The following is a 72,089-nucleotide window of genomic DNA, read 5'->3' as shown; positions in this document are numbered from 1 at the left end:
TCAAAATAAAAAGGACTGTGCCATTTCTGTTTTACCTTTCAAGGATCTATCGAGGCCAAAGATATATTAAAACCAGCTCTTTATGTGTGTTTCTATTCAAAACTCTCAGAGATATAAAATAAAGCTGCACATATACTCGTCAATAAAGGGGAACCAGAACTTTGAAGTGTGGTAAAAAGAAAATTGAGTAACGATACAACGACATTCATCGTCTGTATGCAACATCATTTCACGTTATCACCACACGCAAACACAATGCATGGAAAGCACGTGCACAACGTGGGAGCCTCCTACACGTGCCAGTCATCATGAATCTTGACGTTTTTCAGGCAGGTCGATAAATCACTGTAGACCATTTTTTTCCAATACTTTTCTTGTATCTGTGCATGGTCACGGTTTTCAAGGTTAAAATCACCCACAACTGACTGAAAACTGTAAACCTGAAATGTTCATGTCATACGTCAGTCACCTAATAACTGAACGAACAGCTTTGCTTTGAATGAAATCTATGTGGTGATGTATTCTCAAAACATCCATTACTATTGTATGGACATTGATTCAAACCCATATATCTCCCAAATTCGGCAGCCGTACATTGAAAGAACAGTGTACAGTTCCCCTGCACATTTTGAGGAGTATATGTTACAGGACAGTATTACTCGTCATGTGTGTCTGTAAGTGCCATACCATAATGAGGCCATGGCTGTTTGTATAGATCATCTATGAACCACTTCTTCAGCTAGAGGTTACCATGGCCAAAAGTCCCACGAGATCTTAATCACATTAGTTTTCTTGTTATTTAATGCCGCCAAACAAAATCCAGTTTTTTACAGTCTAAGACAATCTGGTAATTGAAAAATGCACGACGATGTAATTGAAGAACGTTTCACGAAGACATGTCGTGACACCTGGCACTGACAACCTCGTCACGCCATGGTGTCGCCGAATACGAATTCCATCACGGGTGTTTGTATTTCTGTAGCAATAAACAATCGGGATGCAGTGAGGATACACATTTGTCGAAAGACATAGTTTGTCACTTAAAACATGAATTTTTAACCCCTCTTTCATGCTGACACCATGTGTATTTGTCCACTTCGACAGAGAATCGATAAACTGTTTGAAGTTACCATGGAAACAGTTCCCAGGGGATATTTAAACAGAAGATCATAGATATTTTGAATTTGTTTATCTGGAGACATGAGTGCAAAAACATAAAACAACATATATTTCAGGGGGATCGAGTTCACTTAACATCACATGTGTTGTCCAGTTTCCGACGAATCACATCCTACTGTGATCCCACACACGTCTTTGTCGTTCTCCTTTAAGTTTTGTCCATTTTGTAATATAATTCGTCCTAACTTCCTCCTCTGTGCATTTGTCCATTTGTAGATATTTTTCCTACCTTCCGCCCCTGAGTATCTGTCCATTGGAAGATATAATTCGTCCTACGTGATTCCTCTGTCCATTTGTAGATAAAATTTGGCCTAACTTCCTCCTCTACAAAGATGTCCATTTGTGATATAATTTGGCCTAACTTTTCCCCCTGCGTGTTTGTCCATTTGTGGATAGAATTCCTTCTACCTTTCTCTTCTGCGTTTCTTGGTCTAAACTACTATTTTAGACATCCATACTGATAATGTGTTTGAGGACGCAAACAACAACATTTGTTCATTAGTACAGCCTGATACTCAGCCTTTTTAATATTTCTGCATATAGTTACGTGTCAGAAACAACTAAATGAGCAGGGACGTGTTGAGAGGTGTCTGCACATAACATATTTAAAACAACATTGCAATTTCTAAACTCTCAGTGACAAACATCATATTATCTGGCAGCAAAACAAGTAGCAAGAACAGTCACTATTGTGCATTCACTTGCATGCGAAAAAATCAACTTAACGGTAACTGAGGTCACTTTGGCGCTGAATGTCCTCACTATTGTGTGGCTCATCAGGGTGTTTTCCTTTTCGTCATTATCTCCACACTGAGACAGGATTAAAGATAAATTGACATCACTTAACTTGTGTCACATGTTCTGTGCCACACTGACTCTGTGTCAGAATGTCATAATTATCATATCAATAATTCAAACGTTATTATCAGAAATCTTTCACAGAAAATGGGTTTAGTGAGAACGAGATGCAAATGTGTTTCGGTTTATAATTATGTCACCATTTGCCCAAATGAACCTTTCAACAGAAGTTATATCCTATCCTATCAGTTTTTATATTGAGAGTGTGAGAGTCAATTTGCATGGTCGTGCACAAATGCCTACGGTTATTGAGTTTTTCACACTCAGATAACAGTCTTCGAATTGGCTGAATGATTTGCTTTGAGCGGTTTTAGAGATCGTTATCTCAATGCACATTCCACCAATAAGAAACCAAAAGGGGAGACGAGTATCATTCTGTACGTTTCCACATATGCCTTCCAGTTGATTTTGGAATAACCAAGGGGTTTATTTCTATGTGTTCACCATCAACAACTTCTACAAACAGAAATCCGGTGGTCAGATTTGTGTGCGGAGTCCTCATCCGAAGATTAACAATATCTGCATCCACTGGCGTTTCCTTAGTAGTTGAATGGATGACTAGTCAATTGTTAGATGACAATGATGAAATAAAATAGTTTCGACAGCCTGCTTCCTCCCACCATGGAGTGTCGGCTAGGACAATGTCCAGCAAACTGAACACAAGCAGGTACCGGTAAACAGGACAGTCAGGTTGGCTCCAATCTAGACAGATACCGGAATACAGGCATAGCCCGGAGGTCAAACTTGCCGGAATCGCCATAATTGCCTTTTGGCAGGCAACGTTAGACAAAATAAAAAATAACCGAATATTTCATGGCCGCTTAAATTGCTAAGGCATTGTTTGGAGCTTCAAGCTGATCATGCAGGACGTAGATTACGTAATAATCCATTAATTGAACATTATTCCCAGTTGCTAGACGTAACTTGGGAAGTTCACGGCGTCGTTTTAATGACGCTAGCATTTCGTGTACCTTTCGTAGGTTGTATCGACTAAACTATCAAATATTTGATGTTTACTTCCCGATGACATTGCTTAGCAGGACAGGGTGAAGATAGAAAACTTTATACGTGATATCAATGATCTTTAATATTCATAAACATAAATGTTCATTTGTTTTATTTATTTTGATTCATCGTCCTTTCAGAACACCAGTGTCATGTTTCGTTGACATAGCTACCTACAGACCCCAAAATGAATAGTTGGGTCTGTTCTTGGTTAATCTTTCCTTCGAGAGATTACTTTCGTCGTTAAAGCCAACTGTGTGGATTTAGAGGACGGGTTGGGCGACGTGGCTGATAGTATGTCATTGTGTCCGATTTCGTAATCGTGTGCCCACTCAGTCACTCAGTTGTCTAGTCCAAATCACATTGTTCTAATACGGCTGGGTGCAACGGATGTTACATGCTTATTTAGCAACTGACACTTATTTTACGGATTGACGTGACTGTCTGGTGTAAATGCAGTAGCAATGCGGCAATTTCTGCCAACGAATATGAATGTTTGACAGTGAACAATTTGGGTCAAACATATATTTAAAAAAGCATTGCCCATAACCAGAGGTGATACACCCAAATAATAATATCCAAAGTCCATTACCACAGACATACCTGCTTTTGGATCTGACAGTCCCTCATGAGTGAGGGACATTTTAGCCTTGCGCCACTTTTAGCAACATCACGGCGGAGGGACTCCAGAAATGGGCTTCTCACACTGTACTCATGTTCGTCAGGATATGGCTGAGACATTGCCCATGTGACGGTAAATATTATCTCATTCACTGCACCCATGAGTTAAAAGGTAACGGCACCTCTTCAATGTTTCAGCCATATAGTGACGAGAAAGGTTTTGCATACACAATAAATAATCAGCTGTTAAATAATCAGTCATCAAAGGACTGTAAAATAAATAGAGTATCACAGAGGATGTCTGAAACTAGCATGGAATCTAAAACTTTTTTTTAAAGAAGACAAGACAATATGAACACAGGCGAAAAGGTCGTCGACAACTGGCGGTAGATCAAACACTACGTACCAAAGGGGCTTTTGTTACCCACATGGGCCCTAGTTGTAGTTGTTTAAGAACTTGAGTGCGTCATAATTTAACTTCACATCAGCATTATTCACTCAAGTATCACACTAGTTCATTATAAGCACATTTCAACATGGCAGTGTTTTAAAGCTGATGCAAGACTCCGTCACACCAAATTTAGTAACAAGAAATTAGGAACAAACTGTACTTACACTGAAAGGCAAAAGTAACGACGCTGATGATTGTGTTATAGTGTCTACTTCAGGACAGCCATGTCCAAATATTTCTACTGACCAAAAACTATGTGGCCAGGCTATATGATATTTAGTTATTATTATTCAATCTGCAATCTCGATCTTTATCACTACCGCAGAGTACATTGTTTTGTCAGCTACCTTGTTCCTCTTTGTCACTTCCCTTAATTACTGTATATGACATTTATGGCCTTTATTGGTCATCCCCCTTGGCTGTGTCTGTCATCACATCAGCTTAGAAGGAAGTGCTATTAGCTTCTCTATCTGTCCATTGTTGAATGTTTGCCTGTCTATTGTTGTTAAAATCTATATATATGTATGCTCACATCTATACTGGACGTGAGAGATGAGAAGTTAGATGTGAGTGTGGAGACCGGCATTCCGACTGTCTTTGTGGGGACGACCGCGAGCAGGATTATGCCGCTCGCAGGAAAGGCCCTGGGGTTGAGCTGGAAGTCCGCTCACCTCATTCATGTATACTCGTTTGTCATGTCTTGTGAAACCAACTAAAGAAGTTTGAACTACTAAACTATGCCTTCGTCTCACCAACGTATTCATCATTTCGTCAAATTATTGCATGTATGTAATTCTCCAGTCACCCTATCCATGAGCCGATCCCCAGTCGACGCACCAACTATATAGGATCCCCGTTGACAACTGTGTAGACGTCAAATGGTTTGTTGTCGTTCATCTTTCGTAGCTGTTGTGTACAAAAACAAGTGAGCGATTGTCATTCAAGCCGGCAATATATATGTCAGAATGCATGCACGAAGCACATGAATCGCAATTTCAATGATGTGATCGTGCGAACTCTTCCCTTTCCACATACAAACACATTTCTAAACAGAATTTCAAACGAAACTTTATGGTGCAAAACAGGCTAGACGACCATGTATTCCTCAAATGTGACTTCCGGTTTATCAGTTTATATTTAAGAATAATAGGTTCAAATACTACATTGATACTTGAATGCCATGTCCAATATTACATATCGTTCGTCTTTCCGTATAATATGACAAAGGCCAATCTGTAACAAGTAGATATATATGAGATGAGATGAAATCATTCAGATCTTCTATTTAAGAAGACCCGTGAAGGTCCGGGGTAGAATAGGCCTTCAGCAACCCATAATTGCCATAAAAGGTGACTGTGCTTGTCGTAGGAGGCGACTAAAGGGATCGGGTGGTCAGGCTCGTTGACTTGGTTGACACGTCATCAGTTCCAAAGTGCGCAGATCGATGCTCATGCTGTTCATCACTGGGTTGTCTGGTCCAGACTCGATTATTTACAGACCGCCGGCATATAGCTGGAATATTGCTGAGTTCGGCATAAAACTAAACTCACTCACTCACTCTGCTTAAGAGTGGAATGCCTGTAAATGGTTGTGTCCACACAGTGAAGCAGTCATCACAAGTGGTAAACATGGGAGACGTTTCTTGCAAATATTCAGAAGATAATAGCCGACTGCGGCTATGACAACATCGTCGCTAAGTCGACACCTAACCTCATCATGTCTTGATTGACAGTTCATAAAGAAAACGCTAATGCTGAACTGAAAAAGATAGATGTTCATGATATAATCAGAATTGCACAATCAACTTTGCTTTTAGCAGACATTTCTCATGGATATGGCGAGGGTTCTGTCGCTTTTCTCTAAATCATTGAAGTGTATTGATTTTCATATCGACATCAAACATGTTTGCATAGAACCTCGGGTTGTGGATTGAAGTAGTTCTACGAGATAAGTAGATGAAACCATGGTTTGACAGGAACAGCTTTAGCTGCAGCATCGGCCTATTGTGTTTACTGCTATGTCTTCATTATTTGGTAGCCAGTCCAGGCAGTTGTCACTTTGATCAGTTCTAAGACTGTTATCGCTTTGGGCCAGTAGGAAGTTGTAAAGGTCTAAAATGTAGAGCAATATTGGATGATTCGAGGAGACACTATTGTGTGCGTAAGTGAATATGAGAAGAGTATGAGATGTTTTACAATGGTTTTGTTGTTTATCATAGGACAAAGCTGTGAACGTTTGTCTCTGGTTCTTGGGGATACAGACAATGGTTATCTGTGATGAAATAATATTTATCACAGTGTCAAAGTGAGACCGGTTTTAGTTCAGGTCATTTGATTCAGTTTCAGCCTGAATAGGCTCCTGTGTTCATTTACTAGGGAAATACCTTTACTTTACTTCCAAATTCAATAGGTTGATAGTTTATGGAATATGTGTGAGGCCAATATTATGATATAGGATATAAAAAGGATATGCATTGAAACCTACATTATTCATAATATTTTATACATGCCTGTAATGAATACGATTTAGTGGGAATATGTTCATTGGTAATATAGTGAAAGTAGTTTGTCGGTATTCCGATACATCACATTATAAAAGAAGATCCCCACTTATGTGCACTACATTAATACAATTCAACGTGTACCATTGCTTGAATTTTTACATCAGAGAAAAAAAAACTCAGGCTGCTGCAAATGACAATGTCCTGTTTCCGTTAGCTACTGCAAATTGCAGCAGGAAGTATATCGTTGCGTATGCGGGAGGTACCCTATTGTGCGTCCCTGGTGGAACTATTTTTTTAGCTATATAATTCAGAGAAGCATGCCGTTCGCATTCCGCAAGGCTTCTACCCTGTCAAGTTTTTCTATTTCCTTCTCTAGAAAGTACCCATATGTTGATGTTTCGATGTCTGTGGTGGGGTTTCCATCTCCCCCTACTGGCAGCAGATACAATACAATTCTCGCTTTCCCTCGGAATGTTGTAGCGGCAAACTTTTGGCAAATGTATTTTCCAGACTCGACATCTAGAAGTTTGGTCGTATCCTTTGGAAGTGGGGCTATTGCAGTCTCAACCACGATGGTTTGCATTTTTTTTCGCCCAGCAGGTTGTTTTTGTCTTTTTCTATTGCTTCGGTTTCTATAGACGACAGCTCTCTAGGGTCTGGGGCAACAACTGCGGCAATAGAATTCCAGGATATGGTTCTGCCATCTTTCTGGAACGTTCTAGTGTGTTCTATGTAGATATGCAGACCAACAGGGTATTCCTTTTTTTTCTGCTGGCCAAGCCTCTCAGTATCCAACACATGTTTCGCCATATTTGTCCGTAGTGGTCTCTACAAACTCATGGTTCTCTTCTAGAACATACTCCAGACTTTTAGTTGCCCAAACCACTATCGGTGCAGCTACACCTTTTTGCAACAAGACCACTCTGCTGGATGTTTGTGCCTCTAGCTGTTTGTGGTATCCTAGAATAGACCATGTATTGGTGATGTATGCCTTTTTTTCGTGTGTGCTTCATATAGCAGTTTCTACTTATTTGCGGGCTCCCTCCGATCTCTTTGTGTATTTCTGTTTCTCCCCTACAATTTCGAGTCGCTGCAGTTCTTTTTCTCTACGCTGCTCTTGTTCTATATGCTGTGCTGTCTTTTTGCCTTCTAGGACAGCCCATGCCTTACTTTTCCATTCCTCCACATGTGCTGCTTCTTGTATTTCTTGCAATCGTTTTCCTCGATCCCTGGCAGATCCGGCATAGATTTCTCTGTTTTTTGCAATCGCTGGTACCTCCTGGTTGGAATTTCGAAGAAGCCTTCCCTATACCACTAGATCTGGCTGTTCTCCATTCCCACTCTAATGTCTTGCAAGAAGGCAATAGCATACTTGGATCTGCACCATTTGGATGGAACTGGGTTGGTCTTTTTCTCGCAGCCAGTATTGTTTGGCATCGGAATCCTTTGTATAGCAATGTAATGGACCTAGCTCTACACAGATATCTGTAGTGGAGGGTATGTCTACCAGAAATATTGGACATGCTTGGAAACCAAAGTCGGCTGCAGCCCATTCTATGGCTTTCTCCCACGTAGCATTCTCGTCAGCTCTTGCAGGAGCAACATGGACCCAAGAAATTCTACCAATTTCAGAATATGCATACCAAGCTACTGTGGGCGATCAGCTAGAGTGAGACAGCGGTCAAGACATTTCAATAGGTTTCCCCATTGTTTTGCTGGGGGCTGCACTAAGAACAGGTTGGTGTCTGGAAGAGATACCATCTCGAGAGTTCATTCGACCAATACGATTGCTATTTCTTCCAATTTGTTTGGATGTGCGTAGAGTGACGCTTCCATACGAGTACAACTGTGAGCTCACACATCTGGTTGCAGGAAAGTTCTCCACAAGTGTTGGTTGGGACAATCCACATAGTCTGCCAGATGTCCACTGATATGCTCCCAGACTTCTCCTGCTTCAAAACTGGAAACGACTTTGTTGTAGAGGTTCGTCCGCATGGTGTAGCCATTCCAGGTCTCGACCCAAGTACAGACGTGGGCCCCTACAATACTTGTATTGTCCAGAATTGTTGGACTGTCCGACTGCATAGCAGAAGACAAGTCTCCTTGCTCTCAGAAGCCATGTTTCTTCCAAAGGTATTCCACCAGCTGCTTGCGATCCAGCATGCCAGAGAAATCTCTCGTACAGTCGATAGAATACAGCCCATAACCATGCACAAGTAGGTGTTCTAGTTTTGGAATATATAATTTGTAGTTCGCCAATGGGTATCTCCGAAACGTCTATCTTGGCTACGAACAGAGCATATGCCTTCTCCTCTGGAGTTCTTGCCACTTTTCTTTTGCTTTCTTGTCTGTTTCTCTCTCTATTCTAGCGATGGTACTCCAGATTGCCCCAAGGTTGTATTCCTATCGTGTGCAGGATATTCATTTGCACATATTTCTGCTCCGACAAGGACTCTTGTACTGCGATGGAGTTTCCTGGAAATGATGAGTTTTGCAGAACCATCCTAGCCTGTCGTGCAGGATACATTCTTGCAAACGCAGTCTTTTCTTTGGAGATAAGCAAACACGTATATATCGTTAACAAATGTAGGTAGCCCTTCCAAAGGTTGTAGATTGGTTGGCCGAGATTGCCAGGAAGATGATCTCGTAGCCCCATTGTATATACTACTCCTTTCCTATTTCGAAACTAAACCCATAGCAATACATCACACTCTCTCAACTATATTCTTATCAGACCAGTCCTTCAAATAATTGTCTATTTAATCCACTCTATGAGCATCTGGACAACAAAACGAATTTTCTTGGTTTGCCTCTGAAAATATAGACTTTTCCTTTCTGTTGCTGGTATTGAGCTCGAAAAGATCTCTCCATCTAGACTTCTTTCGTCTCCTCCTTGGCAATTAATGAGACCAAAACTTGATCTATCACTAATAACATTTAAAAAATCTGAGGCTGTTGAATTACAATATACACAAGAATTCAATCATTTCAAAAGTATATAAAATACATACAAATCTTTATGTACAGATGGATCCAAAGACGGAGGCGCAGTGGCTTGTACCACTGTCATTGGATCTAGAACAACATCTTCTAGATTACAAGGCAACTGCTCTATTTCTACAGCCGAGACATTCAGCATATTAACAACTCTTAGATTTATAAATAAACATGCCCATGATGTAGAACGTCCTCAGACTTCCTCTCGTGCCTAGGGTAATTAAAAATATATTCTACAAACATCCACTTTCAATTGAAATTATTTTATTACGTAACGTCCTTGCAATTTGGCAATCGGACATCATACTTTGATGGTTACTATGCCATGACAGATTCATTGTTTAAAACGATTTGGTACGTTGCACCTAAAGCAGCACTAAAAATCTGTGACACCACTTCTTACATACTTGGCACCCGTGAAGAGTCACCTCCTCGTGGTGGGCGCTGCGTATCGCTAAGTAAGTACTCTTCGGGGAGACTGCGTGCACAGCACCCCATTGCTGGTCGTAAGAGGCGACCAAATTGGGCAACCTGTGTTTGCGGGTGTTTCGGACATGGCTTAAACCCGTGTCGAAATTCTGTCATTTGTCAGCGTTGTGGTGACAACCACAACGGAACTGATGGTCAAAAAATGTTTGATGCTGCAATTGTGATGGTAGGCATGCTGCATCATCAAAGTCTTGCTCTGTGTGGTAAACAGAAGCAAAATTACTGAAGTTAAAGTGTCAGAACAATATTTCTTACCATGAGGCCAAAAACCTATTCAAAATAAATCAAGGCATTATTCTAGATGACACCCTCCTAAGAAGATGTTATCAAGAATAATGCCCTGACAGGAGAATGTTATATTGTCTATGAGGCGTTATTATCGCTTCCGTCAAAGAAAACTGAATAAAACAAACTACATTATTTTCATTTATTTATTTCTAATTGAAATTGAAGACGATTACTTAACGTGATTTCATGTCGATGTTGCCTGATTGACTGTCTGTGGTGATATTGGAGAGATCCGTCTTTATCAGATTTACTGTCGTTTTGGACATCTTGTCCACGTCTGTGTTTGCGGGTGTTTCTTGTTTACGGGATTTGGCCAGTATTTCTGGTCGTCACTCGTTCTCTTGTAGATACGAACCGGTTCGCTCCTGTGACCTGTGTGTTCGCAGATTGTTTGTTCATGGAAGTTGGCTTGATACAGTCGCGTTGCCGCCGTCGTCGAAAGTTTTGGGACATGTTTTACTCGGACCATTTGTTTTGAAAATGTAATGAAGTATTTAAGTAAAATAAACTGTCATAAATACCATTGTCAAAACGGTAAAACAAATATATTTTTCTCAATTCACGCCAAAGCGATGTGTACTTCTGGTATATTCGCCCATAGCAGCGGTCCGGTCTAACGAGGTTTTCATACGCCCTTACGTCTCTTGGAACAGCTTTGCGTTTTTTCAACCCCCCCCCCCCCCCCCCCCCCCCCTGGTTCTTTTTTGAGGCGTCTTCAATGTTCTCTTCCACCACGTAGTGCAAACTTTATTCCAGAAAGAACGAATGCGAAAGTATGCAGTACCTGTTACATCTAGCATATATTCTTAATATTGTACGAGTGCTTTACGCATTAGAAGTCACAAGATATTGTAAATGTAGTTTTGTCGTACTCACTGACAAAAAAAGGGTTTTTATTGTGATAATTTTGTTGAAATAAAATGAATTGTAATCGTACTGGTTAAATATAGCACTGTGTCTAGAAGTTTGTGATGGGAATCGTCTCCCAATAATTGTGATTCCCACAATTTCTTTTCTTTGGCGAAACTTATTACTTCCATCTGCTTTCTTGAAGAAGCCCCCATTCCAGCATCTGACCTTTCCTTCATAACGCTGTCAGGACATTTCCTAACGTCGCTGAAACTATCATCCTCAAATACACTGAACTTCGAAGCTTTTAAGGCAGATGAGAAAGAAGGGAATATTGCATTCAGCGAAGATGAGGGATAATGGCTTTCATCTTTCTTCCTGACTTCACACAAGACGTATTTCAAACATGTGTTCAGTTCTTCTGCCATGTATCCAACAAACTCTTTGTTCAACAGCCTGAAGTAAGATAAATATTGCCACTCTCTGCTTGCCACACCCTAAATAACGACAAGGCCCCTTTGATTTTCCTTTTCGTACATTTTGGTAGATTGTTATACAATTTAGCGTGTACCATTTCTTCTAACAAAGGCTCACCGAAGCGGAATATGAAATCATCGTCGTCAGCTTGAGATTTTTCCCAGTATTTCGCGTGTGTAAAAAACAAGTCACAGACAGACATTGTGGTTGCGAATGAAACTAGAGCGTGCAGCACGAATATATATGAAAGTGAGTGAGTGAGTTTAGTTTTACGCCGCTTTTAGCGCTATTCCAGCAATGAATATATACTAAAAGGTGAGGATCCTCCCTTTTGTATCCCTTGTGATGAAAGAATCACAGTTAAGCAGTGTTGAGTATTCCATCACACGGGACAAGTATTTCAAATCACGAACTATGGAGGATCTTTCTAACAATACCAGTTCCCATGTAATTATTGCATTTTAAAAATAATTAGATCAGCTAACTCATATGTAAATAGATAAATGTTTCATAATTGCAAGTTTGAATTATTAAGTCACACTGTTAGCGGCTTTACCCTCAAAGGGGGTTAAAGTACTGTAAAATTATTGTCCTTCTGAGAAGGTACGCGAGTCCTAAGGTATTTGATGTAAAGTTAAGGTTTCCAGGCTGTTAATCGTAGTATTTTTGTTATTATTGTATGGCTGATTCTCTGCATAAATGCCAATGGCTGAGCGGATAGTGTAAATCCAGCTAGGGTCCATGCAGGTAGCAAACGTAAAGTAAGTCCCCATGGTCCCTAGTGTGTCCCTTCCGTTGTTGGCAGTCTATAGCCGATTCTTATTTTGCATTGTCCTTTATAGTTAAACTGTTAACTTCAGTTACTAGTCTTAAATGGACACCTGTGATATATCAGTGGTTCTACTGTTCTTCGTCAACTGGGTTTTAGTTTGTAATTTTTTTATATGCAGTGTAATTACTACTTGTACCCGTCACGATATCGCCGACGTGACGATAAATGCTAACTCTCACACTCACTCAATCTTGCACACTTCCATACAGAACACAGTGATCGTAACAGATTTTACATCCGGAATTTCCTGCACAAGAAGTGGTGTCAATACGCTACATGAATTTAAAACAATTATTGGTTATACCTGCTTGGGTTGTCAGTCCAAATTTGAGGAGCTCATCATGCGACAGGCCATGGAAGATAAACACACGAATATTTACGTATTCAAAGGAGAGTACCATCTAGGATATCCCCTGTGTTGAAGGAATCACGTTAAAACATGCCTTGCTTGACTGTATTGATTTTTCCATCATAAGGAATAAATATGCCAATGTTAAAACTGTTTAGGATTTTGGAATAATGTTAATTGTGGTTTTGCTATCGAAGTTTAAAAGAAATGGAATTGACTGGTATGTTTTGTAGGCATTTTTGTTACTGGTAGTCTCGATGAGAAATTGAGATTGTTTATGGCTGTATCCTTTGAGTCAAAGTTGGTTAAAGCTGTTTTAATGAAGAAGACATGAGAGGAAGTCGAGAAACATTCCAAAGAACATTTTGACCGACGACCTGTGACGTCGTCACTTGTTTTCTTTGTGGCTAACTCTAAGCCCAGTTGCCTGCGTCTGAAGGGATGGTAAAAACCACCTTGGGTCAATGCAGGTGGCAAAAGCACTCTAAGTCCCCATGGTCCCAAGCGTAGTGATCTACCTTGGATTGTTGACAACAAATAGCCTGTTTTAATGTTGTCTTGTATTCTTTTATAATGCCGTTTTAAAAATAATGATGTACTATTTTGATATAGGTGATGCTCTAGTACTTTTACTGATCTTCAAAAACAGGTTTTAATTTCTATAGTTATTGACTCTAATAATTAATTGTCTTCACTATATGCAGACGATCACTCACTCACTCACTGTTAGATAAACAACTATTAAATTTAGAACTTGATAATGGAGTTCTTATTTCGGAGATAAAACGGAGAAACGATTTCTTTGCTAGTATTGTTGCCTATACGACTAAACAGGTCCTTAAGGGAAAAAAGGTGGGAAAACATACATAACTCACATATCTTAAAGTAAACAAGTCTGCATCTACAGAGGACACAATAAAATACACCAAAGCCAGTAAATACCTCGTGTCGATTACACGGCTATCACGTATAAGGGGCGCATCTCTAATCAATGTTCTAATCTGGACAGAACAATTCCAGATGGGTTCCCAGCAATAGACGGTGATATCGATCACGAGTCCAGACTCAGCCATTTGTCTGTAGCTTGTCATTTCTAGTTTGTAATCGATTTTTTCAAACGCTATTACATGGTTGAATTGTACAATACAAGACATATTGTTCTCTACGAATTACAACTTCTCTCATAAATCCTTTCACAAAATCTATTCAGAGAATTCTAAAGTCTACAGTTTCAGTATATTACATCCTTATGACGAATTTAAATTATTTATCCGACGTCCAAACAATGTACTCCCTTCCAGATCCATTTGAACAAACAGTGTCTTTTATCTGTTGTAGTTCTTTAGTTCTTTGATACTCGTTGGCTGATACTGCTTGAAGTAGTACCCGTTCCCCCTTTACAAGAATCTGTCAATAATACATGAAGTAGGTGAAAAAAGTAATATGTGGAAAATGTGCACGGAAAAACTTAGATCACTTAGAAGTCAAACATAATTCGTTGCGATACATTTCATCTTAGTTCATGAAGATCACGTATTCTGTAGGGGACATTTGATTGATGTATGACACAACTACGTTCTTTTGCTGGTATTTTCAAGGGGGACGTTTTGTCTTGAACGGATATCGCAAAGTTGTTTTCTAAAGGACATAGATCGATAAATTATGGAAGCATGGAATCCTATCGTCTTTGTCTATCAATGGTAATAAAGCTTAGTTTGTGAGTAATGTTTTGTCAAGAAAATTACGAAATACATTTACCAACCAATGTTAATTTACTAATGGGTATAACTTGTCAACAGTAAATGTGTTAAGGCATGCGTATGTCTGCGTATATAATCAAACCATGTCGGAATATTAAATATTTATGGAAAAATGGGCACATATTCGGTGCGTAAGTAAAATGAAAATACATGAAACAGAATACATTGTAATGGGCGAATAGAACCAGCGATTGAAACGTGTAGATGTCGCTAGACATAAACGAGGACATCTGCACGATGAGGGTGAATCTTTATATACATTGTCTCATACATTATAGCATTTATGAACACATATTCTGATATCTAATCGTACATCTTCTCTTTGAATGAAGATGATTTGAATGATTTCAGAACGTTACAACACTCTTTGTACGGGCCAGTGGGACATTATCTCTTGCCCGGATCAAGTCATGTTGTCATATCAGGTTACTCAAACGCCAGTGATGCTGTGAAGCCGCCCTTGCCAAACCTCCATTGTTATTGCTTATCCCGAATTCTGATTCCAAAGCAAACACGAAAAGTTACACTAAGGGTCTCATGCAGACACCGTGGAACCCTAACGAGGAATCAAGAAAGTTCATGCATTTAAGCCAACAACCATCATACCCACTTCGGGTGTTTGTCATGTTCTGACGATACCTTGTTGACCACTGTCGATGTATTCACGACTATCTTCAAAATAAAAAAGAACAACATAAATACCCTGATGTAGACTAACTGTAGCTCTTTTGCTGAAAGATTCAGAATCATGTATATTTTGCTTTATGTAAGGGTTTCGTAATAACAAGCACTACATTTGCACGATGTGTGAACCCGTGTGAATTGGACTCACGTTTTAATAATAAAATAGGCACTGATCATGTTCGTTTATTTAACCAGAAGTAATTCCGTAAGTAATTTTGAAACCTAGAAATAACAAAGGAATGTTCATTAATTAACATTTCAAAATGAACTATTTTCAATGAATTCAATATTAATTCAGTGCAAAGGTTTCACTATAGCAATACAAAATAGTTTCAAATTCCGATTTAATGCAACATGAGCAGTGAGTGTCAGTAGCGATCAGGTACTGATCTTGTAACTATGAGGTGTTTTCATGAACATTAATAAAACGCTTCTGAGTGAAACTTTTTGCATACACTATTTTTGAATGTCCATGTGCATATGTGTGCACTTCGCACCTTTGCTTTATGCCTCACTCAACCAATTCATTTCTCTGAAATATCGACCCGTGAAGGTCTGGGGTAGAAATTCTTCGGCAACCCATACTTGCCATAAAAGGCGACTATGCTTGTAAGCGGCGGCGAACGGGATCGGGTGGTCAGGTCTCGCTGACTTCTTGTCATCGGTTGCCATTTGCACAGATCGATGCTCACGCCGTTGACCACTGGATTGTCTGGTCTAGACTCGATTATTTACAGATCGCCGCCATACAGCTGTAATATTGCTAAGTGCGGCGTAAAACTAAACTCACTCACCCTATGAAATAACCGTGACATTCCTCATTGCCCAAATGTCTGTTCACGGTGCCGGCGTTCTTAAAATTGCATGAACACAGAAGCCTATCCCTGTCTCTAATTACATCTTATCCTAACAATAAAAAAGCCAAGTTTTATTAGAACTGTGACTGAAATCTTTTTTAGAAAAAAGTGATATTTTTGTGGTAGTTAGTTTCAAGTCTTTCAACGTTCTAATTATTTCAGACCTACCAACCAACGACTGTGGTGAGCCTCCGCCAAGTGCCAATACTTATAGGACATTCCCAGACAACAACACTGTGGAATACCGGTGTATAGACACTTTCGTCCTGTCATCGGGCGATCTAGTCCGACACTGTGTCAATGGAAAGTACAGTGGGGCCACACCCTTGTGCATCGGTAGGTTCTCAGTTGGTCTCTTTGTTTGAGCTGAATTTTGCAAATTAAATTTATACAAGGTGCATAGAATTATCCTTCAAATGTCTGAAATTTCATAAACACAACATAAACATTTTCTCTTGCGTCAAGCCCCGTCAAGCAACCCAATTCAAATGTAATATTTCTGAGTGGGGCTTCGAACAAAAGACATACATGCAGCAAGCATGCAAAAAGCTACATGCTACTGTTTCATTGCTCTAGGTTTGTAGAGATGACGAAAGCATGAGATGCGAGCATTTGCGAGTTCTATAAACCTGGGTCAGAGAGAATTACCAGTCTTACAAAATGAAAAGCATAGGAATGTGAGGCTGAAAATTTGGTTGAATTAACGAGTCTATAGTTAAATGAAATTCTCATAATGAAGACAAAACAGATGTCTTTCTTATCGGTGAATGAGTGTAAACGGGTGTTTTTATTAGAAGGGCAATAATTCATTATCGACCTGATAATCGTAACTTGACGTCACTTTTTTGTTGGAGTAAATGCAACTTATAACAGAGGCGGAATCTGATAGTCAAGATGGTGGCAAAAAAGGGAAACAACTCTTAAGAACCACTAGTGGAACTTCGATTGGAGCATCCTTTCAGAAAGCACAATGGTGATAGTAAGTCACGAATATACCTTAGTGCAGTGTTTAAGAATGGGGCTTAAGATTAACTTTATTAAAGGTTGATTCGTGATAGAAGCCCCCGATCACGAAACTGAAACCTAACTTGGTAACGGCGGATACTGGACTTTCAAAGTCAGTGGATTCCCTTGCAGCAATCTACGGTTTCCATAATGATTCAGGTTCAGATACTTTGGTTCGTGGATGCTCCTTTTGGAAACAATTTTCATACTTTTCTCACTAAGTGCAGTTCATTTGACGTCCATGCATTTTATTACCCGACTAAACGGCACCATAGTGGTCTTCTGTAATTATGGTACAGTACATCCACAGAACAGCTCTGCTTGTCTCATCATTGGTTCCAGGAAGCACCGTCACACCAGTGTTGCGTGAGATACACTGGCTCCCTCAAAGAGTCACCTAAAGCTGCTTTCCCTCACACATTTAGTCCTAATGAGCCCACTGCTCCTGGGTCTCAAAGACGTCTCATTTCATACCAAACTTCAAACGGTTCAAGCAGTGCTTTGATTGACCTTGACATCCCTAGAACGGGATAAAGGTTTTTATACAGTTGAAGCCCCAGTGTTCTGAAATGAACTTCCAGCTGAACTGAAAATTCCACAATGAAGGGATTCATTCCAGAAATAAACTCAAAACAAGCTTATTCTGAAAATAGTTTGGGTCCGAGTCCTCGACCCCCATTCGCCTGCTTAGCTTTTGCATTCTTTTTCAAGCATCATCTTTTGTTTTCATAGTGTAATCTTTATGTAAAGCGCCACCGAGCAGACAGTATCTGGATATTAGGCGCTATTCAACGGATTTATCATTCATTTATTCATTCATTCATTCATACATGGCGGGGCAAGTGATAATAGACGGACAATAAATTACAAGTAAATACGCCTTTTTTGCGTTGACCAAAATCCGTGAAATGGAACATAAACCAAAGAACGAAATAAGAAGCCATGCCACACCTAAACACCAACGTTTTCCTTATAACTATATGTATATTAACCAAAACATTCATCATTCAGCGAACTGCGGCCCTCCGCTGAACAGCACCTCCGCTAGTTTTGTCACATCGGGAACCTACGAAGGCGACAACGTGACGTACACTTGTCCCCAGGGTTCATATGTCTCCTCCACAGTCACCAAGTGCAGCGCTATCACGGGTTACTGGGAGGATGTGGACAGCTGCGCTGGTATGTACTACAGAATTCAATACATCAAGAAGACTTCTACATCGGGTGCATTGAGACAGGTGATAGGGTTAAACCCTGTGACTGAACCTAAAGATAAGCTGTGATGATGACATTCAGAAAGGTTACAAGAATAAATTAGGGTATTGTTCAGTTATCGAGTTGTCGACATAGGCATACTAAGTTCAGTCTTCAAATTTCATTGCGTTGTTTCCAACTGACCTTCACAAACTGTATTAATGTTGCACATGTCTCATGTAGTCAAATGGAAATTTCTGATAATCCCACTCCAGTCGGTAAGAATCTGATATTCCAAGATGACGTTTTCAAGATGTTATTATGCTTACACAGTTTGGCGTCTTAAACAGGTATTCGGGTACACAGCCACACAGTCAGCTGCATAGATCATCAAGTAATGATAATAGACTTTTGTTCACATCACGTCATACGGATGATTTTGACCTTCTTACCGGAACACTGGAAGCGAACCTCTTGCTGCCTCATGTCATTTCCAATAAATGCACCGAACTCGAGGACATGAATATTGCACCATATTTTGCAGCCACTGCTGTTTGGTCCATTTATTAATGCGGGGTTCCACAAGCTGAATGAGAAATTAGTTTTTCGTCGAGATTAACGGTAGACAAAAACACCCAGATGTACCAAAACCGCCCAAGAAAATCCAAATATGATGTAATATATTTCATATTTTGGATTACACTTTACCAGGGCAGAGCAAATTCCTGTAATATTTGCAACTGAGGATAGTTATGTCAAGGATTAAAGTCTACACTCTCAGATGAAGGCACTCAGACGCCAGCACACGGCAATGAAACTCAGCCACTGTGTCTTCCACAGTGAATGTAGTAAAAAGTGAAAAAAATATGTCTTGATGGGTATTCGAAAAAAAAATGGAGAAAAAGTTACAGATAATAAGAGCATCATATGGTCACAGAAGCTATGTATTCAGTTACTTATCAACCAATTTTCTATCAAGTCAGTCTAGATGCGGCATCGTTCACTGCGAGACAGACGACTACTGCGACAGCTGATGACATCAGCAGGAACTTATCGTCATCCATCTCGATATCAGCCGGCGCGACATTCATAGCTGATAACGCCGTGGACACAACAAATCAGGGGTTGAGCCTTCTCACCGGCGACTGTAGCAGCACCAAATCTGAGGAAAATCCAAAAATGAGCATCTACCTAGGTGACACTTACGCAATCTATCAAGTAGCTGTGACACTACCGAATGATACCTTTGGTGAGGGAATATGCATTGAGGAATTTAGACACCATGTTCTTTAGTACTAACGTGTTTCTTAGAATGTCCGTCCGTTCGCCTCTCAGTCTGCTTGCTTCTTAATGGAGATTACTTTCCTTGTTTCATGTTTTAAGGTTCTTTTTGGATTTTTAGTATAATATGAGTAAATATACATTGTCAATTATTTTTACTGCCACCTCATTTTTCAATAACTCTCCGTGTTTAAATTCTTTTGTCCAGTTTGGCATCTCTGCACGAGTCAGGATATGCATGAGTATAAGTTATACAGTAGAACACGGATATAACGAACTCCAAGGGACCAAGGGATTTAGTTCGCTATATCCGTTGTTCGTTATTCACGTTTGACCGCCATATTGGCTTATAGAGATGAAGAGACACGTATATACATGGGCTACATATTTTTATTCTTGTACATTGACATTAAAATTCTGCGGGCGGGGCCGAAATCACTAGAGACACATTTTGCCAGTATCGAGTCGCGATTCTTAATAATGGAACTGAGTGTTGATTTCGGAATGCCAAAGTCGAGAGCGATGTTTGTCTTCGATCTTACTCCTGATTCTACAGCCTGGATTATCTGAAACTTTGTGTCAAAGGTGATAGCTTTACGTTTGCCTGCCATAGCGACGAGAGCGAACTGAATACCTGTGTATCAGTCAAGCTTTTAAACACGATGTGTTTCTTTTGTTAATTAATTAATGACTATCAAACAATGTTGATTCACCGCCAACGAGGTTAAACAATGTTGATTCACCGCCAACGAGGTTAAACAATGTTGTTTTAAAGCACTGTGAGTTATTGCATCGATTTGAGGGGGATACGTTTTATGAGAAAAACACATTATAGTTAATACAGTTAATTATACATAATGCCACGAACAAGGATGTTAATCTTTAATTTACAAATACTCATATGTGGTTAGAATTGGTCCCAGGCACCCAACACTTGACGACGTTAATGATCAGTTCTCAAAGACTATGCAGATACTTGGTAGATACACATATTTGGATGTTATTCTCTTGACTACAACTTGCATTACGTTTTCCACAAATACTACAGACCAGTGAAGTTTTGGCGTTAAACAACAGAAAACACACAGGCGTAGCAGTCATACTATCATAAATATACCGTGAATAACAAATTAAGCGCCACCCAGTATATTTTGCAGAAAATATAGCTTGGCACACAGGAAATCTTTCAGAACCATGGTCCTTAGTGTGGTGATCTACCTTCAGTTGTTGGCAGTCTGTGGCCTGTTTTTATGTTGTATTGTCCATATAATGATATTAGTTTTATCTAATGGTTCTAATTATTCTAATGGTTTTACTGTCCTTTGTCGACAGATTTATACAATACACATATATTCCATTTCAGTGTTAAATGTTCCCGTCACGATATGGCTGAAATATTGCCGATGTGACTTTAAGTGTTAACTCACTCACTCACTCATTTTCAGAAAAAAAACAGCTATCATAATTTGGTTCAGTATTTTTAGTTTAAAAACAAAGCCAAAGTGGAAAGTATCTTTTACTTTCAACAGGATGCATGCGCTTTTGGAAAACTTCCATTTTGTTTTCCTCAAAAAGGTTACCTTTTTTGAAAAGTCAAAATCAGAAATGACTGTTATATGGTCACATGGTTCTCACTTTTAACAAGTGAAACCTAAATTTAATAGTCTTGCATACGCACAACGGGAATAGTTATTTTGCTTTTAAAAGCAGTGCCATGATATATTTAACAATATTTCCTTTAATTCTAAATGCAAATGATTATGACATCCCTAAATCAGTTACCAGATGAACCTTCTCTAAATATGGATTGGTCTTCCCAGTTAGTTCAGGCTAACATTTCCACAGCTTCACATCTTAGTTTTGATTTTTAGAACACACATACTGCATTCAACGTCTCAATATGATGTTTCCTATTCATTTAACATGTAACTTAAAATCAAGGAGCACCATGACCCACTTTAAGTTTTCAAAAGCCAACAATGTAATCTTTATATTTATATTGTTGGAAATGTGTAACATTATGTTTGATACTGATATTTCAGTCACTTCCATACCAAATCTGAGAGTGTCGCGTTCCAGTAGTAACTACTTCGAAAGGTACACCTCGACCTGTTTGAGGCACACCACCTCCATACCAGCAGGGTCCAGGTTCTTGGCGAAGTGTTTTAGGTCACGGTACCCGAGTGGTGCGAAGTATATTCATCTTGAAGTAGACTATGGAGCCGAACAGGGAATGTTACAGATTTGCAAGGTTGAGGTGTATGCTCACCTACTTACATTAGGTATGTTGTTGTCACTTAAAGCGGAAATGAATTCACCTGAGAGGAATGTGTTTTGTTTTAGACAAACTGTGGTATTTGTGTGAAAGGATGATAAGATTGGGGGTTCGAATTCTGGAAAAATAGTACCTGATTGGTCGGTACCAGACCTGTGATTGCCAGTGACACAATAAGTTTTGTGCATATCTGGTTATGTCAGCTGATATTTAGTGAGATCTTATCGTATTTTAAAAGATCTTATCTTATTTTAAGACATAATCTAACCTATATAAGATTATATGTACAATGTCTTTTACGCAACATTTAATGCATCTGTTGGCGCATACCTCTCACTTCACAATACCTTCCTCGCTTTATGGGGTTGGTCGTGTAAAACTCACTCCTCATACGTTGGTATGAAGAATGATTAGTCGATAAACATTTTCCTCTTCTCCTCACCACACACCCAACTGAACCTGGCTTCTTCTCGTAGCCCTGCGAACAAACTTAAGTCCATTCTTAACGAGTGAGTGAGTATAGTTTTACGCTGCACTCAGCAATATTCCAGCTATATGGCAGCAGGCTGTAAATAATCGAGTCTGGACCAGACAATCCGGTGATCAACATCATGAGCATAGATATGCGCAATTAGGAACCGAGTCCGACCACTCGATCCTGTTAGTCGTCTCTCACGACAAACAGAGTCGCCCTTAATCCAAGCATGGGTTGCTGAAGGCCTATTCTAAACACACACTAAACACCCACTGAACCCAACCCCATTCTTAATACATCGGCAACGATTAAACGGAAGGATTCCTAGGGCTACGAACGTTTCGAGAATGAGGGCCCAGGTTCAGCTGATTGACAAGCAGATGATGCTCAAAGCACTTTAAAAGTCTCCCGCTAAGAAATGTTTAACTTTTAACCCTACTCACATTTCAGTTGATTGTGGTCAGCCACCTGAACGCCCGTTCGCCGTGATAACAATCCCGCCATCAAATACGTACTATCAAAATAATATACATGAGGTGACATACGACTGCATAGAAGGTTACACGCTCAAGTCTGGTCATGGGAAAGGCTACTGTACTTCCTATGGCACCTGGTCAGTGTCGTTAGCTTGCACAGGTAAATGAAAACCAGTGTTGTATATGTTGATTGTTCTCATTATGTTGTCGGAAAATTGCAATGAAATAGTTCTTATGACTAGGAATTAGAAGACGAATCTGAGTTTTGGTCCCAAATTACCCAAGTCGGTCATCAGGTGCCGTGACCCGGTTCCTTCTGTGGCTGCTGGTAGATGTATCCTGACGGCGTATTATTAATATATTGGTTGTCTGGCTTTGCGCCATACAACAGGCCACGTCATATAAATGGAATATTGTTGGGTACACACTCAGGATGTTTGTGCGACAGCATTTTACGTCTGAAATCTGTGTCGAACAGAGGGTTTGATGAAAACGTTTATCTAACTGTAAATGACTCCTGTCTTGTCTAATACATATTAATGGTTATTTTATTTATGATTAGTCAGTGTCGAGCTGTTTCCTGTGACATGGCTACCCTGTTCGAGAACACTTTCTTTCAGTGGCCATTTAGATATTTATTCACCCTTTTAGAACGACGGAATCTGTTTGGGTTCATAATCGAGAGGATATTTAAAGGCACTATATCACATAACACCTCTCTCTATAGATAATGGACTTATTTTTATAACAGTAACCATCAGCCTCGGGGAAGCTACCAAATGAAATGAATTAATGCAACGTTGCACTAAATCGACTCTCGTGTTTTCTACAGGCCGAAAATTATTTAAACGAATGCCATAGCGTTATGCCCCTGGAGCGCTCTTTCCAAATATTGTACGCGCAACTTGTGGTCGACACTAGTTTGACACCGACAACACTGCGCGCGATAATTTTCGATATAGAAGCAATTGTTTACATTCAACATGGACAATCTCTGTTTGGACGCTGTTCGCCTTGACGTTTCAGCTATTGGTTGCAGGAAAGCCGTAAGAGGGAGAGCGTCTTTTAATATATCAAAGGGAAGCTGATGTGCGTTGATATACCCTGATATATGTATCCCATAGGCCACAAATCTGTTGAGAATGCATTACGTTGTGCCTTTAACACTAAAGTGATTGCATATGCCCTGATATGTATACCATAGGCCAAACATTTGCCGAAAATGTATGACGTTGTGCCTTTAACGTTTTTCGTTACCATTATAGCCGATGAGAACCACGCGTATAACAGACCTATCTCTCTGTCGGACAACAACGCCATGGACGTCTCCTCGTTGACAGACGGCGAACGAAGTTCCTGTTCCAGCATACAGGGTGTTAAAGGCGCTACGTTTGTCATTGATCTGGGCAAAGATACGGAAGTGACCGATGTCTCCATCACAACAAGTGGTGAGCAAAGATACTGACTTGGAGATTGTGATCATGGTAATCACACTTCGCCGTCACACTAAACGTTAATAGCATACATGCAATCTGTAATAAATTCCCCTCTAATACATCTCCTTTTTCAACATAACGGGTTTGTGTTTTTCATGTGTGCATCACTGGGTTCATGGAACTGAATCCAGCACGCATGTAAAGTATCAGTCAGGGGCATTATCAAATAGCACTTTACTCCCGGTAATGCGCCCTACTTTTCATTGTTAGCGCTAGGGGGTATAGCGCTATCTAAGGACACATTATGATCATTATTATTAACTTTGTATGGATGCACAATATGCTTTCCTTTATTTTTCCATAAAAGGCGACTGTGCTTGTCGTAAGAGGCGACTAACGGGATCGGGTGGTCAGACTCGCTGACTTGGTTGACACACGTCATCGGTTCCCAGATGCGCAGATCGATGCTCACGTTGTTTGGTCACTGGATTGTCGATTACTTACATACAGGTGGAATACTGATGAGTGTAAAACTAAACTCATTCACTCACTATTATTTACTTTGTATGGATGCCTTCCTTTACTTTTCAGACACATCGGCACTGAGAACCCTCCGCATCGAGATATCCGTGTGGCGTAATGGTTACCGTGTTTTGCTCTGTAGCTCGAACAGTAATGCTAAGTATGGCTACTCAACGTACTCCTACCGGTACACGAGACGGATCAGGTGCTACACTGCTCCTGTCGGCAGACACGTCAGCGTTTACATCCACTACGACAACATCGCTACGCTAAACGTTTGTGAGATCATGGTCTATGGGAGAGCGTACACCGATGGTATGTGTGTCTATCTCCCTACCTACCTCCGTTCCATTGTTAACTGACATGATGATGACGACGTGGACATTGTACGTCCGCTTTTCGACATCTGCGTAATTCGCATGCGAATTATAGTTTGGCATGAAATGCATGTGGACCCGTTTTTTGTAAATAACTCTTCATCCAGTGATCCTGTAGGGCAAGAGCTATTTAGAAAAAAACCCGGGTCCACATACATTTCATGGCAAACTGTAGCCTGGTTCCCCGGGTGTTCTGCGTGTACCATGATAACATAGCGAAGGATGTAAAGTTTCAAAACTGTTCTTTAATTACGACGTATACATAACTGCAACAATGAGTAGTAACAACTATCAGAATGTTTTATTCAACTGAGGATAAAAGCTTGCTCTTTTTTAACAAACGATCATGGTTTCAAACCTCTGTTATTGGTTTGTATTACAAGGGGGTACGCACATTAATTGAAACACCGAGAACAAGGAGGGTTGGTCTAAGTTAACGCTTATCACATACCGCACGTGCATTTGTTTTACTGTTCCAACTTCTGCTCTTACCCCCTTTATTTGACCATTTTCTTTGACTTACTTTTTCGTTTTTAGTTAAATTCATCGGTACGTTTTCATTGCAAGCAGAATGTATGTCCCGTGTCTTCTTTCTTCGTAACAGACCCGTGAAGGTCCCGGAGTAGAATAGGCCTTCCGTAACCCATGCTTGCCATAAAAGGCGACTGTGCTTGTCGTAACGGGATCGGGTAGTCAGGCTCGTTGACTAGGTTGACACATGTCATTGGTTCCCAATTGCGCAGATCGATGCTCATGTTGTTGATCACTGGATTGTCTGATCCAGACTCGATTATTTACAGACCGCTGCCATATAGCTTGCAATATTGCTGAATGTGGCGTAAAACTAAACTCACTCACTCACTTCTTCGTAACATGGCAGGATTAGTGGAAATGGTTTTCGATCGCCTTGTTAAATAACTAGGGGAATCTCTTGAATATCAGTATGAATGGTTTCATTGACAGCGTTTGACATTTCAGTGTTTAGCCTTTAAGTTAGCTTTCTAACACATAATGCGGACCTTAGTTCAGTCTATTGTTTTTTGCCCTACGCGTGCTTGTCGACTCTTAGTTGGATAATGATAGAGAATAATATCATTATTGTTTTAATTTGTTTTGGCACGTATAATTTGTAATTTGTTTCAATTCCACTTGTATCTTTAGTTTTGACAGAATATCACATTAAATGTCTCAACAGGTTTGCAAAACAAAATAGAAATATTATCATACCATTAGTTTTAAAACTATTAAACACGATCGATGACAGTATCTGTATACAAGCATATTCGGTGCTCAGTACAGGAGTTAATGACATTATGAGATTAAACTGAATATATCAATGTACACAGTATGATCGGTGAGTTAATACGTTGCCATAAATATATTAGAAGATTTTTTTCGTCAGGTGTACATTCCACTGTTTGTGAACTGTTGAATGAGGGGTGATTTTTACTAATGGAACCTGTTCTGAGTATAGCTTCGTTTAAAGTCTGAAACATGTGTCTCAATATACATTTGTTGCATGTTGATCATTTTCAGCAAGTCTGATACAGGTCTTAAATCACAATCAGGGGGGTGGGGCTCTTTCTGAACAGGTTTCTCGAAAGTGTCAACCAAGGCTTACATAAAAAAATTACATATTATGGTCAATTGTTGTACTTCATGGTCATGTGTTCAATTTTGTTATATTTTTTAAGATTGCAGCTGTTCGTGGGAGGAAATGAAGGAATAAATATAGATTTCATATTTAAATTATTTTATGACAATACCAATCGTATAAAAATGTATTATTATGTCATTTGACTCTGGCAGTTTTTGAAATTACCTAAATCGGTCATAAATACATGACTGGAATTTGTATACGATTGATTATATAGTGTGGTAATAAGATGAACGGCCCAAGAATCCACCTTTGAGCACCTCCATTGTTGACAATCTCAGAAACTCCCTATTCCTGTGCTGGGAGTTGGGCCACTTTAGCAAGGCTAAGGGTTTAACTGTAGATTAGAATTTCAGATCACATTGCCAGTTTCACTTCAACGCCAGTTTAACGCATTTTCATGTACACTGATAATTATACTACTGTCGAAAATAGGCAAAACCGATTTTTGACGTTTATCTCAACAGTTTATGTAGTTGATATGTGAAAGTGTGAAATACCTGTCTAACTTTAAGTTCCAGTGGCAGGGAGATAGGAAACGTGAAATCAGGACTTTACTGCAGTGAGATTAGTACAGAACTGAGCAATGCCGATTTCGTCCAAAGCGACTTATTTCCGACAGACCGTGCGCACGCACGCACGCACGCACGCACGCACGCACGCACGCACGCACGCACGCACACACACACACACATATATATATATATATATATATATATATATATATATATATATATATATATATTAGTCTGATCTAATGTTTTCAGCAGCTATTCATATTTTTCAATGATTTTACGAGTAAATATGCTTTTCTGGATATGTAATCATATGCATGCATGCAGCCCACTGCATGCCCAGTTAGGCCGAAATGGGTTATTTCGACATATCCTGTTTGCAGTTGTGTAAATTTGTGGGATACCGAGTAGCAGTCAATAAACATTTTTTTCTATTTTACATTACCTTAGCATCATAAACAGCCCATAGCATAGTGTCCAAAACCGCATTCTCGAAACAGGAAAGTGAGGAGGATCAGAAAGTCACTGAACAAAACGCCTTGACCCAAGTCGATAGTGTCAAATTCAGAGAGCTTTATGAAACCAGATCTTGTGCTATAACTTGTCTACAAACTATTGTTTACGTTATTGCGGTGAATTAGATTCGTTTTGTTCGCACTCATCATAATGTGACAGCTTACATCCTGTAGATTATTGTATGCCTCTACAATGTAAAGTGAAATTGAGATAGATCTTTCGAGAATCAGGCCATCCAAATTAGAAATTAACGAAACCTATTTCGGGTCTTTCCAGCTCTTGAGTGTTTACGCAACACATGGACAGTGAGAGACTATAAAGGACACATGAACGTGACTGTAGCAGGCATCCCTTGTCAAAGATGGGATTCCCAGATCCCACATGCCCACTCCCACACGAACATATCATATTACCCCGATGATAAGCTTGAGGACGCTGAGAACTACTGCAGGAACCCTGGCCTAAAATACAGGCCCTGGTGCTACACTAGCGACCCGACAGTTGAGTGGCAATATTGCCCCATCAGAACTTGTGGTGAGTATTTTAATCGTCCATTGCTAATCAACATTATTCCACTTGTAATTCATGCTCATGCGATGGTCACAGTTATACAAGTGACTCTCCTTTTGGCATAGATTTCGTATGAACGCGGGAATGGTGTTGTCGCTTCTATGTATAGGCGCACCAGCTTTAAGCAAGTCCACAAGTCAGAATCTTTGCACAGAGAAAGCTAGTGTAGCCAAGGCAGCTGCGTACTTGTAATGGACAGCTCCCGTATATGTTATTATTAAGTGAATTGCTGTTTGATGCTTGGGCAAATTATCATGCTGCAAACGTCTCTAGCGCCAGTAGTAAGACATGTTTCCAAGGAAAGAAAGGTCATAACGTCCAGAAGAGTGGACTCGAGAAGAGTGCGGTGTATGTTGATGAATACTAGTATGTGTTTTCATTTCAAAAATGCATGGGTAGGATCCACTCTATTGTAATTTGGCCCGATATCTGATTTGAGAACCTAATCAAGTTCATAGCGCTATCAAGTTTGTACTATTAATATTTGTTTAGTTTGATTGTTTTACACTGATTTTGATTGCGTACAGATTTCTGTGATAAACTGTTGATAGAAATCAACATGAAGATTTAATTTATTTAATGTATTAAATCACTATGAGTCCAAATTATTGGATTTACATGTTATCACTTAAACCATGTTTTGGTATGATTACATTAGCCAACCTTCTGCAGAACAAGTCGTCGCAATCGGGCATTTGGATGGGGTGATCTGGCCAAACTTTACTTCAAGTTAGGAAGATCTCCAGACCATTTGTGATTGCTAGTATGGTCAAAATTGAAGTGAAGCGATGGTTTCGTTTCAGGGAGCATTACTGGGTTCCCATATGACCATCGACAATATGATGAAGAAGTTTTCAGTTTCTAGAGACTGAGAGAAATTGTGATCATAGGATGAAGGCATTCATTTGGTATTGTGTCTTGTGAAGAAGCAGTTCAGGAATCTAAATTTTAGTCCTTTGAGCAATACTATGAAACTGTAACAACCTGAAGGAAAACTGGCTCAAGGGTAGGTTTAGAATGACGTTGTTGGACTATGTTTAATCATTTCTAGGTAAGCGTTCTATAGTTTATGATTCTGTTGGTTGAAGCCCTGATGCAAGAACATAGTGACCTGTCACAATGACAAGGTTCACATTTCCCCCCAATCCTTTCTCGATTCCATTCTGAGTATCAACATCCATATGGGAAAGGCTGACTACTGTGCAAGCAGTACTTTCCCCGTGGCTATTGTGTATGATACTAATGAGAATTATTTCACTGTAAACATTGATAGCACTGGTGTCTGTTCCAGCCCCATGCTAACAATTCGTAGTTTATGTTTCTAATCGATTGGGTCAGCGAAGTGCATTTAATTACGGATTTCACAAATGTACCTGAATAATGTGTCATGATGTAGATGTTTGTATGAAACACATAAAGTCAAGGTTCGTTCTGCCTTCCTACAACTTAGTTACAGAAGCTCTGCAGACAGGATTGTGTGAGTGAGTGAGTTTAGTTTCAGCACGCACTCAGCATTATTCCAGCTATATGGTGGCGGTCTGTAAATAATCGAGTCTGGACCAGACAATCCAGTGATCAACAACACGAGCATCGATCTGCGCAACTGACGTGTCAACCAAGTCTGCGAGCCTGACCATCCGATTCCATTAGTCCCCTCTTACGACAAGCATCGTCGCCTTTTATGACACGGATGGGTTCTGCAGACAGGAAACGATGTTCCTAAATCAAATTATATTCAATATCAGGAATCACTGACTGCATTGATAGAATCATTCAGGTGCCTTAGCAAGTTTGATCGTTTCAAGGGATATTGGCAAACTCCACTGACAGAGTATTCCGAGTGAGCCTTACCTTTCAAGACTCCAAAATGACGTAACCAACATAACATAAAGTAATTATACTTTTACTGAGGAATGTCCCAGCCATTCACACGCAGCTCGTGACATTACAGCCATTGTTTAGTTGTTTAAGAATTGACGCCTACATTGATGATGACATCATCTAGTCCATGGATTTTGAATTTGGAAGACCAACACTTGATTTCTTTGAGAGACCGGCTGAAGTCAGATAGGAATTATGTTTTACTAAAATGTGAATTTGGCAAAGTTGCAAACTCATTGTTGGAGTCATATTACAGTTATGCGTCAGCTGAAGACAATCAACGCTTCCTAGTTCCATAGCTGGTGTGGTAAAGGTTGAAGTAGTTTTGTCTGTTTGTTTCATCAGGCTGATTAGAGGGAACAAACCCAAACCATTTTACTAGAACACGTCACAATTTAATTCTGGACTCACAAAAGTCCAGAAACTCTCAGCACTGTGGCCACTCTCGCACAAGCGATTTCGCAAAATTAAACAGGCAGCTGTTATGTATGTGTGCTAAGGATGAAAAAATGAAAAAATTTTTTTTCGAAAACTCAAAATTTAAACTCGTTCGCCCATGGGCACGCCCATGGGCGAACAGTGGCCAATGGGTAGGCCAGTGGGCAGGCCCATGGGCGAAAGTGTTTCATTTCATCCAGAATGAATGTTTTGGAGGTTGTAAATGAATGAAAAAATGTTAATAAGTATCATGACACAAATTTCAGCTTGTTGTGACTTGACTCTGCTAACTGACAGCGATTTTGAAAAATCTCGCCCATGGGTGAAAAACATATTGGCCCATGGACGAGAATAATTAATTTCATTGAAACTACATGTTTTTTTTTTCCAGGCTGTGCAGTTTTTCAATAAATGAACGTGTATTTATTATTGTCTTGACACGAAATTAAGCTTATTTTGACTTAATTCGGCTAATTAAGAGTGATTTTTCAAAAAGACTCGCCCATGGGCGAAAACCATTTGGCCCATGGGTGAGAATATTTACTTTTACTCAAAATACACCTTTTCCCATGTTTTGGAGGTTGTGAATGGATGAAAGTATGTTCATAAGTATCATGTCACAAAATTCAACTCATTTTGAATTAATTCCGTTAATTTAGAGCTATTTAACAAAATCTCAACCATGGGTGAAAAACATTTTGGCCCATGGGCGAGAATATTTCCTTTTACCCCAAACACATCTTTTCCAATATTTGGAGGATGTAAATGAATAAAAGTACATTTATGAGTATCATGACAGAAATTTCAACTCACTTTGACTTAATTCCTCTAAATGAGAGCAATTTTGAAAACTCTCGCCCATGGGAGAAAGACATTTTGGCCCATGGGCGAGAATATTTGCCTTCACTCAAAATACATCTTTTCCTGTGGTTTGGAGGTGTAAATGAATGAGGATATATATATGAGTATCATGGCACAGAATCCAACTCATTATGACTTAATTCTGCTTATTGAGACCGATTTTCAAAAACATCTCGCCCATGGGCGAAAAACATTGGGCCCATGAGCGAAAATCTTTCCTTTTCACTCCAAATACATCTTTCCTAATGTTTTGGAGGATGTAAATGTATGAAAGTGCCATTATGAGTATCATGACACAAAATTCAACTGATTTTGACTTAATTTTGCGAATTCAGGAAGATTTTTAAAAATATGCCAGAATAATCACTTTTACTCAAAATACATCTTTTCCCGTGTTTTGGATTTTGTAAATGAATGAGGATATATTTGTAAGTATCATGGCACAAAATCCAACTCATTTTGACTTAATTCTGCTAATTTGTAACAAGTACAAGAATCTGGACTTCCACTTAAATTTTCATAGCTTTTTTTATTGTCTTGGAGGTTGTAAATATATGAATGAAAGTGTGTTTATAAGTATCACGACAAAAAAAAAAATGAAATCATTCCGGTCTTAATTCGACTAATCTCTCTCGTGGACGAAAATATATTCGTTTGCTCGTTTTCTTTATTTTGCAAACATATGTTTTAAAAATAGATGAAATTCTAATGACAATTCAGTTTAATTTCGTGAGTTTAGTTTTATGTTGCACTCAGTAATATCCCAGCAATATGGCGGCAGTTTGTAGATAATCGAGTTTGGATCAGACAATCCAGTGATCAACAGCATGAGCATCGACCTGCACAATTGGGAACTGATGACATGTGTCAACCAAGTCAGCGAGCCTGACCACCCGATCCCGTTAGTCACCTCTTACGACAAGCATAGTCGCCTTTTATGGCAAGCATGGGTTGTTGAGGCCCTCTTCTACTCCAGATCTTCACGGGTCCCGAACACAGAGCTTTACTTCCAGCAACATATACAATACACTTAGAATACTAAGCCTTGAGATTCTTTTGAATTTAGGTATTCTATAAATATACCAAAATTCAACCTATATCTATGAAGTTGAAGTTATTTGTGAAAGCCCTAATCAAGAGTGACCAAACTCCAGTGACTATGCTGGGACACAATAATAAATGGTGCTGTGAGATCTTTAACCTGTATTGAAACATGCCTTGCCAATTCCGCTGACATTCACCAAATGTACCTACCTAGTAGTTTTAAGTGTACCTACCCAGTTTAGCATGTTTCGTTTTAATAGTGTGGTCTCCATTTTTAGTAATTCCCGTTTGCCCGTGCCGGTTTTTCCTCGTCCGAGGTTTTATGGGGTATTCTCCTATTTGTCAGACCAGAAATTATCTACAACAGGGGTAGGTCACTCGCTTGTTTCCTTTACCATTTGTACTAATCAGTATGCGCCTCCTCATGCTCCAATGCACACAGTGACCTGATTCGTCTCCATCGCAACTTAGGCTGCGTTTAACAGTACTTCAGCCAGTTTATTGTATCAGTCGAAATCTTACAATCAATGAATGAATGAATGAATGAATGAATGAATGAATGAATAGCAAGAAGTATATCTGAATGAATGAAAGAAATGATAAAAGAAAGAAGTGCATATGTGAATGAATGAGAAAGATATAATAAAAGAAAGAAGTACATATGTGAATGAATGAAAGAATAAATGATACATCACGGCCATCCCTTCCAAAACATGCTAAAGAACGCAAAACTATCGTTAGATCACATGTGTTAACATCAGCTTGTTATTGTCTCCCTGGTCAGGCGTAACAATTGTCAGACAGGTTAAAACAACAAACTATCTGGTTGACTGCACAGCTGCCTGTTGACGTAGTATACCCACATCACCTACTTTTCCTGCGTAACCTTCATCTACATCACCACCCTTAATATATTGAGCAGAGAGCAAGGAAGGCCCTACAGCTGTAACCACTGAACCGTGGCGTCTCTCTGCTCCCAAGTTCCCAAGTGGGGGTGTCCTTCTCTACCTATTCCATTAATCTTAAAACATCAAACACGCTCAACGCATGCATCTTTTTATTAAAATGTGATGTTATACATAATCATAAGAGTATTTTTATGTATTATTCAGTTGATATATTATTATTCTATGATATATATATATATATATGACACGCTGGACAGGTCTAGGGCATTTTGTGTTAATTTACCATTCCCATTTTCATAATGCTTAAAAAAGACACTCATTAATCTATCGCAGAGTTTTGTCATTCCTTCACTCCAACATGGTTGCTAAATCCCCTATGATCATAGTATATCGACTCTGCCATACCCAGTTCACCTAATCCTGAGAAATCAACCAGTCATGACATACCCACATCGCCTAATTAATTTTCCGTACCTATCGAGTAAAAAATACATAAAATGGGAGGACGCCTTGTTAACTAATGGGAGTGAGCCTTGCAGGGAGTACCCTCACTCTCACAAACCCACGTATTGAGGAGAAGCGGCCGTGTTTGTCGGGGATTTTTCTGGCTTTGCTAAATAAATCGTACATAAACATGTAAAATATTTTGCTTTGATTCTGTAACTACCCACATTATGACATTGAGACCATTTTGATTTATCTAGTAAAATACGATTGAAGAGTTTTGAGTTTGAATCTTGCCACTTTAGCGCTCTATCTTTTTTAATGGGGCGTGCATACTAATATTTAGGTTGTTTTTAGTATTCCATCTATTTGTTTAAATTAACTGATTTACCTGTTTTTGCTTTGTTTGGGTTTTTTATTGCAAGTGGCCCAGCGAGTGAGTCTGCTTTGATACCTGTAAATTTATTCTGACGTTTGACGAGCGGGACGTAAACAAGAACATATATGGAGCCCCTGCATCAATACGTATTAAAGTGTTTGAAACATTATGCTAGACCATTATTTGTACACAAATGATGAAATGTACCTGAAAGATCAAGGTTCATAAGAACGTACAAGGCACATTTCTCCTACCCCATTTAAGAATGTCCATTTCTGATTGGTTCACGTGGCCTTGCGAGGGAGAATAGATAATTTTTACCCCGCCACTTGGGAAAAGCCTGCATCCAGTCAGTGAACTGTAAAGCAGTGGTTCGAATCGACTATAGTTAGTACCATGTTAATATAATACATGAAGTCTTTGAATGTCATTTAGAAGTGAAAATACATAAGAATGAAGATTATTATGGATATCAACTTCTTTATGAGAGAACACAACACCTGATGAAGGAGTAAGCATTAACTCCGAAACGTTGTGTTCTCTCATAAAGAAGTTGATATCCATAAAAATCTTCATTCTTAAATATAATACATGGTTTCAGCTTGTTTTGATGCTCTTTTTACATAAAGTGATATTTAAACATTCGTTATGGTAAATACGGTGTAGCAATGTGATGAAGAGTATGCGGGTTTCTTCATCCCATTTCATCCACCGATGAGAATGGTGGTATCCTCTTTTGGTTCACACCCGGATTGTCGATTGTTTTATCAAATACACAACAGGACTGTCGAAAAGCAGTGGAGTGTGACAGTGCTCAACACTGTTCTAATGACACCCGGAGCGTCGACTACCTTGGAGAACTTGTGCCCGAGAATGCCCGTGAATAGCAGAAGACTCGTCTCTACGCTAATTAACGAGCTAAAACACACACACACAGACTTCGGTGAAAGAATGAGCTGCGGAACCAATTCCTGAATGATAGTCGTCGCACGAACAGTAGTCGAGAAAGTTGGCGTCATCGTGAATCGAGGGTCTGTGAGCAATGTAAACTGCATATTGTGAGACAGTGGCCACAATAAAGAATAAAGAAGAACTTGACAGAAGGCTTCAGCGTCTCAACGAGCAGCTCCAAAGACAAGAGATTTCCGTAATGAGCTGTGCTCATCAGACTGTCTGCCTCGCTCATAGTGACCACATTACTGTACTTTATAACGTATTTGGTTTTCCTTCATGTCCGGAGCGTCGAACGCCATAGTGTTGACACCTGATTACCTCCTTACGTATTACCCGAGACCTCGAATTTACAAAAATTTCAATTCAATTTTAGACAGCCCAGGCAAGTCGTTTGTTTAAGGAGTAAGAGGATTAGGAGGCATGGTCGACTAGATTTCTTTGTTTAACTAATCCCACACGGCCTTCACCAATAGAGGGAATGATTTCTGTTCAGTTATGACATTGCTGTTCTCCATATGTCTCTATTTTCTCCACACATCTCCATGTTGTTGTATTTTTGTATGTTTTGTAACTCTGATAGGGACTGGTGAACAAGCTTTACAGTACCTCACCCATACAGCATTTAATACAAAATATAAATGAAGCATGTGTCGTCATCCATATGAACTATCATATAATAACATATGCATACATATCATTACATCAAATACATCTTTCATATAAGTAAACATGAAAAATAGAATTATGGTTTGTTGTGTCTGACTAGCTCTTTGTAGAAACACTGAACATTTGTGAGAAGGTTTTTGACAAGTTAATTAGTTTCCTGTTAAAAAATTTAAAAAATCAAGCTTTGTGTTTTATGATAAAATCGTGGACGGATCAACTATTTTCTGGTTTTCACAGTGAATAAGTTCTTTTCCGTTCACCGAAGTCATCATAGACCACAGTGAGAAAAGGTCGATCTTCAAGCAGTAAGGAAGACCATGATAGCGTATGGAGTACGTGTGTCTTGGTCATCTCCTCCGCTATCCCCTCCCCGAATCCACACCCCACCAGGGCGTGTAGGACTTGTCTCGGTGAATAAAAAGGGACTCCTATAACCCCATATACCCCTAATCACAATGCTATAATTTGTCGTTTTTGTGTATCCGGTTTTGTGTATTCTGTAATATTGTATAGTACTGGTGAAGTGTTAATCAAAGCAATATTTTGCTTGCTAAACGAACCACATTTTTTGAGAATCAAAATATGTTTTAAGCACATTTCCAAAATTGAAATGCAGCATGCACACAATAACTAAATTGGAAGGAATATCGTGCCGGACAAGGTTTTCCAGAGCACCTGCACATAAATGTCAATGTCTTTCAAAGACTAATATGTGCAGGTCTTGCAAAAGGACAAAGCAGGTATGCTTGACAAAGTTCTTGCAAAGGAGGTTTATACACAACACCAAAACCAACCGGTCAGCTCGACGCCTTATAGAACAATCAATTCGAGATTTCCTTTGAATGTGAGATATTTGGCTGCGCGTCTTGCGCAATCAGTCTTTTTCATCCATATACACTCACGAACACCTGTTCATTTCAAAGCTGGTGTCTCCTAATGACCTAATGTGATCCATGGATGAATTTTGTAAATGACAAGTAAAATACACATGAAAGCGGCAGCTGTTATACTCCAATAAACAAGACCAGCGGACGAGACATGACTTTTTCGGTGCAAATTGTCGTAGGCGCTTTGCGGAAATTACGTAAGTGAACGCGGAAGAAACAGAAAGCGTCATCGTTCCGCTCAGTTTCCATTGTCTTTGCGAGTTATGCTGAGATACTCAACAAACTGAGATAAAAGTCAAAATGATGAAAAAGTGGAAATCAGTGTGTGGATTAGAACTTGAAAATCACTCATGAAGTCTCTGACAAAGTAATATCTGTTCAGGTCATGATCATTTGGAAAAAAATACGAAAGTTCTATGGATATACAACTTCTTATAAGGTAAGCAGCATTTCGGCGTAGCTGTTAAACTCGTTATCAAGAAAGGAATATCTTACAGGTAGTCCTGTAAGTTAAACCTTTGTTTTGGGTCGAGGTCAAAATCGTTTGGTGTAGTGACAACGGTGTTGATTTATGGGATTAGACACGGCTTTTCTATAAAAAAGTAAAATGTGTGTCCTCAGGAAACGAAATAAGACACGTGTACCAGAATGTAAGTGAATCGATGTTAGCGAGTTCAATCAGTGACTTCAGTTAAAATGGGCTTTCAGTTCACTCCTTCCAGTAGTAATGAGTTATTTAGTTTCTTGGTAAAATTGCTTGCAAGGTGAATGTTGAAAATGACAGTTTTCAGGATCATTTTAACAACTTCAGTTATGGCAAATGCGCTGCTATGCTTCACGTTTCGTCCTACTTATTTTACGGGAAGATACCTTTGTGTAAACAGCTATATGTTCATTCTGAGAACTGGTAAAAAGGGAGAATATATCTCGTGAAAATGAATTTTGAAAGACTGCAGATCAACAGTTCCAGTTGTCTCAACAACATAATTTCTAAAATACTTAGAGACAACAATCACGGAAGCCAAAGTAAATCTGTGTAGCAAAAATAGTGAAAATTTATTTAAAAAATAGAAAAGTAAACGCAAAGTCAATCTTGATTACATTACGTATTCCTCATAGCCCGATATAATGATTACACATTAATAGTATGGATACGTTAATGTATAGTTTAAACTAATCTCCTCAAGTAATCGGGACTGGATTGTCAAGCATAAACATACATATCAATGTCGCTCCATACCAATAATATAATTACATAACATACATGATAACAACACTTCATGTTCCGCTCGTCAAACGTCAGAATAAATTTACAGTTATCAAAGCAGACTAACAGGCCCACTAGCTGTAAAAAACAAAACAAAAACAAATAAATTAATAAATCCAAATGAATAGATGGAATACTAAAAACCACCAAAATATGCACGCCCCCTTTAAATAGGTAGAGTGCAAAAGTGGCAAACCGGTAAAATATGCCAAGATTCAAACTCAAAACTATACAATCGTATTTTACTAGATAAATCAGAATGGTCTCAATGTCATAATGTGGGTAGTTACAGAATCGAAGCAAAATATTGTACATATATGTATCATGAAATAATAATTTATCAACTGACTAACACATAAAAAATACTCTTATGATATGTATAACATCACATTTGAGTAAAAAAATGCATGCGTTGAGCGTGTTAGATGTTTTAAAGATCAATGGAATAGGTAGAAAAGGACACCCCCACTTGGGAACTTGGGAGCAGAGAGACGCCACGGTTCAGTGGTTACAGCTATAGGGCCTTCTGTGCTCTCTGCTCAATATATTAAGGGTGGTGATGTAGATGAAGGTTACGCAGGAAAAGTAGGTGTTGTGGGTATACTACGTCAACAGGTAGCTGTGCAGTCAACCAGATAGTTTGTTGTTTTAACCTGTCTGACAATTGTTACGCCTGACCAGGGAGACAATAACAAGCTGATGTTAACACATGTGATCTAACGATAGTTTTGCGTTCTTTAGCATGTTTTGGAAGGGATGGCCGTGATGTATCATTTATTCTTTCATTCATTCACATATGTACTTCTTTCTTTTATTATATCTTTCTCATTCATTCACATATACTTCTTGCTCTTCATTCATTCATTCATTCATTGTAAGATTTCGACTGATACAGTAAACTGGCTGAAGTACTGTTAAACGCAGCCTAAGTTGCGATGGAGACGAATCAGGTCACTGTGTGCATTGGAGCATGAGGAGGCGCATACTAATTAGTACAAATGGTAAAGAAAACAAGCGAGTGACCTACCAAGGTAGGTACACTTAAAACTACTAGGTAGATACATTTGGCGAATGTCAGTGGAATTGACAAGACATATTTCAATACAGTTTAAAGATCTCACAACACCGTTTATTAATGTGTCCCAGCATAGTCACTGGAGTTTGGTCACTCTTGATTAGGGCTTTCACAAATAACTTCAGCTTCATAGATATAGGTTGAATTTTGGTATATTTATAGAATACCTAAATTCAAAAGAATCTCAAGGCTTAGTATTCTAAGTGTATTGTATATGTTGCTGGAAGTAAAGCTCTGTGTTCGGGACCCGTGAAGATGTGGAGTAGAAGAGGGCCTCAACAACCCATGCTTGCCATAAAAGGCGACTATGCCTGTCGTAAGAGGTGACTAACGGGATCGGGTGGTCAGGCTCGCTGACTTTTGCTGACACATGTCATCAGTTCCCAATTGTGCAGGTAGATGCTCACACTGTTGATCACTGGATTGCCGCCGCCATATTGCTGGGATATTGCTGAGTGCGACATAAAACTAAACTCACGAAATTAAACTGAATTTTCATTAGAATTTCATCTATTTTTAAACCATATGTTTGCAAAATAAAGAAAACGAGCAAACGAATATATTTTCGTCCACGAGAGAGATTAGTCGAATTAAGACCGGAATGATTTCATTTTTTTTGTCGTGATACTTATAAACACACTTTCATTCATAAATTTACAACCCCCAAGACAATAAAAAAAAACTATGAAAATTTAAGTGGAAATCCAGATTCTTGTACTTGTTACAAATTAGCAGAATTAAGTCAAAATGAGTTGAATTTTGTGCCATGATACTTACAAATATATCCTCATTCATTTACAAAATCCAAAACACGGGAAAAGATGTATTTTGAGTAAAAGTGATTATTCTGGCATATTTTAAAAAAATCTTCCTAAAGTCGCAAAATTAAGTCAAAATCAGTTGAATTTTGTGTCATGATACTCACAACGGCACTTTCATACATTTACATCCTCCAAAACATTAGGAAAGATGTATTTGGAGTGAAAAGGAAAGATTTTCGCTCATGGGCCCAATGTTTTTCGCCCATGGGCGAGATGTTTTTGAAAATCGGTCTCAATAAGCAGAATTAAGTCATAATGAGTTGGATTCTGTGCCATGATACTCATATATATATCCTCATTCATTTACACCTCCAAACCACAGGAAAAGATGTATTTTGAGTGAAGGCAAATATTCTCGCCCATGGGCCAAAATGTCTTTCTCCCATGGGCGAGAGTTTTCAAAATTGCTCTCATTTAGAGGAATTAAGTCAAAGTGAGTTGAAATTTCTGTCATGATACTCATAAATGTACTTTTATTCATTTACATCCTCCAAATATTGGAAAAGATGTGTTTGGGGTAAAAGGAAATATTCTCGCCCATGGGCCAAAATGTTTTTCACCCATGGTTGAGATTTTGTTAAATAGCTCTAAATTAACGGAATTAATTCAAAATGAGTTGAATTTTGTGACATGATACTTATGAACATACTTTCATCCATTCACAACCTCCAAAACATGGGAAAAGGTGTATTTTGAGTAAAAGTAAATATTCTCACCCATGGGCCAAATGGTTTTCGCCCATGGGCGAGTCTTTTTGAAAAATCACTCTTAATTAGCCGAATTAAGTCAAAATAAGCTTAATTTCGTGTCAAGACAATAATAAATACACGTTCATTTATTGAAAAACTGCACAGCCTGGAAAAAAAAAACATGTAGTTTCAATGAAATTAATTATTCTCGTCCATGGGCCAATATGTTTTTCACCCATGGGCGAGATTTTTCAAAATCGCTGTCAGTTAGCAGAGTCAAGTCACAACAAGCTGAAATTTGTGTCATGATACTTATTAACATTTTTTCATTCATTTACAACCTCCAAAACATTCATTCTGGATGAAATGAAACACTTTCGCCCATGGGCCTGCCCATGGGCCTACCCATTGGCCACTGTTCGCCCATGGGCGTGCCCATGGGCGAACGAGTTTAAATTTTGAGTTTTCGAAAAAAAATTTTTTCATTTTTTCATCCTTAGCACACATACATAACAGCTGCCTGTTTAATTTTGCGAAATCCCTTGTGAGAGAGTGGCCACAGTGCTGAGAGTTTCTGGACTATTGTGAGTCCAGAATTAAATTGTGACGTGTTCTAGTCATCTTCTTCTCAGCGCCTCTGACCTCACACTTCTTATTGGCAGGAGTGACAATGGACCTGTAGCTGTCCTGTTACAAGAGGGAACGTATGGTTGTCCTTTAGTTAGGGAAACCTTATCCTCTTCAAAAACATTATTCCACTTTGGCTCTAGGCATTTAATATATCACTTTATACTATAAATTATGGAGAACATAAAAGAATGCTTAATATTGCTATATCTGGTCATTGAATATCAAGCATATCAGAGGTCTACATTTACTGCATCTGACAAAATATGTCATATTTTCAGATCATGTTTGTTTGCTGGATGGTAAGGGTTCGACATACAGGGGAACAATGCAGAACCCATCCTCTGGTGAAAGCTGTATTATTTGGAGTAACAGCCACTTTCAAAAGACAATTGGCAGTGATCGATCAAGTACATACTGTCGGAACCCAGTAATTTCTCAGAGTCGACCTTGGTGCTACACGTCTACGGATGGTAGTCAGTACGGCCTTTGTGATATCCCCAAAGAGTGCCGTAAGTTCTCCGACTCCATTCAGTGAACACGGTGAATGCACTCACATAGCGTGAGGCCCCTTACAGAGATACCTTTCATCAGTAAATCACATACGGTGCAATGTTATTTATAAATATGAAACGATTGATGCACCTCATAGATGAAGTTGTCTATTTACAAGTTGATTGCTTTACTAAATGTACGTAAGTCCCAAAACATTCGATGTAAATTTACATCTACCGTGTCTTTAATCATAGTGTTCTTGATATTTTAATTTTGGCTAGTATTTCATGCACTTGCCAGCGGCTGAAGGGATGGTGTAAATCTACCTTCTGCAGTTGTTGGCGATCTATAGCCCGTGTTTTATAATGTATTGTCTTCTATATGGACAATGTTTTAGTTTTTCATGCTAGTTTTATATTTATATCTGTGATATTCTAGTATTTTTACTGTCCATCGTCGACAGGTTTTTATAGTGTACATATATTCCATTTCAGTGTTAAATGTTCTCGTCGCAATATGGCTGAAATGTCGCAGATATGACTTAAATATGAACTCACTCACTAAACGAAAGACAGAAAACCAGCTGTGCATAACGTAAATTTACATAAAATAAAAGTTATATTTAAAGTTGTGAAAATAACCCTCAATAAACATGGAGGAAAGCACTTTCGATGAAATGTGATGTCAGGCATCGCACACGGCATGTGCACTTTGTGCGTAATGACATAGCAAGGTTGTGCAGACGTTGAGGAATGCTGACGCGTGCGATGTTCACTGTTGTTATTTTGGGTGCGCAGGCGCTATGGCACGGGAAGGCATCACATTTCACAGCTTGTCATAGTCACTGGTAATCTGACACTTCAGTGATACAGAGATGAGATCATTGAGCCTCATGCAAATTCTAGGACAGGGACATAATGTAACACTTCATGAGATAATGCTCATATGCACGTTGCTCGTGCTGAAAGAAATTTCACGCGACAGTCGAACATTCCGGTACTCCCGTGACCAGCTGTTTCTCCAGACCTGCCCATTATCAAGCACGATAATTTCAGATAATGTCTGTGACGAGTAGTGATGACAAAAAAATAACACGTGCATGTGCGCACCAGAGTCTCGTTTTGCACTTGCTCTCCCTTAAAACTCGGTCCTTATGTCATAGCCAACACCCTTTCCCATTTTTATGTCTATTGGTTGATAGCGTATTCCCATTGTTACTGACTATACCATTTCTTTACCCCCAAGACTCTTGAGTGGATTCCATGATTTCAATATACATGTATTCCTTAGTCCTAAGAAATGTTCTTCTTCTCCAAGGTGCCCGTCAGATTGCCTAACCAGCACGTTCCTTCCACCTGCAGCTCATTTTACCTTCCTATTTATAACGTGTATCAATACCTCACCAGCCTCTGACTACAAACTGTCCAAACCTACTTACATTTTCCTCTTCCCGAGATTACATTTCTACCGTAAAGATATTACCAATACCATCATAAATAAAAGGTTTTATTCATACTAACAATTGATACTATTTCCCTTTACATCTTATCCAGTATCTAACCAAGTAGCATACTTTCAGTCCTATAATACATATATCCATTTGTATTTTGCATACATATGTGTCAGTATACTTATTGCTATCTCTCTCAGTTATTTTGAATACCAGTAGATTCATACATTTCATCAATCATCCTCAGCTTTATCCTCTGATGTGACACGTGGTCGCTGGTTCGTGGACGCTGACCAGACTATTGATGATCTCCTACCGTCCACCGAATGCCTTGTCTGGAACAATTTCTTCGCATCTGACGGTACCATCAGGGCTACCAGCTACAGTGCTTACAATCCTACATCTTATATGGGAAGTTTCACGATTGAAGATTTCTGCGTTGCTGGGAAGGCGTTCAATACATCCATTCTGTGCTATAATTTCACTGAGTCTGGAACAATATGGAAGGCTGGCATTCTGCAGTGTGGTATGTCCTTATGGTGAAACAATCAAAAGACCATCATTGAAAGGGTCGCAACAGCATTGCTAGTATGACTGACGAGTAAAGTTGCTGTTCTCTTGTGGTAACACATCACTATTTTAATACACTATGTCCATATTATTGAACTGTAAGCACCAGTTTTATTAGTTCCCCTCTTGAAGATGAAGATTCTTTGGATCTTTGGATGCAAGTGTAATTCGGAAATTAAGTGAAGTAAACAGCCTACCATTTACGAGTCGCCCCGTCAGAGATATTAACACACATGTTAAGTCAATGGTGATGATGATTTTATATGGAGGTCCATGTACAATGTGAATGACACCCCATTGCCAAATTCGTGGGTTTTGAACCTTTCCCTGAATTCTGAACCATCATTTGGAACACCCTAGACAAGCATCCTTGCAGGCAACAAAAAAAACTTCTGTATGTTCTCTGAAAAGACAATAATCTATAAGATGTAAGAATTCAGTTTCGTCTTTTGCACAGTGGACTGCGGATCTCCCCCTGAAGTTAACAACACTAACGTTTCCATATCCTCCAGTCATCTGAACGGAAAAGCAACATATGAATGTGTAACAGGATACAAACAGTATTCCGGTTCAAGTAACTTCACATGTCTCTCATCTGGTCTGTGGGAGGTTCCTGATATAGTTTGTGAAGGTACATATTTCTATCTTCATAAGGTTGATGTTTGCTATCCTATCACAAGTACAGCTTTCCTTTACAAAGGAATTTGTATTGTCATTTTGTAAAACAAATTGTATATAACTGTTAATTTATTTGACAGAAACGTTGGTTGTTTTATCAGTCATTAATACTGACTGATTGAGTTTAGTTTTTCACCACTTTTAGCAATGTTTTGCACATGGGCTTCACAAATTGCTTTATAATGTAGCAAGTACCAGCATTTATATTTGGCAGGTCCTGGTTGCAGATAAAATGGACTGAGGTCGTTAGAAGGTTTATTCTGTAGCTGTATAATAGTGTATCAAGATACCGCGAATCTTTATGATTCTTTGCAAAAATGAGTACGATCAATTCATAAAACTGAAGAGGAACTAAAATATGATGTATGGCCGATCGGAGTGACAACTCAGCCGTGGCGTAACATGAAGTGGTGATTTTAAGATATCTGTCACAGGACAGGTAATGCACGACATGCTACTAGTATTACAGGGAGAATATGAGTGAAGGAAAAGCGCTCACAAATGAGCAGAGGGAAATATAGCAAGCGAAACACAATGTGTTGGGAAATACATCCAGTCACATTTATCTCAAAAGAGGTTGCAAAAGAGGTTGCAAATGGTCTAAACATTCCATATTAGGTTGACTGAATGTAGAATGTAAATTTATATAAAGAAAATTTGATGATGATTAAACGACAAGCCTGCTAAGAGGTGTTTCTAAACGTATGACAAAAGCTGCTGGAACATCGGTGGGGCTGGGATGATACACTATGTCATGATACGATACGTATCGCGATATTTTACCTGCGATACGATAACGTATCACTATACAAACACATTGAAAGAATGACATACAATTTTAAATGATTATCTCGCGTGTTTTGTGTATAACTGCATCTCTCTCTAAATAAGTCCTTTAACATGTTGAGATAAATTAAATTAAAAAGATCGTGTATCGTTTTGTAGCGATGCACTAGTTGCCAATACGACAACTCTGTCAATTGTATCGCGATATATAGGTGCATCGGTGAAGTGTCCCAGCTCTACACATTAGTGCACATTATTTTGTTACTTTGTATCCTAATGTACAGGTGTAAAGATCAAGCAATTTAGGATGTTGCACTGTTTACCGGATGAGTATGAGTTGAGGCAAGTCAGTGGCGGGAAAATGAGCACGTACAAATATTAAAGTTAAAATTTCTTGTCGAAATTCCTGGTTTCTCTTGTGCAAGTCCTTGTACAAACCCACATGTATTGATCAATATGGAAGAAAATCAGTATCCGAAATTGTTCTTTAAGAATTATTGCCCTTGAGTTATTCTTCTCAACTTGTTAACTGCGTGAAAGGAGGCAACTCAGACCTTTCTGATATAACACGAATGAAAGTAACAGGATAAACAGTCCAGAAGGGTAGGCCATGGGGCTTCTTTCCAGAGTTACTTGTGGTAGCTGTGGTTTCTTAAACGTTCGAGCCATATATGACTGACTGAGGCGTTACCATCAGACTGATTTGCATCTTGCAGTTTACTGTGGTGACCCGCCTGAAAATGACAGGACCGAAGCTTCAAGTACCAGTGGGTTCTTCAATGAGACTGTTGAATACACCTGTAAAGCTGGGTATTTACACATTTCGGGATCAGCCACCATCAGCTGCCAAGAAACAGGGGCATGGGATGAACTACTGATACGTTGTGAAGGTACATGTCCCGGAAGAAGTTACATGTAATATGGACTGGCAGGTGTTTGCGTGAGGACAATGACTAACCTCTGATTTGTTTCTTGTAGAGATGTTAAGGGACGAGGGTGGGTGGGAACCTGCTTTGAAGCCGAAGGTGGTGCTCAAGGATTGACTATAGTACTGTCGGAAATGAAAAAAAAAAACAACCAAAAGTGTTTTTTTTGAGTGCTGCTATGTATCCCTAAAATTTAGACAGTTGTAAATAGCATTTGTCGAAATAACCACTTTCGGCGTAACTGAGCATTTGGTGGGATGCGCAATTACATACCCAGAAAAGCATGTTTACTCGTAAAATCGGGCAAAATAAAAAAATTACGAGAGGCTGATGAAAACAAAAGATCAGGCTACAGAGGGCAATAAGGTCGCTCAGTCAGGTATGACGACGGACCGTCGACTCACCTGGCATGAAATGCATGTGCTGCCTACGGGCACAAGGATCCATATCAAAGATATTTCCTATCTTTCCCTATGTGTTGAATATGCCTCATCTGTTGATTAGCATTTACATGTCTTTTTTCATAAAGGTTACGTTGAGATACGTAAAAGTGTACGATACCCACAGATAAACTTCGGCCATCTTATTAAACGTCTTGCAATATATAGGTGACATGACTGACCGACTAGGATATTATTTGTAAATTGTTATGGCATGCCATATGCTATCCCCAGTATTGATTCCCTGAAGGATTATCTTATATCAGTTGGTATCTCTGTTCTCCAGCCTGACCCCATCCCCCGTCTGTGACACCCCGTCTGACACACCGTTTGACACACCGTTTGATACGAAACATCGTACTTGTTTCCTTTTATAGTGACAGTGAGGTTCCTTGGTACTTCCATCCTTACTGGTTTCAGCACTACCGTTATTTTTACGACAGCTATCGTTTATAATAAATCTAATTTTAACTTAAGCATGGGCAATTAAAGAGTCATTTGTAATATAATATCATCGCACACTAATTGGGATAAAGTTATGGTCTGTTCCAAACATGTCGGTTTGGACTTATTAAGACGCATTGCTCATTTCTGCACTAATCTCTCCAAAGTAAAGTCCTTTTTCTATGTTCCTTACCGCCGTACCAGTCAGACTGTCGTCAGGGTAAACTATGTTTAACAGACATTTTACACTTGCACATTTTAACTACATAAGGAGTAGATATAAATCGGAAAAAGGTGTTTTTTTCTATCTGCGACAGTACTTTAGTGGTAGTAGCAGTAGTCTGCTGATGTGAATACCTAAAGAAGCGACACAGACCAGACAGTTATATATTTGTGATCTGTTTCGGTGAAATACGTTCCTTGTGAGCTACTGATTCGTATCTTGAATTGGCAACAGCAGCTGTTTTTGTGACATCATATTATAAGAAGCAAATAGTATTTCAAGTTATGTTCCGATATAAAACACTCACGTTGACTCCGTTTTGCAGATTCAGCTAACAGATTATGAAGTTCTTCGATTTTTGTGGGTTGTCATATTCTTATATGATTATAAAGGTTTCCATATACGAAGGTCACAGGATTGGGTCTTAAATGAATGTGCTTCCAAGCAGGATCAAGGAAGCGTATTCGTCGGTCAGTTAAAATGTCCTGATTCAAATACCCATTTCCGATTTTATAACGGTCATTTGAAATCCTTCAAATGATGAGTGATCGGGTTTATATTGAAACTACTTTAATACAAGTACATAGTAACCACGTCAGTATATCTTCAAATAAAGGGCGTCTAGGCGAGTTTCATAAGGTATCACCATTTGATGTTATATTTCGTGATAAACAGCCTTTTTAGCGAGTTTCATTAAGTCGTGATCACCATTTGAAACTATGTTCCGTGGCTGAAGACTCTTTCTTGTCCTCATTTCCCTTCAATGTTCCATCAGTCGACTGTGGAGATCCCTCCCCAGTAGACCACGCAGACATGTACGTCAACTCCACATGGCTGGGTCAGACCGTCAATTACTCCTGCCATGACGGTTATGTGCATACGTCAGGATCGGACCAGGTGACGTGTCTTGAGACTGGAGTTTGGGACGTCACGGATATGACGTGTGTAGGTAAGTTATGAAAACAAACATGAATTAGTCCATGAATGCATGAATGCATGATTGAGTGTATGTATGAGACCATTGAGGTTAAAACTGTTCCGTAACCACCGATGCTGATTGAAAGTGGATCGGGTGCTCAGACTCAACGGGATTCTGTGTCATCGTGCCCCAAATGGCATGATTGCTGATCATAGTACCAATCTCTTGATTGTCTGGTCTAGACTCGATCATTTACAAGCAGCTGTCTTATTGTAGGAAGATATTGCTGGTTGCGCCCTCAATCAAAAAGAAATACTGAAAGCTGCCTTTAGGTTTCTGTATTTGTCTATTTAGAGATATTTATTTAATTTTAGGTGTCACCCACCAATATTGCATGACAAATTCCAGTTGGATAGATTCAAAATATGATATATGCATATAGACTCCTGACCTTTTACTGATGTCCGGGTCATTCGTAAGGAGGCTATGAAATACATGGTTTGGTAGAAGGATGCTATAGTTGGCCACCGACTATGGACAATAAAACTGTGGTTAATATGCATTTGAAGATGTCTGTTATAAAGGTTGTCGCATGCAAAAATGGAAGTTCTACTTTTGAGCAAATTGTTGATGTTCTTGTCCAGTTGTCCATCCGGTAAATTCCTTTGGTGTGTAATTTGAGTATTTGCTATATAAAGCCAATCAAATGAATGCAGTTATGTTTGGATCACTTTATTGCTCCTTTATCAAAAATTAACGGGTCTGTATCTGTAAAATGTAACATACACATTACAGCCTCTTCCTTCTCCTCCTCATTCCAGAATCTTTCATTTTAGTGTTATTGTTCACACTGCATTTTCTTCCCTCAGTCTGTAGTTGATTCATTCAATGTACATCGTTTTATGTATACAAACATTGATCATCCATGCGGAAAAAAACATATTTTCATTTACACTCACACGCATGAGAAACGCAATCTTTTTATACAGGAAACAAACACGAAACTCTAAATTGATATGAGGTTTTGCCATATTATGAAACCTGAGTGTGTTATCAATAATTTTTGTTGCGGTTTGGAAGGCCCGAGGAAAAACATTTCGACAGAAGGAATCACCAAAACGAACAATAGCGATGAGCATGTGGTGTCATGCACACACTTCTCCTAAACATGCATTATTTGTGGGACACAATAGGACACAAAAGTTGGGTCTACTACTCCTTATGCCACGCTTAACTCAGTGGAAAAGAAACCAGACTGTCGGACATTTGCAACCGGGAGTGTCTGTCCAAGATGTTGCTCATGATTTCGACGTAAACATAACTACATTCTACCGTGTTTAGCATCGATACAACACAACACAGGCCACAGGTAACCTTCCTAACGGTCATTCTTAGGTCACCACCCCTCGACAACGCAGGCAGTCAACTACCAATGAGATCCGTTCTTGTCCGCCCATTCGAAAACTTAATGATGTCATCAGTCTTGGTAGTCAATTAAATCTCTTCACTCTAGTATTTGTCTATCTGACCATGTTTGTATTTCTTGTATTAAACGTTGAACACCACATACATATATCTTTTCAACTTGACTTGCGTTACTTTTGCGTGTGAGTATATATTATCGTTGTCCTCATTTCCCTTCAATGTTCCATCAGTCGACTGTGGAGATCCCTCCCCAGTAGACCACGCAGATATGTACGTCAACGCCACATGGCTGGGTCAGACCGTCAATTACGCCTGTCATCACGGTTATGCTCATACGTCAGGGTCGGACCAGGTCACGTGTCTTGAGACTGGCGTTTGGGATGTCGCAGATATGACATGTGAAGGTAAATAATGAAAACAATAGATAACGATATCTATTATTTGATTGTCTGACCCAGACTGGATTATTTTTAAGGCCGTCATCTAAATGCGGGAAGATATTGCTGGATGATGCGATCTTCAAACACCCAAATACACATAGCTACACCATACGTAGTTCTTGTCTATTTCTAACAGGACCAAAATGGTTTGTATGTTCTTCACTTGGGCAGACTTCCACCCGTATCCCCATTAAGTTCCATTCTCGTCAAATGAAATCACCAGAATACATATTCCTCATCTGACAAAGATGAGTTTTAACAATCATGAGGTTTGATTGTATCTTAATGTTAAGCGACATATTCAACTTCTAAAAATAGCACTCGAAAACATTTCCTTCTTAGTTAAAATTTAGAGGGACGTCTTAACCAGTGTTGTTGCAAGAAATATTCGGAATGGGTTTATTAAAAAAAACTTTCCGGCGGTATTTGGTGGGGCTGTCAATATTGATGTGCTTCACGGATATTTGGAACTCTAGGATGATGTCTTTTGTTATCACTTATAAACTAGTGGCATGTGATACAATTGTTCAGTCGATAATGGAGACAACTCTGATACATTTGTCCGAAAACCTATAAGACGAGAATATACATATTGGTTCCTAATAGCCACGTCGCTCAAAACTTTTTCTTCAAAAGTAACACTCTCCAATGTGGCAAAATTGATAGACACACGTTAATAATTGTTGAGTAACGACAGTCATAAACAGTTAAATGAACTAATACGTAATTTCCGTATAAATAAAATATGTATACATTCCATTTAAATGTTAAATGTTCTCGTCACGATATGGCTGAGATATTGTCGATGTGACGTTTAACGCACTCACTCACTCACTCATCACTCTATGACCCGTGAAGATCCGGGTTAGAATTGACCATAGTAACTCATGCTTGTCGTAAATGGCGACTAACGGGGTCAGGTAGTCAGGCTTGCTGATTGTGGCTGACGCATGTCACCGAATTACACCTGCGTAGACCCATGCTCATGCTGTTGATCACCGGGTTGGCTGGTCCAGACTCGATTATTTATAGACCATTGTCATACAACTGAATCGATACTGAGTTAAACAACTAACATTCGTAAATTCGTACATTTACATTTCTTAACTACTGAGATGGCCAGTTACTGGATTGTCTGGTCCATTATTTAGAACATACAGACAACCGGCATATGGATAGAATATTGTTGAATGCGGCATTATGCAACACAGAGCCACAAGATACTCATCACCATGTATTTTCAGTGGACTGTGGAACACCACCTCCTGTTCTTCATGCCGAGGTGACTGTATCCGGCACGTGGGAAAACAACGTTGCACAGTACACATGCCATGTTGGCTTCCTGCCATTGGGATCAGCTTTCGTCACCTGCCTTCCGAACGGCACTTGGGAAACTCCTTCTTACATATGTGAAGGTAGACGTGCATCAATGAAATTTACCCATGACGATAGATAACTGTGTGTATCAGCTTCCGATAAGTGCATGGTAGCAATTCCCAATGTCTTTTTGTCATCTGAATGAGTGGTCAGTTTAAACCTCATCATGCGCAAGTAGCAATTTACCACACTTTCAACATATCTGATACACGGATGCTATCATCCTTGAAACTTTTTTGGAGCAGTATTCTGCCAGTGTCTCAGTTCCCAATGTTCCAGTTAGTACTACTGATCCAGATACGAGTTACGAGTCAGTATAGAATGTACAAACTCTTTAACTAAAATCACACAAACAAAATATGCAAAGCAGTATAGTCCTTCAAACAAAGCTTAAGTAAGGCCATTCTACTTATAGGCTTCTGTGATATGTCATTTCATTATAATTTAGATAAAACATTCTGGCGAAATGCAGTTTTCGTTTCTAAAATGCCACTATAAAACTTGATATAGTTTTGCTTCAAATCAAATATTTCTATAGATTATTTTACAACCAAATTTCCATTTGATCACCACTCTTGCAGCGAAATATATAAGACACGTGTACCAAAAAAAATATTTATATTGCAGAAGTTGTAACACAGAAACCACAGGTTGATAAATACGGAAGAATACGCATTGAAAAATGTATCTGCCGATGCATCAAAGTTCAACGAAAACAAGAAGACATAGTGGCTGAAATATCCAAGAATCTGTCTTTGAACACCAAGAGCCTGCTGTCCAACGTAATGACAAAGGAAAGCCTTCCGGACGGGAGGAAGTCATCTCATGGCATGGCCTATATCGCAATGTCAGTAATTGGAACTCTTTTCGGTGTTGTCTTCTTTTCGGACATATATTACGTCATAAACGGGATAAAAAGCCAGTTTAGCGTTCGTGGATGAGGTTGAAGTCGTTACAGATTTTCAATGGAACAAGGCGAAATGTGAACAGGTCTAATACACCCAATCTGGTCTCCTACGGCAACGAAAGCACAATTTTAATATGGAAATGTAGTCATGCTTTAACAATGAGTCTGGAATCACTTCGAAAGTTCTTATGTAATTTAACATAGTAATGATAGGTTCACATTAGAATTGTGCATTGTCTGCAAGCTTTGCCGGATCTTTACTTACCTTGACATTGAATGATAAGTTGACTGGAGATATATTGTTATTTTGAAGAATATACATGGGTTTAGTACTTTTATAAATATTTGTATTTTTGTGACATCTTCTACACTACCGATGAAATGTTTAGACTCACCGGTGTATGTATAGACCCTTCCTTCAGTCTAAATTTCTAAACTATATTTTTCAATATAATCTAGTCTGTTAAAAGGCACTGTTTACACATGAACTGATGTGTTGTCACACAAATTCGTAACGTTGAAAAGAATATTATCATGGCTTCAGAACATGATGAAAATCAGGGAAAAATTGCAAATTCTTAACAAAACTTTACACGAAAACGCATCTGTTCGCATGGCCGATGTTTTAAATGCGTCTAAACTTTTGACGGGTTGTATAGCTAACAGGGTTTTCTCCGATTTGAGTGATTCGAGGGAATCTTTTAACAACGGAGGGTTTAAGAGGTCGCTTTATATTATTCTCATAATGACAGAAAACGTCACTATTAACGTATTTTTATACATCGATAAGACTGCACAGTGTTACCGGTAAATCGCAACACGCTTGACAAACGATACGTATTCCAATGTTTCATTTTCTGAGAACCGGTATATTTGGTTAATGGCATATATGAATTTGTGTGTTGTTATTATGTTTATGGTTGAAGTTAAAATCCACACATGCTTTCGTTCACAACAAATATTTTCCTTCGTTATTCAGTGACAAACGGCATACTGTAACACCGTTAATTGTATTTAAAAGAATATAAAATCCATGGTTATGTCCACCTAAGATATATGTTTACCTACTTGTAATTTAGAAAATATGACATGCACAGTTAGATTCAATTACTGTCAAACACTTGTTTCCAATACATCGCAATACGGGTACCTGAATCGAAATATATTGCAATGCAATTATTTGCCAACATAAAGCCCTATAGGTATCGAAGCAGAATACCATTTTACTTTCCCTACAATAATGAGAAGTGTGCCACACAGAACGGCCTTGCATAGATGAAATAAGTACTATTCAGTTTAATTTTCACAATAAAGGCAGGCACTAGTGAAAGTTTGTCATACCCCAGACTATCAGGTCCCTGTATAATTCTCAAAACATAAGAAAGCAGACGGAATTCCTTGACATAGTTATGTAGCTTGGTCTTTTAGATCGGGGAAGAAATTATATTTCTGTTTGTAAACCCCGAAACGCATTAGATTTCACGCATAGAAACTCCACTTGTCTAAATATACTTAGCACTTCCCCATGCTTACTGTTGTAGAAATTGTGGAAAAGAATTCATGAAGCAGATTTTAAGTTATATAGTGCACAAATGTTGAAGTGAAAAGATTATAAGTGTAAGATAACATGTATGCTGCTTTACACACAGAACCCCTCCAGTAATATGGGAACTGGAATATAATAACATCTGAATATAATTCATGGACCTAATATAGGTAGCGCAAATGAATTAAAACAACATTTTAATCTCAACGCATCAAATGCGTACTTTTTAAAAAGTTTAAATATTGAAAATGTACTTCGCTCACCACCTCTTCATTTGGCATGAACTGTGTTTACCAAGTTTGAAACGAATCGACAGAGTAGGTTTCAAGTTTATAATAAAATGTACGACTTCATGGAGAACACCTTTTTGTTTTATTACACCGAGCGACGTTTCGGTGCAGATAGCTGGATAACGATGGAAGAATAAACTAGAAGTTGTAATCCATAAAGTTGTATGCGTCATCATTGAAAAAGTTACTTTTCAGGTTATAGGTCGCAAGAATGTTACACATGTTGAAATCGGTAAGTTCAGAATCATTTCATTGCAGAAAATTAATGTTTGATTCAATTCAAACCTCCTCTTTGTTTTATGTTGGAAACTACCCACCAATTCAGTTTTAAAAGATTCATGGATTAGTGTTCTAGCAATAGGTGCAACAAATGTTACAGACACACAAATCATACGTCAAAGCATGGTCATTACATCTGTACATTTTCAGAAAACCCGTTTGTTGAAAATATATATTTCACTTCCTCCCTATGGAGATAGTTTGAAGTGAATCCAGCACATCTCTGTGTAGGAAAGCCGGAATCCCTTCCTGTGGCTATATGCCGTGTCGGAGGTATAATATTAATGAAATTGTCTGTGTATCAACAGTCACCACATATTCCAACATTTAGTCCTAGGCCAGCTGCTGGAAAACCCCCATCTTCTAGCATCTAGCGGCAGCAGGATATGGGTTATCTAGTAATTAGTATGACACCTCCCACTCTCAAATGATATGGAAGTGGCCACAGGATGTATACCCCAGTATGCGTCAAGGACCTGTTGCTTTCGAACTAGCTCATCTATTTGTGTAAAATAACTGGAAATGCTGATAAAGAACACTCTCCAACAAAAGATAAGTTGGTGTCGCCAGTGTAGAAGCTATGTAGGCTTAGCACTTTTTCATCAATCCCCATTTCAGGTTACAAAAACAAGCTGGATTCAGTCCACTGTTCAAACAGTGTCCACGTGCTACAAGACAACAAGCAGGGTAATTACACACATTGCCCAATGGACGGTGACAAGCTGTTGTTCAACATGGTCATGAAATGAAGTAGAAGTGATAAGGCTGGGTGTATCATATTCCTGATTTTGACGGTATCACTCTATTTGGACAAGGAATATATTCATTTACCTAAACCACTAGTCACCCAACATCCACAAACTATCCCACGCTTACACAGCCAATACCCACTAAATAAGTAGTGATAAAAGGTCACCTTGGAGACACGCATTTGTTCCTTGACATTTTAGAAATTATCCATTTTAGTCTTTTATGTGAAACTCTTCGCTGGTTCAAACTAATCAATTAATTCGGAGATCACGAATATTTGGGATATACCTTTGTCGAACACGTTATATCCCAAATATCACCTGTACATTAGTCTCCATAAACTGGACCCATGAAAATCTGGCTTAAAATATTGGCCTTCAGTAAACCATGCTTGTAAGCGGCGACAAACGGGATAAGGGACTTGATTAACACATGTCATCGTTTCCCGGTTGCGCAGATAGAAGCCCATGCTAGTGGCTGTCTTATTACTGGATTGTCTTATCCACATTCTGTTATGTACAGACTGCCGCCATATAGTAGGAATACTGCTGCGTGCTGTAATACTCTACTCTTGTGTAGATTAACAGCTGCCCTATTTTTACAATTAGGTGATCAGAAGTCTACAAGATGTTTGATTCCAATTCAGAAGGGAACTGTTTTATTTTTCTAGCTTTATTAAAATTATGGGCAGAGCTAGTGCATGTGAAATATCTTCATTACTTTCCTTGTACGATATGATGATTGGCGATTCTTTGATTCAACCAAAATATTGTAATACCTCACTTAATTTGTATTTCGCCGATTTGAAACACCAATGTCGCTACAATTTTAATAAACAGATCTATCGACCATACAATCTTGTCATGGTGTGTTGTCTTGAGTAGACAGAAGCAATTTTGATCCACACAAACAACAACAAATGTGTTACCCCAAATATTTCAAGGAAAGGCAACGTAGATAAGATAAGAAAAGCGCACCTAGCATATGCAAATGATCCTTTAGTGGGGGTACAGCAGCAAGTCGACACGATCAGTAGCGAGTGTGCCTACCCTGTGTATTGATGCAGGCCTAACAGCGTTGATTGAGACCTATAAACGTCAATGGACGTCCTGGGTACGATTAGTATATAACCGAGAAAGGATTTCGCGTTGTGCCTAAAGCGTTGTTGGGTGATTCGGAAAATGCCGTACTAAATTTGATACCAGACATGTTCATGTCTTCCATTGTTTATTTTAGAAGAAACGTCCTTTGGACTGATTCAAACGAAGCGCCTTTAAAATATATACATGCTTGCCCTTTTCCGATAGATATGTCCTTCCTTACACTCAGAGCTGCAGATAATTTTTCAACATCAAGGCCCGCTTGTTCAAAACCCTGTTATCAACCATCAATATGATATGTTGTTGGATGATTCGGAAAATGCCGTACTAAATTTGATACCAGACATGTTCATGTCTTCCATTGTTTATTTGAGAAGAAACGTCCTTTGGACTGATTCAAACGAAGCGCCTTTAAAATATATACATGCTGGCCCTTTTCCGATAGATATGTCCTTCCTTACACTCAGAGCTGCAGATAATTTTTCAACATCAAGGCCCGCTTGTTCAAAACTCTGTTATCAACCATCAATATGATATATAAGTGATGAATTATACCGGCCTTTGCGAAACGTGATTTTGTAAACACTATCCATACGTCGGAAAGTGCACCTGGACGTTGGTGTAAGTGTATTTATTAAAACATCGGAACAGGATTGCAGACTTATCGGCAACGTTTGAGAATTTTTAGTGCCTTATGAAAATTCGATATCAACGATAATCAATGTGTTATATTTGAAGGTCAATACTCCTAGTAATTACTATTTTTGGTGTCATGTGTTCGTCTGGCATTCCTTAACATAGATGGATCTTAATTATAATCTTACTAACCATTTCAGCAATAGCCCTTAATTTCTTTTGAATTATCACCCTTTTGAAACTTTTATTCAAGAAAATATTTTAAAAATACTATCTATATTGCGAAAGCGTTATTAGCACAAACATTAGCTTAAACAAGACATCATTAATATATAGGGGCGGTGGGGTAGCCTGGTGGTTAAAGCGTTCCCTCGTCACGCCGAAGACCCGGGTTCGATTCCCCACATGGGTACAATGTGTGAGGCCCATATTCTGGTGTCCCCCTCCGTGATAAAAGCGGCGTAAAACCAAACTCACTCACTCACTCATTATTATGTATCCTTTTTCTATTGTGAGTGATATGTAGGCCTACTATATGATAAACTAAAGAGGTGGTCTCAACCATTGACTGGATCACATTCTCTTTGCCAGCAGACAAATTTCGACTTCTCTTTTTCCTTTGGTTGCAGGATATATTTTGCGTTTCCTTTTTGGCAAACTGGAAGTAAACAAGACAACGGAATTACAGAATATATTGGAGCTAACCTGTGACGTTAACCACACTGCGTTGACGGCGACGTCACCAAACAGCATGGCTAACCATGTTGTGAACAACGTGTTCACACCGTGGTATTTTCACAATCGCCGACACCTTTGACATCACGGCTCATTAAGCAACTGTTCAGGGCCTGCTTGAAACCCCCCCATCCCAAAAAAGATAGAATATCACTCCTCTTATTCAGTTTATTATTGTTTTAACAGACATTACCATAGGCGAGTTTTGCATCCAATTTAGTGCAGGAGAGTTAGTAACAGACTATTCACGGTGTGTGGTCCTTTGCATAGAGCTCAAGTCACGAATCGGTTAAGCATTTCCTTGGATGGGTGACCGTGTTTGGCAGATTGACTTCTGAACGTTTGAAGGACTTCAGTCGTGTCCCACTGCGAAAGCAGATGTGTAGTCCCATCTAAGGCAAATGACCTTATTTAACATTGCCTCTGTTCACCCAGAAGAAAAACGCTACAGGTTGGATAAAGTCACGTGATTATAGCCTTCTAGCGCCTTCAACAGGCAGCTTGGGTTATCCGGGGAAATAACAATCAAATTCTGATTCCAGCGTCCAGTGAGCAACTAGTCAGATGGATACTAGGCTCTATACAAATGATTTTGTTTCATTATTGCCATGCATTTAGTCAGTAAAAACAAGAAATGCTGACAGATCTGTGCTCGCAACCTGCTAAAGGATGCATGATTAATATCTACATACAGTCTTGTTTGTTTTTCGCTTATTCGTTACCATTCCTTCACGCGCTTTTGTACGCGGATAACTCAAGAGTTACACGATTAATGATTGTTTTCAAATGTATACTTTGTATATTTTAAGTCCGGCGGAGGTAGCAATGGATTAACACCGTGTACAGGTAGAGTTGTCCCTTTTCTGTTTCAACAACCGCCTGGATAACTGAAGAATATGAAGCGGAATAACAGATCACACAACACATGCACAATTTACATAGAGAGGCGCACGACGTTGCACTCTCGTAAAACATTATGGTTCGCGTATGTCATTCAGAACATATGTACAAAGCCGGTAAGAAACTAAAGCATGCTGACGGTTGAATACTTAATGATTATTTACAAGACGCATAGTAGGAGTTGGTTAGTGCGATGGCGACGGAGAAACGTCGGGTCTTGGCCGACATATATAACACGACATTCTTGTATTTGCAGTGAAATGTCACACTGAGTGTAATTGGAGGGACAGTCTAGGTTCATGGTGTGATTGCACTAACCATATATAGTAGGTCACAATCAATTGGACGAATTGTTTTCGATAGACTTTGCAAGGTACATGTATTGATGAGCACAGACACCATTCATACTAGCATAATCTCACGTACATGTATGTTGCTCCCCAACACCACCACACCTCGTACTGTTTAACTAAAATATATTTCCATGATAAGATAAGATAAGATAAGATAAGATAAGATAAGATAAGATAAGATAAGATAAGATAATACTTTATGGTCCATATAGTGGAAATTTTCATTGCACAGTTCCAAGTCACAGTCACATTAAAATAAACATATACAAGCATCTATACACAACTACAGCATCAAAGGACAGCAGTCATGAAAATTGTATGCAATCCATTTTCCTCTTTATTTCACGTACACTTTAAGGCTTTTGGAGAATCTGCTGCTCATAAAACATAGTCGATACTTTCCAAAGGAAGACCAGTTAGTTTTGATGGAGTATTTTAGAATTTTGAGCAATTTGTTTTTGTTTTGAGCATACAGGTTCCCATACCTACATAGAAAAATAAAAGTTAGAACAGACTGGATAAAACTTCTATTAAAAACACCATAATGGTTTGGTCAAATTTGAAGTGTTTAGTCTCCATAGACAATGGACCACTGCTTGCATTTTTTGTATATACTGCTAGTGGTAGAATTCCATGATAATGTTGAGTGTAAAATAGTGCCGAGATATTTATATTTCTCAACTACTTGTCCTTGTCATTTATGTTTACTGGTGAAAATTTGAATCAAACCACTCCACTAATTTCATTTCTATAACAGATTCTCTTAAAAGTCCCACCCGTCCGACCTCATCCGCAAATTCAACAGTAAAGGCAGATTCAGAGGTATATCTACAATCGTTGGTGTAAAGAATGAATGAATAAATTGGATTAGAATCTTCAAAGCAAACTCGCAAGTGACTTCGTGCGAATAGTGTTCACCCTGTTGGTGACATCACGAGAAGACACCCACAGGCTTTATGCATGTTGATACAGTAGAATGCAATAATAATGCAATAATCACATCTTCAACTGAAATATGTATATCATCACCTGGAAGAAGAGAGTCTAGAACACCTGAGGTATCTATTGAATCAAATCTTGAATAAAATATCTTTCTATTTTGAATTTATATTCATCTTTACACTTACTTGTTACTTGAATTTTCTTCACGTTAACTTTATCCCCTTCTTTAAATGCGCTCCTTTTTCATTCAACACGTATTTAAACTGTTTTGTTACCCAGGACTTTTTATTAGGATACATCTTTATGGTTTTAGTAGGTACAATGCATTCCACACAAAAATGTATATAGTCAGTAACCACTTCAGTAAACTCATTCAACTCATTACAAGTATTTTAAAAAAAAACGTTCCAAATTGTAAGTCAAAACAACCCCTTATAGTATCCAAACATTCCCGTGACCAAGTTTTAACGTGTTTAAACTGTTTATTAAACTGTACCCTTTGCTCATAAGTTATGTTTTGCTTTTTTACAAATGAATGAAATATGTCTAAATGTATGATGCTTAACTTAATACAACAACTTCCCGGATACCTCGCTGGTGAAAAAAAATATCTAATTGCATTGACGTAGTTGTTTTGAATGGGTTCCTTGGACAGCGTTAAGGTGAGAATCTACTAGCACACCTCTCTAGCTAGAGAAACAGAATGAACCATCACTTCTGATATTGTTGCTTCTGGCGAGGCAAAGCTTTCACTTACTGAAACATCCTTCAATTTAGATATTTGAGGTTACCCAGAATATCACCGTACATGGAAGGGTTCTGAATCTGCAATGAATGGAACAACACTTCACTAATTCCAGACGTTATAATATATGAAACAGTGGACATATTCGTGGCCCCCCGTATTTGTTCATAGTTTCCCAAATGCTCTTCTTTTTCATAAACATTGTACATTGACTGACATATTGGTAGTGTCATACATGTGACTTTATATGCCGTCACGCATACCAATTTTAATGACGTGATTCGTCACTTATACCAAGTTTAATGAAGTAAGTCGTACCTCATACCACGTTTAATGAAGTGATTCGTCTCTTATCCCACGTTTCATGAAGTGATACAAGCAGACGTTTCCTATACGCGAAGACCCGTGAAGGTCCGAGGTGGAGTGAGTGAGTGAGTTAACATTTAACGTCACATCGGCAATATTGCAGCCATATCGTGACGAGAACAATATAAATTATAGTAATGTTAAGATGAGAAAAAAGAAAAAGTAAAACCTGTCAGCGAAGGACAGTAAAAACACTAGAGTATCACAGAACATAAAACTAGCATTGAAAGTTAAAACATTGGAATTAAAGAAGACAATACAACATAAAACCGGGGCTATAGATCGCCAACAACTGAAGGTAGATCACCATACTAAGGTCCATGGGGACTTACATTACTTCTGCTACCTGCATGAACCCTAGCTGGATTTACACCATCCCCTCAGCTATTGGCGATTATCCTGAAATTTAGCCATTACTTAAAACAACAAATATTCTACGATTAAAAACTAGTAGTAGATTTAAATTGACTATGAGAGTATTGGACTTACGTACCCTCTCAGGAGGACAATAATTTTACAATACTTCAACCCCCTTTGAGGGTACAGCCACTAACAATCTAAGTTACTAATTTAAACTACCAATCATTAAAATACAACTATCTACAGAGCATATCAATTACAATTCAATAAGAAAATCAATTTCTTTTCAAAATCCAAGAATTAAATGAGTACTAACTGTGCTAAAAAGATCCTTCATTGTTTTGACATTGAAATAGTTATCCCTTATGATGGAGAATTCAACACAGTCAAGCAGGATATGCTTGACCGTGGTTCTCTCATCACAAGGGACAAAACGGAGGATCATCGCCTTTTAGTAAATAACTGTGGGTGTAACGCGTATGGCCAATGCGACATCGTCGCATAATGACCTCTTCAAATCTGGACTGAGAGCCCAAGTGAGTGTAACCAATATAAGGTTTTATGGCATGTAATTTATTTATTCCCACTTGGGTGTCCCACTTCTTTTGCATCAGATCACGAATGTAAGTTCTAATGCTAGCTTTATAGTCACTGTACGGAATAAGAAGTGGGGTCACAGATTTGTTGAATGCAGCCTTAGCAGCAAGATCGGCCATTGCATTCCCAGAAATACCTACATGGCTGGGTAACCAACAAAAGACGATGTCGCACTGGCCAGTTCATTATACAATTCAATTATGTCAATTAAAAGTGGATGTTTACAAGACAAATTTTTAATAGCCTGAAGGCAAGAAAGAGAGTCAGAAAAATGATATACTGTACATGATTAGGATGTCTTTGAATATATTGAAGAGCCGTTAATATTGCGTTTGCTTCTGCAGTGAAAATGGAGCTGTTATCAGGTAATCGAGAAGATATTGTTCTGGATCCAATGACAGTGGCACAAGTAACTGCGCCACCGTCCTTGGATCCATCTGTAAATAAGGACTTGTAACTGCTATATTTATTTTTTAATTGATTATATTCCTGCTTATATTGTAAATCATGAGTTTCTGATTTTTTAAGCATTGTTAATGTTAGGTCAACTTGTGGCCTAACCAACTGCCAAGGAGGAGAAGAAAGAAGATGGGAAGGAGCTATACTTCCCAGCTCAATGCCGGTAGCAGATAAAAAAGGTTTAATAAATCTTATACCAAGGGCGGAACAAGTGAAGATTTCTTATTGTATAAATCCTCATATAGAGGATTGAAAACACAGCTATATGCAGGATTAGATTTGTTAGAGTGTAATTTTGTAATGTATTGTAAAGATAATTTAATACGGAGTTGTGTAAGCTCCACCATATACAATGGAGCCGTAATCAAGTTTTGATCGGATGAGGGATCTGTACAGTTGGAGAAGGGTCTTCTGATCCCCTCCCCAGTTGCTATTTGAGACTACTTTTAATAAATCCATTGCCTTCATGCATTTAGTCTTTAACTGTTTTATGTGCGGAAGGAAGGTCAGGTGTTGATTTGGCCTCTTTCACAACTTTGATAGGAGATCCATCCAATAATAGATCTGGATCCTTATGTGGTTTATATTTCCTGCAAAAATGAATGCAGTTGGTCTTGGCTTTTGAGAATTTGAAACCATTTTCAAGACACCATTTATGAATCTTATTCAAACATAGCTGCAACTGCCTTTCAGTAGTATGCATGTTTGTACCGCGACAAGAAATGTTAAAATCATCCACAAAGAGTGATCCATCGATTGAATCATTTAAGACTTTTGATAAACTATTGATTTTAATGCAAAACAAGGTAACGGACAAAATACTTCCGTGTGGGACACCCTATTCCTGATTGTAATGGTCAGACAGGGTAGAGCCTACTCTTACTTGAAATTGTCTGTCTTCTAAAAACTGAGATATAAATTGGGGTAAACGGCCCCTCAAACCGAAGTCATGGAGATCTTTTAGAATGCCATACTTCCATGTCGTATCATATGCCTTTTCAAGGTCGAAAAAAATTGATACAGCATGCTGTTTATTCAAAATGGAATTTTTAATAAAAGATTCCAACCGTACCAAATAATCGATGGTACTTCGGTTTTTGCGAAAACCACACTGAATGTTAGTGATGAGGTTGTTGGTTTCCAGGTACCAAACTAAACGGTTATTAATCATGCGTTCAAGAGTCTTGCAAACACAGCTAGTAAGTGATATTGGTCGGTAGTTAGAAGGATCAGTATGATCCCGGCCAGGTTTAGGGATAGGAATGACAATAGCATTTCTCCATGATGATGGGAAATGGCCAGAAGTCCATATATTATCAAAGATAGTCAATAATCTTTCTAAAGATTACTCAGGTAAATGTGTAAGCAGCTGATAATGTATATTATCAGGCCCTGAAGCGGTGTCATGAGTTTGCCCAAGGGCAGTATAGAGCTCATGAATGGAAAAGATTTCAGTATAATCCTCCCCATTGTCTGAATTAAAATTAATTTTCTTTTTTTCTTCTTGGTCTTTAAATTTCTTAAATGCCGGAAAATAGTTAGATGAGGAGGAATGTTTAGCAAACGTTTCACCAATTTTATTGGCAATAACAGAAGTTTCAGTTAGAAGAGTATTACCCTCCTTTAGATGGTGGACACTACATTTGGATCCTTTACCTTTAATTTTCTTCACCATATTCCAAACCTTAGAAATTGGTGTTCGTGAGTTGATTTTAGAAACATAATTTTTCCATGACTGTCGTTTATGTTGCTTAAAAGTGCGACGAGCCTTGGCATTTAAAATTTTAAACTGGTTCAAATTATGGACAGTTGGATGTCGACGGAAAAACTTTTCTGCCTTCTTTCCCGCCTTTCTAGCTTGTTTGCAGTCACTGTTAAACCACGGTTTACGAATATGTGGGGTTGTAGAGGATTTGGGAATACATTCGTCAGCAATAGTATTAAGTTCATCAGTAAATGTTTGAATTGGATCGGTAACACTAAGAAAGAAATTAGGTTGCAATCTTTGAGCGCATAATGCATGAAATAAAGAGCACTCGGCTATTGTAAAGTTCCATCTTGAGGAAGGTGGAGCATCACTTGGATGTACAGTTGATAGAACAGTAGGAAAGTGATCGCTTCCACAAAGGTCATCATGAACCGACCATTTAAATTCATTTAATAAGCTTGAGTCTGTAACCGAAATATCTATTGAAGAACAACTTCCAGTTCCAGGATGGAGGTAAGTAGGAGAATTATCATTGAATATACATAAATCATTATTCGAGATGAAATCCTCAAGGACTTTTCCCTTCGTGTCAGTAACTGTACCACCCCAAAGTGGATTGTGGCCGTTCAGGTCACCGGTGATAACACAAGGTTTAGGTAGTTGATCACATAACTCTTGCAGATCTGATTGCTGAATACAGGATGATGGTGGAATGTAAAGAGAACATAAAGTGAAGACAACATGCAAAGTCAACCTAACAGCAACGGCTTGAAGAGGGGTATTTAGTGGGACAGGGCTATGGATTAAACCCTACCGTACAATAATTGAAGATCCTCCAGTAGCCTTACGACCTGATGGGGAGAAACAATGGTATGATGTATACCGTCGTAGGTCAAATGTATCAGTTGACTTGAGATACGTCTCCTGCAAGCATAGAGCTGACGGTTTCAAATCTTGAACTAAAAGTTGTAAATCACTCAAATTATTCCTCATTCCTCTACAGTTCCACTGGATTATATTTTGAGTATTCATTGAGGGTGTGATATTGGAGAAAGCTCCCGGCCTTTCTTCTTTGGAGAGTGGCTCTTGGAGCGGGTGCTCAGCTGGGATGACACTTCCATGTCATCAAAAAAATTGAACCTGTTTAAAATTGGCACAGGGTCTCTTTGTCCTTTTGCAACACGTTCATTTCTGTTTGGCTTTTTTGAATAATCAACGTTAGCATTTTTCTTTTTAACAAGTGGTGCAGATGTCTGAGTTTCAGATGATTTTGATACTTTTTGTGATGATGATTGAGCAATTGCACCAGAAGTGAGATCATTAACGCACATGGGTGTCTGTGTAGTCATCCAGGTTAAGTCAGTTTGACAATCAACGGAACGAGTAGAGGGCTTCAGCGCTTCAGCATATGTTGACTTACCTTGTAGTGGAGTGTTGCTAGATGGTGTAACTGAAGCAGCTAACTTCCTTGCTTCTGAAAAACTGACATTCTTTTCTGTTTTGATGCGTTGGGTGGCCATTTCAAATTTCCAAACCATGCACTCCTTAGAGGAAGATATGTGTGGACCCGAACAATTCACACATTTGGGTTCTGACGCACAAGTACCACTATCATGATCTTTGTCACCACAGCGAAAACACGCAGCATGATTTTTACACGAGTTTTGAAACATCTGAGAGGATTAGGAATATAGAGGTCAATTGTCATGGAGAAGCATCCGACTTTGAGAGTTTGGGGTAACTTTGGAACATCAAAAGTAAGCAGATAAGTGTTTGAAGGCGAATAGACTTCATCTTTCTTGAATGTGAAACGCTTTGCCTCAACTACACCTTGCATTCTTAATTGACTTACAATGTCATCCGTGGAGAGATCAGCTAGACTTCTATCTCTGTCTCGGATAATACCTTTGCTGAAGTTGAGAGACTTGTGTGGTTAACATTTCACAGGAATGTTTGCAAATGATTTTGTTTCCATGAGATTTGCTGCCTGTTCTCTCGAGGCACATTCTATCAAAAATGATCCAGATCTAATTTTGGTTACATTCTTAACAGTGCCAGCAATGCCTTGAATTGCTTTTTCTAACAGAAAAGGAGAACATGAGGTTAACTTTTTCTCACTCGACTCGGCAACAATGAATCGAGGCCAGGTTTCACGTTCTGAATAACATAGTCTGGTAATTGCATTTTCCTCATCGTCAGTATCATCAGCATGATAACGTTTTTGTTTTTTTGGGGTTTTGTGAAGCCATGATTATATAGTTTATGGTTCACTCTCCTGGCTCCCCACCCACCATGGAGTGTCAACAAGGACACTACCATATGCCTGTGGGCCTCCAACAGGCGGCACCAGGGATACCAAGAGAGTATACTCCAGCAGTAACTTTGAAGAAAATGTACTACCAGATTGGCCCATTAGCCATCGCCTTCTGGGCAAATAAAGACACTAGGCAAATGTATAATAACAATAATTTCAAAACAAGATCTCTGTGATTAACAAATCGGACCAAGACCTAAAGTTATCAAGTAATTCAGAAATAAAATTTGTGCAAATACAAAATCATATGCACGGGGCTTGGCATGACCAGCCGATTGGTCGAACCAGGCCCATTCGACCACCCGTCTAGGCGAAGTCAGGGCCAAAGTGGTGTATTGAGCAACAGGAGCACGATTGCAGGCCCCTATTGCCCTCAACCACCAGGATCCCCTCCTCCGCCGACACAGGGCCGCAACCCACGGCAAACGGGTAGGTGGACCAAATATTCCCCCGGGTCCACTACGGGGGTGTTGGCGAGCTCTTGGCGTTACCCAGCACCCACCACGAGGAGGTGGCTCGCCACGGGTGCCTGTCCGAGGTGGAATAGACCTTCAGCAACCAATGCTTTCCATAAATGGCGACTATCCTTGTCGTAAGAGGCGACTAACGGGATCGGGTTGTCAGACTCGCTGACTTGGTTGACACATGTCCCCGGTTCACAATTGCGCTGATCGATGCTTATGCTGCTGATCACTGGATTGTCTGGTCCAGACTAGATTATTTTCAGACCGCCGCCATATAGCTGTAATATTGCTGAGTGCGGCGTGAAACTAAACTCACTCACTCACTCAGTCATGTACGACAGACAGATTATTAATGGTTTGGAGACATAAAAGCTGTGTTCAACTTCACTGAAAAATGAAAACTCTTAATGAATATTTCGGCAGTACGTCGTTGCTATTTGCCTGAAGCCAAATCAATTTTGCATTCCGCCAACGGCATGACACACTGATATATACAGATATTGATCGTCTCCATTGATCCATTATTCAATAACATCAAGAGTGATGCATACTAGCAAAAAGCGGACAGTAACTTAACATCTTACGAAAGTTTCAGCTCCTGCTTCATGACATAATGCTGCTTTCATACACTTTAGTTTACAATTTAGCCTGAACAGGCATGAGGTCGCTTGATCCGATGGGCTTGTAAATGTTGTGTACATGAGGTGATAGTATATCTCTTACTAGCTCAACAACAATAGCTTGTTGCCAGGAAACCAACAATCTGAACACTAATACTCATCGTCGTTTCAGTTTTTTTTAAATATTCTACGATCAATCAATCTCATTTTATCGACCCAGAAATGGTATGTGATACTAAATGGAAGTTCGAATTTTAAAACATCTTCATGGTTTCGGTTTTCACGGATGTTTGCCTCTATTCATATTTCAGTTGTTAAATGGTGGAGAATATATAGTCCGTTCGGGACCTACCCAGACGGGATAAGAGCGTCAACAGAAGAAAGTAGTTCGTGTGTTAAAAGAAATAAAATTTCATATGTGGAGGCTGACGATGTATCTTGTGTGCAACTTTGAAACGACTTACCGTTACAAAATGTTTTATAATTATCCTCTGTCAAATCCATACCAGCTCTCGCATAAAAGCAAAATCAAACTCCCATTCAACCTTTAGGACATAGTGATACTGGAGCTCGCGGTGACACAAAATAGAACTTGCAAATATAGCCACATTCTGCTACTGACTTGACTTGAAATGCAACATATGTCATATTTGGGAATTCACTTTCTTAGTAAAGTACAAATTTTAGTACTTTTGGGGGTTGAGTCCCATACGGACTTTACTAAGAAGGTGAATTCCCAAATATGACATATGTTGCATTTGACCACTTTCTAAATGGCATTGTGTAATCATAGCTTTCGTCCGTGGGAACCGTGCCAATTTACACTTATCAGAGGAGTACACTAAGTACGCAGTCAAGACTACCAGTTGTCCGACTTTCATTTTTGTGGCTGAGCGGGCTAGACGGCTGACTTTGTGTGCTGGCTATTAGGTGCCTGACTCTGAGGGTGCGGGTTCGAATCCCGGATGGGTCTCAACCCCCAAAAGTACTAAGATTTGTACTTTACTAAGAAAGTGAATTCCCTAATATGACATATGTTGCATTTGACCACTTTCTAAATGGCATTGTGTAATCTTGACTTGAAATGTTTGTATTGGATCATTGAACTGATTTCACATCGCATGTACTAGTTTGTGTGGATTTTTGTGCTCGCACAACTAATAAAAATAATCCGATCTTTCAGCAAAGTGTTGACATTGGTAATGATGATGTATATATGTTGATGACGTCAATGCCCCTGTTGAGCAGCGAGCGTCATATGACTGTACCATTAATAGATTTGGGCGCATATTATTGGATTTGTGTTATGTTTGTAGTCTGTATATATTGAAAGGGAGAGCTGAAGGTGACAAAGGCGGCGAGTTTACTTATGTAGGAGGAAGGGGTTCTAGTGCTGTTCATTACTTTCTTGCACATGGTAAATTAGGGTTTGTTTTTTCTTTTTGAGTTTCTAGAAATGCTAAATGTTGTTGATCGGTTAGACTCGGAATATGATATACTGGAGGTTGTGTCTCGTCTTATTAAAGTTGGTAAATCTGCTGAAAGTGATTGTTTTATTTCGGAAATCCGAAAATAATCATTACCTGACATTATACACTTCCTGGTGTTTGACACAGGTCGTTTCTTCCGTGTGCATGCAATCTGTGATTGTCCTGTTATATAAACGGAAATACACAAAATTCTGAAAATAATAGGGGTATTTCGCTGATTAGTATTCCTGGTAAATCTTTCACAATTGTTATCAACAGCAGGTTAATACAATGGTCGAGCAAGCGATTTAATACCGGAATCTCAAGCAGATTACTTAACATCTTATCATATATTTACATTGTATGCTATTATTGAAAGCTATTTATCTGATAGCAAGCAGACGTTGTATGCTGCTCCTCTTACTCCATATTAAATCCCTTAAAGCTAAATACCTGAAGGCACTAGATTTGTTGAAAGTTGTTTCCAACTCAAAGTGGGGAGGGGATCAAACCACCCTGTTACACCTGTATTGATCACTGGTCCCTTCAAAGCTCGATTATGGCTCCATCGTACATGGTGGAGCCTGCAAAAGCAACCTTAGACTTCTTGATTCTGTCCACCACCAAGGTCTAAAACCTAAATATAGCAATTACAAACCCTTATTTACGGATGGTTCCAAGGACGGTGGTGCGTAGCTTGTGCCACTGTCATTGGATCGAGAACAATATTGTCTAGAATTGCTGATAACAGCTCTATTTTTACTGCAGAAGCCAACGCCATAGTAACAGTTCTTAAATATATTCAAAGACACCCTAAATATAAGCAGTATATTATCTATTCCGACTCTCTTTCTTGCCTTCAGCCTATAAAAAATATTTCTTGCAAACATCCACTTTTAATAGAAATTATCGAGTGAGTGAGTGAGTTAACATTTAACGTCACATGGGCAATATTTCAGCCATATCGTGACGAGAACCATTAATATCATACATAATAGAGAATGGTAAAAAATCTGCCGACGAAGGACAGTAAAGCAGTTAGACTATCACAGGCAAATATTTAAAACTAGTAATGAAATCTAAAACAATTCAACTGGACGATACAATATAAAAACAGGCTATAGACCGCCGACAACTGAAGGTAGATCACCATACAGTACCTTTGCTACCTGCATGGACCCTAGTTGGATTTACACCATCCCTTCAGCCGCTGGCGATTGTACGAATGTTTAGCCAAATTTTAAAAGAACAAATATACTACGTTTAAAATCGGGTAACCAGAAATTAAACTGTGAAAGTTTTGGGACGTATGTACCCTCTCAGGAGGACAATAATTTTACGATACTTTAACCCCCTTTGAGGATACAGCCACTAACAATACCAGTTGCTAATTTACACTACCAATCACTAAAATATATCTATCTACAAGATTTATTAATCAAAATTCAATCATGAAATCAATTTCCTTTTAAAAAACAATATCTTGCTTGACTGTGTTAAGTATTTCATCACAAGGGACAATTATTTCAATTCAAGAACAATTAAATATTTTTTTTAACAATACTAGTTCTCATTTAATCATAGGATTTTAAAAAGAATTAGATCTGTTAACTGATTTGAAACTGGACATTAAATATTTTATAATTGGAAGTTAAAATTAGTAACTCATTTTGTTGGTGGCTGTACCCTCAAAGGGGGTCAAAGTACTGTAAAATTATTGTCGTCCGGAGAGGGTACGTAAGTCCCGAAACATTTGATGTAAATTTAAGGTTTTCAGGTTTTTAATCGTAGTATTTTTGTCATTTTAATGTATGGCTAATTCACCGCATAAAAGCTTACGGCTGAAGGGATGGTGTACATCCAGCTAGGGTCCATGTAGGAAGCAAAAGTAATGTACGTCCCCATATGCATGGTCCCTAGTGTGGTGATCTGCCTTCTGTTGTTGGCCATCTATAGCCCATGTTTATGTTGTATTGTCCTCTGTAGTTGAACTGTTTTAGATCTAATTACTAGTTTTACTTTCTCTGTGATATTCTAGTTGATTTTAATGTCCTTCGGTGAGAGATCTTTATAACGTGCCATTACTAATTATGTAGATTTGTGACTAATCGCTCTCGTCACGATATGGCTGAAATATTGCCGATGTGACGTTAAATATTAACTCACTCACTCATTGTATGTTGCTCTTGTAGATTTCTAAAAGGCATTTGATTCTGTAGATATTGGTAGAATGTGGAAATGTTTAAGAAATAGGGGATTGAGGCGTAAAATGTATAGTTTTATAAGATCGATGTACACTAATGTAAAATCATGTGACTCTGCGATTGTCTTGGCTTGCGTCAAGGATGTGTTTTAAGTCCTCTACTTTTCTCCTTTTTCATTATCGAGTTATATATTTAGATATCATGAAGTCTGGTAAACATGGCATCCAACAACCGATGTAATAGAAATTTTCACCTTGTTATATACTGATGATTTCGGCCTTATGTACAGTACTGTACCTGGTCTTCAAATCAACTAAATATAGTTTCAGCATATGCAGATATATGGCAGCTGAGTGTGAATCTAGATAAAACAAACATTGTTCTGGACATTTGTCGGCCAGAGAGAAATGATTTCTTAAAGATAAACGTGTGAATGTCGTGAATGATTATAGATAGCTTGGCATATTGTTTACCCATACGCTGTATCTGAATAGGTCTGTACTTAACCTGGCGAAGAGAGCAAAGAAAGCACTTATACAACTTCGCTCTGTTGTTCCTCTGCTCGGTGCTATTCCACCGACTATTTACATCAAACTGTTTTGCTGTCAGATACAACCGATGTTTCTGTATGGATGTGAAATATAGGGTTTTAAAGAGTATTGTGTCATAGAAAAAATTCATTTGCTTGCCTGTATAAAGCTGCTAAATGTCGGTTTGTCAACACCAAATCCAA

The 72,089-nt window shown here is 38.8% G+C and overlaps 1 protein-coding gene across 1 annotated transcript; it reads left to right on the top strand.

Moving 5' to 3' along the window:
- The first annotated feature begins 15,696 nt into the window (after window positions 1–15,696).
- LOC137257403 (uncharacterized) lies at window positions 15,697–55,383 on the top strand. Its single transcript, XM_067794735.1, has 17 exons — window positions 15,697–15,703; window positions 16,362–16,535; window positions 18,216–18,383; window positions 19,351–19,647; window positions 21,722–21,961; window positions 22,880–23,065; window positions 24,171–24,353; window positions 24,933–25,178; window positions 28,205–28,462; window positions 41,721–41,951; window positions 43,632–43,910; window positions 44,412–44,585; window positions 46,135–46,308; window positions 48,227–48,400; window positions 50,026–50,199; window positions 51,480–51,650; window positions 55,253–55,383. The coding sequence occupies exons 1-17, from the start codon at window positions 15,697–15,699 to the stop codon at window positions 55,381–55,383; spliced, it is 3,267 nt and encodes a 1,088-aa protein (XP_067650836.1).
- Window positions 55,384–72,089: the final 16,706 nt, after the last annotated feature.

Source organism: Haliotis asinina, chromosome 12 (genome assembly GCF_037392515.1).
Source record: "Haliotis asinina isolate JCU_RB_2024 chromosome 12, JCU_Hal_asi_v2, whole genome shotgun sequence".
Classification (NCBI taxonomy): Eukaryota; Metazoa; Mollusca; class Gastropoda; order Lepetellida; family Haliotidae; genus Haliotis; species Haliotis asinina.
The sequence above is the reverse complement of the archived record's forward strand: the minus strand, read 5'-3'. Positions and strand labels throughout refer to the sequence as shown.

What these genes read in the sequence shown, in the direction of transcription:
- LOC137257403 (XM_067794735.1), top strand. An exon ending in GGCCACACCCTTGTGCATCG is followed by an intron (nt 16,536 to 18,215) that starts GTAGGTTCTCAG and finishes TTCATCATTCAG; the next exon opens with CGAACTGCGGCCCTCCGCTG. An exon ending in TGGGAGAGCGTACACCGATG is followed by an intron (nt 25,179 to 28,204) that starts GTATGTGTGTCT and finishes GGGTCTTTCCAG; the next exon opens with CTCTTGAGTGTTTACGCAAC.